This window comes from Onychomys torridus, chromosome 2, assembly GCF_903995425.1.
Source record: "Onychomys torridus chromosome 2, mOncTor1.1, whole genome shotgun sequence".
Lineage (NCBI taxonomy): Eukaryota > Metazoa > Chordata > Mammalia > Rodentia > Cricetidae > Onychomys > Onychomys torridus.
Window position 1 is genome coordinate 58237970 of NC_050444.1, and position 72089 is coordinate 58310058.

At 36.1% G+C, this 72089-nt stretch overlaps 1 pseudogene; it reads left to right on the forward strand.

Moving 5' to 3' along the window:
• Nucleotides 1-45992: 45992 nt before the first annotated feature.
• Nucleotides 45993-47112, forward strand: LOC118577864 (annotated as a pseudogene).
• The last annotated feature ends 24977 nt before the right edge of the window (nucleotides 47113-72089 follow it).

The following is a 72089-nucleotide window of genomic DNA, read 5'->3' on the forward strand; positions in this document are numbered from 1 at the left end:
TAGGAGTACTATTTCAATAACTTTAAAGAAATATGACCTTTCTGTTTCTTCTATCCTCATTCAATAATTGTGGCATATTTCTCCATGTGTGTTACTATCACTGGAAGTCAGCTATTAGAGAACAGTACATAGCATCATGCACACACACATACACACACACACACACACACATACACACACACACATACACACACACATACACACACACATACACACACACACACACACACACACACATACACACACACATACACACACACATACACACACACATACACACACACACCACACACACACACACATACACACACATACACACACATACACACACACATACACACATACACACACACACATACACACACATACACACACACATACACACACACACACACACACACACACACACACAAAGTAGATTTATTTTTTGTCACTATAAATTAGTTCTTCAATATGTAAAATTTTCTGCTAACAATATACTTTCCTATATGAAATCTTTGCCAGGATTTTGCTTGCATATACCAATTTTTTTGTCTGTTTTCAGCAATAATTTTCTTTTGGGGGGCACTATGGCTTCTTTTTATTCTTCACCACGATTAGTGATTTTTAAGAATTTTATTGTATTTATTAAAAGTCTTTGCATGGTATAATATTTTATTTATTTACTGATTGGTAAATACTTGGGTTCTTTCTAGTTCATGACAATTATGGAGAAAATGAAAACACTTCTATGTAAGTTTTATGTAGATGCATGGTTTAAATTTCTATGGCAGTTCATGAGAAAAAATATTTCAAAATCATCCTATGATGCTATGAGAAAAGTTGCAGCTATTTGTATGGGGTGGTGATATCTGAGGACTCCAGTTTTTCTCACATGATAGTGTTAAACTCGATCTGTTTCTACTGTTTCAGGGGGATAACACTTTGTGCTCAATATTCATTTCTTTGATGACCTCTGTGCACAGTTATTAGCCATGCTGTCTACTTTTGGATAGTGTCTGTGCACATTTTCTCCAAACTGAGCTTTGTATATCCTTAGCTTTGAACTATGCTCTCACTTATTTTGAATACAAGATAAAAATACCATAATTTTCCCCAGATATATAACTTGTACTTTTATTTATGCAACAAAGTATTTTCAAGAAAGATTATTTTTTGGTGAAAATTTCATGTAGTTATCCCATTACTGACCTCAGCTGTAAATGGATGTTTCTTGTCTTGACCACCATTTCCCAAATAACCAACACAAAGGCTGAATATGAACTATAAATATTGGGTTGATAGCTCAGGCTTGTTAGTAGCTAACTCTTATGTTTAAATTAACTCATTTCTATTAATCTATGTATTACCATGGCTTTACCTGTTTTCTTGCATGTCTTGCTTCCTGGGTGGCTGGCTGGAATCTCCCAGCAAACTAGAGTCAGCAGTTGATCTCTCTGATTTGTACCTTTTGGGGTTGAATTTTTTTGTAAACTTATTTTATATCCCAGGTAATTAATAGAATCTCTGCTTTATATTTTTTTCAGGAACAATTTGTAATCTCCAACAAGGCAAAATTTTCTTTACTTCTTCAAACAATTTCTCTAAAGTATCTATATTTTAATTAGCCAGTAAAACATCATCCATAAATTATAAATTATTGTAAATTATAGATTGAGGAATCTGTACATGAATCATCTCCAATGGCTGTTGTACAAAACATTAGCCAGGTGGTACTTTTTAATATCCCTTGTTGGAGAACCTTCCATTGATATCTCTTAACAAGTTATTAATAGCTCTTAGATCTGTTACCATTCTCTACTTCCCAGATTCCTTTTTAATAACAAATACAGGACAATTCCAAAGACTGGTTGATCCTTCAATATGTTGAGCATTTAGTTGCTCCTGTACCAGCTGTTCTAAGGCCTGTAATTTTTTTTATGTCAAAGGTCATTGTTCCATTAGACAGGTTTGTCAGTTAACCATTTTAAAAGTAGGACTGATGGTACTTTTCAAAGATCAACAGGTGCTGTGCCCTGTTTTTTGAGTTTTTTTTTTTTTTGTTGTTGTTGTTGTTGTTTTTTCTAAAAACTAGAATGGTTGGTGACTGTTCTTTATAATACCTTTTAATAATTTTCCAGAAACATATGTTAGTTTATGGTTTATTTCTGAGATTGGAGGAATGCTAATATGGGTATTCCATTGCTGTAACAAATCATGTCCCCATAAATTCATTTTTATATTAGCCACATATGGCTTTAATTTCCCTCTTTGCCCTTCTGGACCTATACATTTGATCCATCTAGTGCTTTGTTTTACCTGAGATAAAGTTCCAATCTAAAAGCTGAACATTTACTTCCTGAAGAGGCCAATTTGGATGCCAGGATCCTGGAATTATTTTTACATCTGTCCTGCATCTACAAAACTTTCAGTTATAACATCATTTATTTGTATTTTTAGCCTTGGTCTTTGATCATTTATAGAAATTTGCAAAAATATTTGCTTTACAATTTCTCCTGAAATTTTTGTTTTATCTTCCAAAACTTTTCTATCATCCAAGGCAATATGGTTTTTTACAATAGGCATTAGGTTATTTAATTGTTCTGGGGAGCATTTTAACCATAGTGACAGGGTTCGACTGAATCAAATTTGATATGGGGGCTTGTGAAAGACCCCCCCCCCAAGCATTTCCCAATGGCAAAGGTTTACTTTATCTGTCCCTTGTTGATATGCATTCATTGGTGTAATGTTGGCCTTTGCCTGCTACACCTTCAGCATACTCCAGAAGGCCAAGACCTTCTGTTTGGATTAGAAGAAACATTGTTTCTAGATTGCCCTGTCTAAAATCCCTTTTTAGGTGACCTTGTTTGCCACAATTAAAACACCTAACATTTTTATTTTTTCTTCAAGCCTCTAGAAATTACTACTGTTTGAGATTCAATATTGACTGTATGTCAGATCCATTCTTCTATGTATAGATATAATTCTAAACAGTCTTATTAAATAAGAAACACAGAGCCAAATAAAAAGTTAAAAGCCCAAGAGGTCAGAGCACTAGCAGATAGCCTTTAGCTTACCAATCACTGCTGTCCTTCCTGTAAGAGAGAGACCTTCTCCTCTGTGACCTGTCTTTTTATTGCCTTTCTGTTCTGCCTTCTCATTGGTTCTAAACCCAACCACATGACTTCCTCATCACTGCTTGTCTATACAGACCTCCAGGTATCTGTGGTTGGGATAGGGATTAAAGGCATGTGTTTCTATGTTGTCTGTGTCCTTGAACACACAGAGACTTTGTCTGCCATGTGATCAGATTAAGGGCGTGTCCTACCACTGCCAAACTTCTGCTAAATGGCTTGCTATTAGCTCTGACCCCCAAGCAACTTTATTTATTAACATACAAATAAAAACATATTTCAGCACAAATAAAGTATCACCATATCTATGGGTTCTGATCTTGTCTTTAAAGGCCTAATTACCCTTTTGCATTCTGAACTAACATTAAAAAAATCCAAAGATTCAATTATTATTTTGTTGCTTCTAAGTTTGGTATCATTCTATTTATAGCTGAAGTCAATCTTTGTAAAAAGAAAAATCAGTGAAGGTTTCTTTTGGGCCCTTTATAAGTTTAGTAAATGACTCAGGTCTCTCAGACTTCTTCAATTTTGTCCAAAGCATTCAAAGCTGCTGTACAGCATAGAGCCAGGGTGTGGTCATCATATAGAGACTGTATTTGTACATAATCATAATTGCCCTCTACAAGAAGACCAATTTCCTTGGTCTTGGGAAATTTCAACACCTCTAACCCTACTTCATTGTTAAATGGCCATAACCTTATCTTTCCACCAGGTCCTCCACTGTAATTGAGGACCAGGTTCCAATACTGCTGTAAACAAGTCTTTCCAGTCTTGTAGGACAATTCTGTTACTAGTTGACCATGAATTTAACATTTGCTTCACAAAAGGTGGATGAATACCATATAAGACTATTGCTTCCTCAAATCTCCTCAAATCTAAGATTTCCACAGGAATCCAGTCAGTTCTTACATAGCCTTGGGGATACCTGTCATTTGGCAGATGTTCCCATAAGGTGACTGGGTAAATTAAAGTGGGTTGTTTGATAACCTTGGGCTGTTCCTCATAATTTTATAATGTAATGGTGGGCTTGGCTCTCCTTTAAGTTTCTCTGTATTTGTCTGAATAGCTCTATTACTTATGCTAGTATGTTTTCCTAAAATTTGTAACTTATCAGTCAAAACAGCAATATTTTTTCTAGTAACTTTTTCTAGGACCTGTATCTTGGCACTGATATCAACCAACTTTTGTAGTGATAAAACAAGAATTATCAAAACGATAATTGACATTATGTCAATCCTGGCTAAGGTGATTATTCCTTCATTTAATTATTTCATTTTTAAATATTCCATTGTGTAATCATGCAGAGACTTAACTCCCTCCATTGTAATAGTGGTTCTCATTTTTTTTTTTTTTTTTGAGCTGAGGATCAAACTAAGGGCCTTGTGCTTGCTATGCAAAAACGCTCTACCACTGAGCTAAATCCCCAACCTGTGCTTCTTATTTTTTAATGTGGGAAAAAAAAAAAAAAACCTCTCTATTTTTTTTTAAAAACCAACTTCCCCCTTTTAAGAATTCCCAATTGTCTCATCAGACCTGCTGCTGCTGATAGTAAAGTGTGAGACTGTCTGCCACTGCATAGCATGTCTGAGCAGAGAACACAGGCAGTACACAGCCTGGCTGAAGACAGCTGCAGCTGCTAGCGAGTAGCTGTGAGCTAAGAGTGTGGTGAAATTGCACCAACAATATAAGCCTGAGCAGGTGTCAAGGCCACCACTACCCAGTGTGGCAGCTGCGTGAGGACAGGGCCCAGGGGAATCCCACAGCCCACAGGGAAATGGAATGAAAGAGCCAAGTTCTGAAAGGCACACAAAAGCAGCATGTGTGACAGGTGGGAAGTGGAAGCACAGTCCATTCAGAGCCCAGGAGCCTGTGTGGTTTGGGACTTACAGAGATTGCTATAGAGAGGCTGCAACAGGAAAATCCCAGACTTGCTCAGAGGGCTTGGGGAAGACAGGAAATTCAGCTGGTGGTGTGGTGACTCCACTGGGTACACTCTACTCACATGCAGCTCTGATGGGTGCTACTGGCTGCAAAGACGCTGCCAAAGTTGGACGTCAGATAATGCATAAATATAATTAATCTTGTAAGTAAAAAACAGGATTCAGATATCAGGGTTAAAACCTGAAAGATCAGAGAAGCAGGGGAGCAGCTACCAGTGACTTCCAACCTCTTCTGTTCCTCTGAACAAAAGGGTGGAAAGCCTGTCTCAGCCCTGCCTTAGCACTTCCTGTCCCCCTCTCTACAGTCCTCCAAACCTCTATGATTAGCTAGTGGTTAGCTCTGCCCTCTGACTCCCAGCAAGCTTTATTTGTCAGAACACAATCAAAATATCACATAACACTCAGCAACTTGCTGCTTTGTGATTCGATTTATACGAATTCTAATGGTATTATTCAGGTACAGTATCTTTCTGACTTATATTTCCCACAATAAATGTTTTCATTTCATATGTTAAAATTATAGCTCTAAAATTAATTTATGTATAATTTCAACTTATCTCCAGTTTTCTTTTTAAATTTTTCATTATATTGACTTGAAATCCTTACCTGTTAATGAAATCATTGATTAGTTCTGTGTTTCTTCCTATTAACTGATCGTTGTTCTCCTGGATATGGGTCATATTTCGCTGCTTTTTATTTCTGGCAATTACAGATTGTATTTTCATGTGTGTTCTCTTTGCTTATCTGTCTTTCTTAAGGAAAGGCTGAGGTGTGTCAGTGATGGAGTCACTGTTGAGTTCCTTTACAGTTTCAGGCTCACATTGAGCATTTTTCTTCAAAAATGATGTGCTGCTCCTCCTGATGAATGGCCTTCCTGTAGTCTGTGTGGCAAGTTCTCAGAAATTATGAAGGTCTTCTATCACTGGGAGGTTTCTATATGTCTTTGTCCTCAGCAAATACAGTGACCATTTACTTTTAACTCTCCAGCAGATCACTTCTTTTTTTTAAATTTCATAATTTAATTTAATTTTACATATCAGCTATGGATTCCCCTGTCCTCTCTCCTCCTGGCCCCTCTCCCCTCCCCCCAGAAAACCCCCTATTCCCATCTCCTCCAGGGCAAGGACTCCTCTGGGATTCAGCTTTACCTGGTAGACTCAGTTCAGGCAGGTCCAGTCTCCTCCTCCCAGGCTAGCAAAGTGTCCCTGCATAGGCCCCAGGTTCCAAAGAGCCAGCTCATGCACTAACAACAGGTCCAGGTCTCACAGCCTGGGGGCTTCCCAAATAGTTCAAGCTAATCAACTGTCTCACTTCTCCAGAGGGCCTGATCCAACTGGGGGCTCCTCAGCTATTGGTTCATAGTTCACGTGTTTCCACTAGTTTGGCTATTTGCCCCTGTGTTTTTTTCATGGTCTCTACAATTTTCAATCATACAATCCCTCTTCTTTCTCGCCATTTGGACTCCTGGAGCTCCACCTGGGGTCTGGCCATAGATCTCTGCATCTGCTTCCATCAGTTATTGGATGAGAGTTCTAGCACGGCAGTTAGGGTGTTTGGCCACCTGGATCACCAGAGTAGGTCAATTCAGGCTTTCTCTCAACCACTGCCTGTAGTCTATTGTAGGGGTATGTTTGTGGATTTATGGGGACTTCTCTAGCACTTTGCTTCTTTCTATTCCCATGGGGTCTTCATATATCATGGTCTCTTTTTCCTTGTTCTCACTCTCTGTTCTTGATCCAGCTGTGATCTACCACTCCCCTAAGCTCTCTTTCCCTCCATCCTTGCCCTTCATTACTCCCCCCCCCCCCACACACACATCCAGTTTGCTTATGTAGATCTCATCCATTTCTCTGTCGTTGGGGGATCCCTGTGTCTTTCTTAGGGTCCTGTTTACTAGGTAGCCTCTCTGGAGTTGTGAGTAGCAGGTACTCAGAGCTGGATCCAGTAGATTACTTCTAATGCACAGTCTTAGCAAGTATTCACACATGTATTAAAAACCATTTATTTACCTGTGTTTCCTACAACAGACTCAAGGATGCCCTCTCACTTTCTCCATCACTTCCTCTCAAATTTTATCTACCCTAGCTAAGTCTCAGTCTCTGTCTTCTTAGCTGATTAATGTTTACCTTACAGGACCCCATTCTTCACAGAAATATGAAAGTACTTTCAGAGCCAAAGACAAAGCCATTGCAGGTACCATCTCATGCCTATTTCCTTCTGACTCAACCTTTGTGTGCTCCTGTTCATCATGTTTTGAAACAAAATGTTTAATAATTTAAATCATTGTCATGGCTATTTACACTTGGTTAGAAAGTGATCTAATTTCAATTATGGGAAGAAGGCTAGAATTAAGAGTTACAAATGGTCATTTTATGAATAACTTTAAAAAGGTTGTCTATCATATGCAAGAATTTATTTTGCAGTTAAATTATATATATAAACTTGGTCACTCTATGTCTTACTCTACAGAGAAGAAGAAACACTACTCTTATACTATGGATTAATTTGTTCATTGATGTATTGTGGAGGATTGGAACTAGGAACTCATGATTGCTAGGCAAGTGTTCTGCCACTGAGCTCTCTTCCTAATCCCAACCTTATAGGACATCAGTATGAATTAATATGTTTTGTTTCTCTTTTGTTATAAGGCAATAGACATTTTCACTTTGAAGAATATATTTTCAAATTTTATGCAAGCATAGTAAGGGGTGGGGACACTATTATCTGTAGTTAGGAGTCTGGTCAAAACCATTACTGTCTGTTCCATGCTCTTATCTCTAAAATGCCATTCTTCATGACTCTGGTACAAGATTTTATTTGTGGAGTTATGAAAAATGCAGGCTGGGCACCCAAGCAGAAAAAGAATGTTGTCTTCAAAACCAAATCCCCAGCGTACAAAAGAATCAGCTCAGAAACGTGTGCAGATTTCAGTACAATTCATAGCTCCTGACTTTTTATAGACCAGGAAGATCCAAGCTTAACTAGCATAGAAAAAGTAATACATTTCCTCCCTTTGGTAGAAAGCTGCATATAATATATCTTTGAAGACAGGGTAGAGATTATCACCATGTTCTTCTGTGGATAAATATGGGAGTTCAGTTTCTGAAGCTGTGGCATAGTTTGTCGGCAATAAATTCACATAATGGTAAAAAAAAAAAAGTGCTACTTCTAGAGAAAAGAATAAACATTGGCAGTATGCACTTCAGCTCTGTGCAGGGGCACACTGATTTACAGAGGTGGTTCTCAGTACCTTGTACTTGGAAAACTCCTATTACTGACTTGTAGTCCATCTGACTCCCTAAGGGCTGTATTTTGTAGTGGTGGGTTATTGGAAAGCTAAGTCCAAAGCACATACTTCTTCAAAATACAGTGCTTCTTAATGACAGAAGGAAACCAAATGAATGCATCAGGGCTTAATGATATCTACCCCATTCCCTGGGCATCTGGTCTTCAGATTTCTAGCCTTATAAACTTAGCCCAGTATTTTATTTCTGCACAATGAAGTTTGTCTCAATAAAATTAGTTCCTACAATTGGCCTCCTCTGCAATGATGAGCTAATGTGTTAATTTTGTATGAATAACCAAAAGTGTGGTATCAGCTATTGCCTGTGGATCCCTAACTGGCTCCCCAGGTTACTGGACAAAGCTTTGCCGATCCAAACACACAAATACTTTACTGCTCATAAAAGCTAGCTCACTTACATTTTTCTCATAGAAGCCCTTTTTACACATTTCTTGATTAAAAATTTAACATGCGGTAAGCAATACTCAGGGTGTACACAGGCTACCTTTCCACTCAGAAGAATTTTTAAGCAAGAAAATTTTTAACTAAGAAAATTGAAGTAGCATGAGTTTGTAAGGCCAATGTGTGCTTCCTTTGAGATGAGTGTGAACAGCACTGCTCATGTTAAGGAAACGGGCACCAGAAGGACACAGGAGCAAGTGGTTGGTGCACCACTCCTACTCAAAGCCCAATCCATTCTAAGCCACCATAGAAATCGATGTGAATCACTGGACAGCTTCTAGGCTGAGGAGAATACATTATAAACTGTGCATCAGATCTTCATTTTGTTTTTCCATTTGTCACTGGAATACAAAAGCAAACAATCACAAATTTCTTAATTTTTCCTTCTAATTCATTGACCTCTTCTTTTTTTCTTTTTGCATATGTAACTTTAGGTTAAAATCAGTAAGTTCTCTTTATTATCCCTGCAGGTGACCCATGTTGGAACCTGTATTGGGGTCCTGTTTGTGCTATCTCAATTGCCCCAAATACCTAGTAATAATGAAACTGCATTCCATGCCTTCAACAGGTACAGAGCCCACCTCTAAATGATCCTTGCTGAGTTGTAATATGGTGAAAAACTATGTTCTGGATCACTAAGTTACATGGGAGTGCAATATAAAGCTAAGAATCAGCTGAAAAACTAGTGAGAGAAACGTTTTATAAATAATTTATATAAATGCAAGGGTTTTTTTTTCCTTGCTGTTGAGCAAAGAAGCCCTTCAGAATTATACTTAAAATGCACCTTACAAAAAATGCACTAAGTGACCTAGAGCATGTGAGCAAAGACATGGAGACAGGAAAATGAAAGACATTTCCAAATAACCTATTCTCTTGGTGTAGGTTAATAACCAGAATGCAAATGAATGCATTACCAAGAGCCACTTTCCTGTATTACATTTGATGTTTTAACTCTATTATATTGACTCATCCTGGTTTCTGTTATTAATCCTTTTAATTAGTCCAAACAAATTAGCCTTAACATGATATATACACTCAACAAATTGATCATTGTGAGAATAATTCTGCTGTTTATCATTGTCAAGTTCTCCTTGAAAGCATTCTGTATGCGAAGACTGCACTGGCTGTGTTTGTATAAATGACAGATAGGATGCAACTAATGCTTCTGCACCAGGAAAATCCAAGCAAATGCAATCAGTATCTATCAAGCTGTCAATCCAACATTGTTCTTTATATTCCTGTATTTGTTGAAGATTCAAATGCTCTCAGAAGTAACCGTGAACCACTAACCATGGCAAGCCACACATGGTGTATCCTAAGATCCTAAGTATCATGCATATATCTAAAAATTTTACACAATTTGCAACTTGTGTTTATGTACTGGAAAGAATGTGCTGTTCATTTTTTATTAAGCTTCAGAATAAAGAGAGCTCTATTTATAACATTTTTGTTCAAATAAAGGGGTGGGGAAGTCATGGTAAACAAACTATTTAGCTTTTAGAATGCATTTGGTTTTGACATTATATTACATTTTGGAAATAGGTTAAAACTGAGGAACGCTGATTAAAGAGAATTCATTTATTATTATTTACAGTGTTCTGTCTGAATAAAACTATTTTAAAATTAAAAAGTATAAAAATGAAATGCCAAGACTCAAACGATCAAATATCTATTTAATTGGAGAAAAGAAATTGAGCCTCAATAAAGGGCTGAAAACCCACTGTTATCTTATTTCTATACCTCTTCCTCTATAAGAAAAAGCAAGTTATAGACACAGGATCTAGTCATTATAGCGCACACAATACTGATTCCTTTCATTCCCTGTGGTTGGATATATTATTTGAAATTCTTGCTGCACATCCAAGGGGACGGTCATTTCTTGCTAGCTTTATTCCTGTCCCAGCATCTTGAGAACACTACTTCCTTTCTTCCTCCTCTGTGAGTGCTCCAGCTATTCTCTCGAGAGTTTACTCTCAATGCCAAGGACAAAATGATTGGCAAAGGCTCAACTTGTTGCCAGATTGCAGAGCAGGGACAGAAAAACAGTGTAACTTCCTAAAAAAATGCGTAAGCTGCCTCTGTGACCCTAGAACCTCTCTTACTTTTTTTTCCTTCTTCAAAATTCCAGCATGAACTATATCTGGTAAAGCTACCAACATGTTTCCTAGAGAGCATTGACATGAATCTAATGTGTCAGAGCTGACATTACACATTAAAAATCTGGTTATTAGATCTCCATTCTCATCTGTGTGGAATGTGTAGATAGACAGCAATTCAAAGACTCTGGATCCTTTACTAACTGTGGCAGGCTTGTAGTAATGTTTCGCAACCTAGCAACTCTTATATATTTACCTAAGTATTTTTTTTTAATTTTAGCAAGGTTAAGGTGGCTTAAAAGTAATTACCAGTGTGTAACACCATTCTAAAAACTTGATCACTTTATAGTAAGCTTTGATGAAAATATTAACAGCACAATATACATGTCAAGTTATATTTCATAAACAACCTAAAAGTTGCTTGTACTGTCACCAAGAAATACTGTTGATATATAATATAATTGTCCAGGTAGGAGAGGGATCATGGAACAAAGTCTCTGGTTTCAACCTTGTTTCAAATTCTTTGTTGCAAACTGCCACTATCTTAGTCTACCACTGTAACTAGTATAGGGCTGTGTGGTGAGTGGGTAACACATGTACAATGCTATTTTGGTCCTACCATTCCATAATATTGTACAGTTGATGGTAGGAGGGACATCTTTCAGCCAAAATCCTGGAAAAGTCAGATTGGGACAAAAGAAAGAATCACAATAAACTGAAATTTTCATCCCCAATTACAAGTTGTCTACAGAATGCTTCAGAAACTCTTAATAATATTTTTGAAGGCTTCAACTGCCACAAAATCATGATTTCCAGAGATAAAATAAATAAGTGAAAACATGGCTAGTGAAGACAAGATATGGAAACTGGTGTTATTTCAAACCAAAATTTTTTAATTGTTTCTGTGCCTTAACATGTGTGTGTGTGTGTGTGTGCATGAGTCTGTATATGTGTACACATGTTCATACATTTGTATATGCATGCGCTTCTGTGTGAATATGATCACATAAGCAATTCTACCCCTTAATTTCTTGTGAGCACCTTTGGGAAGTTCCACCAACATTATGCATCATATGCAAATGACAGGTTTATGCATATGCACATACACATGTTTTAAATTGCAGAAAGCATTTAGGCTCTACAGCAAACACATAAAAATCCACTTAGATATTGTAATACATTCAGGATAGACGTACTTACATTTTACAGTATGTTCATAATGAAGCCAGCTTAAAACTCTATTTCAATTTTCTATAAAAGATATTCTATTATATAGAAAACAGGACGCTTAAGAAAGGTTTAGGAGGAAATTCTTCTAGTGCTCACATTTTCTAACTATTTCAATTCATTACCAGTTAAAAAGGCTATTAGAGATACGCTATTGAAGAATAAATGTTGAATGAATACACAACCCATTACACTTGGTGCAACACTGACGGTATTCTCTTCTACTTTGTTGTTACTATAGCCTACACATTTAACAAATGAATGGATCAACCAATAATATTTAAGATCCAGGGTTGAGGATTTAGCTCAGTGGTAGAGCAAGGCCCTGAGTTCGATCCTCAGCTCAATATATATTTAAGATCCATAATCATTTAAACATGGGTTAATTAGGTAGGGGGTTAGGCTACCAAAAATTATCTCAGAAAGTAAAATTAATTCACTCTTTTATTAGTAAGAAAACAGAAGGGTATGTAAGAGTTTTTGTGTACTCTGTGTGATATTCTTTTTTATAATTCTTGACTTTTGTGTTTTACTGTTTCCTCGCACACATATATAAGAAAACACCTTGGAAAGGCCTTGTTCTACACAGGCCTCTTCTTTCCTCCCTTAGTATAAACTGATTTAGAATCCAAAAGGTAAATAGCTACTGTTTACTGCAATATGCATTGAATAGAAACAGTGGAGGATGAAATATACTATTCACAACACCCAACTCCACAGTTAATGAGCATATTTTGATAGTATTGTATATGGCATGCTACAATACAACATAGAATATTATAGTTACATAAGACAAAGGGTTGTTATGGCTTTTGCAAATATTGTATGATGAAAAGACATATAGAAGGATACTTTATCTTCTCTTGAGAAGTAATGGGGGCAGTACTTTAAGTTTTAGTGGTAGGATAAAGCTGGTGTCTTATTGTGTAGATAGACCAAATATCAAGTGGCACACACATTAGTTGTTATTTCCCAAGCCCAACCTCAGATACATGGCAGAACTCACAGTAGAATGACACTGGGATGGTGAGCTTCATGTCAACTCAGATTCCCAATCCTAATTTAGGACATTTATTAAGAAACCTAGAAGTAGCACATGAAAACCAACCATTTAGTCTTATGATTAAATCATTCAGTAAACTTGTTATTTAGGGCATTTATTAAGAAACCTAGAAGTAGCACATGAAAACCAATCTTTTGATCTTATGATTAAATCATTCAGTAAACATATTAAATTACTATCTGAGAGGCACTTTTATTAATTGTTTCAACAAAGAAATAAGATAAGGTTATATACTCTGAAAGATCACAGGTTTGATAGAATGACGCACAGCTTGAATAGGGCACAGTGTAGCTAATTGATGTCAGCATTGCAAGTGAGAGTGAAGGAGATCCTCAGGTCAAAGAGTAAGAAGGTATTTCAGGAAGACTGATTTTCCAGTGACACCTAAAATGTTGAATAAGAGTTAATCAATGGAATAAGATGTAAAAGAGTAAAGCGCATATGGGATGCTTTAACTAATGACATACTAGATGCTATCAATCATTTACTACTGAAGAATTAGTGGAGTATACTGAGGTACAAAAGAGCTGTCAAATAGAGGAGTGGAAAGGAAAGGCTGGGGCTAATCACCACACAGCCACCACACACCCTGTTCCTAGGGAGTCTATAATTAATGGTTTCTGTGCATTAGAAAGGTTTCCATATGTCTGTGTGTTCACTATGTCTCCCTAAACAAGAGGGTGTTCACAAAAGAGAAAAAAGAGCTATTCAGAGGGGACAATACCAACTCTTAAGACTAAAGAAAATTTACTTCAGAGACAAGAAGTTCAGATTTGAGATACAAATATAGTAGGTCAACAGATAATTGTTTGGCCTTGATGAATGGATTTCTACAAAAAGATTCAAGATGCTAATAAGTAAGTAAATAAATAGATGTATACTTCCTTTAAAAGGAAAGATATATTCCAGGATGCCTTATGAAATGTTTGAAATCAAGGATAATAACTTCAGCATTATCAAAATACACTTCACATGTATTGGTGATGATAATCCTCTTTTTTCCTGAGTTAAGGGACAGACATGTAATGAATAGTAAGTCCTTTCCTTATTCCAATCAAATGTTTATGGTATGGGCTGATTAGGAGTTATACTGCTTCTGTGACACTAGTTGAAAACACTGGGTGAACAAGGTGAAGTTACAGCTGGACAGTCCAGCAGGAGGAACCAGGTAGAAGTGTGTCCAGCAAAGCAAACCAAAGCAAAATTAACCCAAGAACAGTCTCTTTGGCACCTTGTTTGAAAATCTGAATTCACCCAACCCCAAGAAAGTCACCAATAGTAAATTAAAACATCTCATGTCACCATCTATTATTATTCAAGCAGATTTTGTAAGATCACTTAAAATAAATGTTCCAATTCTACAAACTGTTTCATTTGGTGGGAGAAATTCTAGCAAATTGACCTTGATACATACTTGTAGTGGGTTATATGATGGAATGCTTCTCAGTTATTAGCAGAGATGAAGAGAAAATTGGAAGATGAAATTGGCTAAGAAAAATTGCACAATCACATTCAAAATTCCTGTCATGATAGAGTCATGTGTGCAAGGCTATCTGTTTAGGTGGCTCAACTTGGAGAGAAAGAAGGAAGTTGTGATTTTTAGCATTGTTGTATTAATCATAAATCAAGAGTGAGGATCCACTCCCTGGCCTGGCAATGGAGATCACAGGAACCTTCCTCTACATTGGAATGACTCACCAGTCTGTATGCTTGGAAGGTTTATGCCTAACCAGTTACCACAAAATCTTTTATTCCATGTATTTTCTGTGTCTTGTTTTGTTTTCTACAATATCCCCCATTTTCTTAAATAGCTAGATATCTTCCTTTCCATTTATATTATATGAACACACTTACTCAGATAGGCTCACACATTTTAAATACCTACAGTATGATATAAAAATCATTGTGAAAAAATATGTTTGACTACACATGTCTATGATTAAGAAAAGCAAAGGTATAATACATAAGGAATAAATCAGTGGCTTTGGGACAAACTTGATAATAACTTTCAAATTCATCTTAAGCATATAAAATAGTTTATACACAGAAAACATTTTAGGGTAACCGTTGGACTGGTCTTGAGTAATTTCTCATAACTTTTCACAGCCTTGTCTAAATAGTGGTTCTCAATCTTCCTAATACTATGACCTTTCAATACAGTTCCTCAGGTTGTGATGACCTCAAACCATAAAATTATCCCCTTACTACTTCATAGTTGTAATTTTGCTACTGCTGTGAATCGCAGATGCAAATGTCTGTGAGTTCTGATGCTCTTAGGTGACTCCTGTGAAAGGGTCTTTGGACTCCTAGAGGAGTCGTGACCTATAAGTTGAGAACCACTGAACATATGATTTAGTGACTGCAAAATTCTTTGTGGAAGGTAGCTGTCGCCACCAACGCACTTAGGAGATTCACTATAAAATAGAGGTGTGCTTTTATCTCTTTGTTATAATGACCCAGAAAACAGTATATCTGTTATCCTTTAATTATATATAAAACAGTGGATATATAAATTAAAATGTTTTACATTATTATTAAATTCATGCACTCTATCTCCTAAGGTATTATATCAAAGTATTGAGTCATAGCTGTAAATATATACACATATAATGAATGAATTAATGAAAACTCTTTACTCTTAAGAGTAAACTGCCAAACTTTCAAAGGATTCATAAACTTTCAGATGAAGTAATGTGGTGATATTGTGTCCCCCAATATATTATGCACCTTAATAAACTTATCTGGGGTCAGAGAACAGAACAGTTGCTAGATAGACATAGAGGCCAGAAAATGCTGGCACACACACCTTTAATCCTAGCATTTCAGAGGCAGAGATCCATCTGGATCTCTGTGAGTTCAAAGCCACACTGAAAACAGCCAGGCATGGTGACACATGCCTTTAGTTTCAGGAAGTGATGGCAGGAAGCAGATATACCTTATATCCCAGGAATATAAGGCATGAAAACCAGGTCTGTTAACCTTTTAGGCTTTTGAGCAGCAGTTCAGATGAGATCCATTCATAGGAAGACATAGAGGCTTCCAGTTTGAGGAAACAAGATCAGGTGAGGAATTAGCTATAATAAGACCATTTAAGATTCATGCTACAGAGTAACCTCAATTTTATAATATAAGAGTATTTATTCTAAATTATAAAAATTATAATTAGAAACCAATTTGAATGTAGAATATACTTACACACATGATAACATCAGAAAGATTGAGCTAGTTTGATTTTAAAAACTGGGTGTATATATAATGCTCTAAAATAACAAAAAAGCATACTTATATTCCCTTATCAGATGGTTCCAAATTAACTTGTAGGTTCATATTTTGTCATTTTATTCAGTGTCTTTCAGGAATTTGAGGCTGACTGATAGAAGAAAGGGACTAAATATTCAGTGTGATGCAAACTGGACACAACCCAGCGCCTCTTTTATCTATGCAGAGCCCATTATGGAGTGTTCATACAAATATAATCCACCCTTTAAATCAGAATAAACAAAACACTCTAAAATACCTATATTTCACAATAAAGCCTTCACTATGTAACAAAAACCAAAAATTCAAATTTTAAAGTAAAACAAAGCCCAATTGTAGCAGTGATTCTCTTACATCTAAGCTGATTAACAGTCTCTATCATGTGCCTATATCACTGTTATCAAATAATTCAAGGTGAATGAAAATGTAATATACAATCCATTTCTAGAGACTCAAAGCTTCCTTTGAAAGCATGCATCAAATTATATGATGTAAAGGGGTTAGTTGCTAAGACAACATAAAGCAAAACAATGAGATGTATAAAGGCATATTTATTGCTGCATAGTGTTAAAACTAAAAAAAAAATAAGTCTGAGTAGCCTTATCTGGTGAGAGCAGGAATATAAACACAAATATTGATTCTTCAGGAAAGATGGTGCCACAGGGCAGATAGAGCTCAGCAGACATCTGTTAGCTTCAGTTGTGCAGAGTGAAGCCATGATCTACTGGAATCTCTATAGCCTAGTATCTAACCAATCTGTGCTGCCACATACCAAACTGCTCAGTCATGATGGATACCTAGAATATGCAAAAACCATGCATCTTCTGTCACCACCTCCACATGACAAGCCATGTGAAATCATTCCTAATTATTCATGAAGAATTTGTTCCAGGGTACACCCAAATGTCAATATCCATGCATGTTTAAATATTTTATGCAAAATAACCTAGTCTTTACATATAACCTATATTGTCCTCCTAAATTTCAAATCATTCCTAATCTCATAGTACCTGATACAATATAAAGGCTGTATATGTAATTGTAAAGTGCATCATTTAGGAGATGTTGTCAGTATCAGAAGTCTATACATGCTCAATACAGATACTCAGAAGTATATTTTCAATATGTTATAATTAAATCCACAGACATAAACCCCACAGGCACAGAGGGTGATTACAAAGAGATATGTAATGGAAATGCTTGGTTTGCTTTTCAAACCATCACATTCAACATGGTAGAGGATATATCTCCTAGGCACCTTCCATCCTCCTTAACTACATATTGGGTTGTTTGAACACTTAGGATGATAGTCTCCATATATTCAGTTCCTTCTGGGTAAAACAGCATACCATCTTATTTACCTCTAACTACATCATTTAAGCTTTAACCAATTCACAGACACACTATCCAGTGAGATTTGTGGTTGGCTGACATGATCAATGTCAATGATTTAGAATTGTTCTGTCTCTGTACATGGCTTTATAAATAATGCTTTATAATGTACTTACTTCCTACTAGCAGAAAAATGACACATTTTGTTGCTAAGACTGAACTTGTCTATGTATTTTTATAAAGAAGTTGAAATGCTATACCACAAGTACAAGGAAAATTTCACAGGTGTACTAAAATTTCATTTTGGCCTCTCTGCAGGTTTCATTTATGTAAAGGTTACCTTGCCCTCCAGGAATTCAAAACTAACTGGCCTTTCATGGCCATGCTTGACACTTTTAACATCACAGTAAACCAAGTCTTCCACAAAGTTTTGGATTATACCATCCATTAACTTGATATATTCTCCATTTAACTTTTGTTATTACTTCAGTCTGTGTCATCTTCTATTGACAATAATTCTGTATGAAGTTTTTTCTTTTTCTCTCTTTTTACAGCTTAAAAATTGTATGTCTAGTCAACCTTAGTTGATTCCTTCAATGAAAGGAGACTAAGATATAGATAACATGTACTCTAAGCAAAGGTATAAATAATAGTGGAAGTGCAGCTATAGAGTGACTCCCAGATGAGCAGTGTCCAGGTTATTCACAAAATACAAAAGGATACTTGCAAAATTCCTGTTTAGGAAGACAGAAACATGCAATGCCTACACACAAAGATAACAGTCGAGTTTCTATGTGAAAGCGAAGATATAACACATAATTTTTTTCTAGATAATGTTTTAAAAAATACAATATATAATTCATTCACTACTAAGCCTTGACTCTACAGCTATCTATACCTTCTATGAGAGAACATATACTGCTTTTAGGATATTCTTTTGACACTGCCATATTAGTAAAACTTAAAAACCCATATTATATATATTGGTCACTTCCTTATTTCTGAAGTGATTAAGACATCTCCATAAGACAGAGATCTCTACAAGGGATATTTATTATGCATTTTATATGGTTTGGTGACTCTGCTGAATCCAGTTAAAATTGAAACATATTGTTATTTATATAGAGAGTATAATAAAAAGAATTTATCCATCCTATTAGAGACAACTAGATTCCTCTAATCTGTAGTTTATAATTATTCCATGAAATATTTTCTACTGACATTAATTTTTATTTTTACTAAAAGGAGACCAACTGCCTTATTTACTTTTATCTATTAAATCTTTATTCCTACTGTACAATGTTACCTAATTCTTAAATCATTCCTCTATTAGTAAATGTTCTATAAGTAAATGTGTGTGTATGCTTGTACTCATTAAATATAAGGAATCCAACATAAATTTTCTGGTGTTGGTAGACTTTCATTAAACAAGTATCTCCCAAATGACATGTCATGACAAGCATAGAAGTTGTTACATAAAGAGTTGATTTTTTACAATCAGTGGGTTATAGATATCTAATTCAGGGTATCAGCCTAGGTTGCACACACTATTACCTGCTAAGCCACCTCACTGGTCATTTTAAAACTAATTTTAACAGTACCATATAATTTTAATATGTGATATATGGAATATTTCTGAGATAAATATTTTCATCTCCATTAGGAAGAATGTGATATTCTATTAGTTAGGTTAAGTAACTTGGATTTAGTTTCAGTTTCACATATTAAGTTACTTAAAACAGTTTAGTTAATTAACAGTAAATAATAAAATTGACTACACCTCTATGTGGGGAGAGTAGGGTTTTCCCTGATGGTTTTGCAAACTCCATGGGCTTCTGTTTTTTGCAGATTTCTTGCTTGATTCTTAATTTGTTTGTGTGTTTGTTTCTATTTTCTGCAATCTTCAATCCTGTTGTACATCTTTTTCTGCCTCTTTTCTATTGGGTTCATTCTATTTTATGAAATAATGTGTTGCATGATCCTAGAAGAAAAAATAAGTCCATGAAGATCTTTAAACCACACTACTGTAATCATGAACTCTATCTAATAGTCCATAACAACTTTAATCCACTGTCTCATTGAGTCAGCTTGCTCATGCAGGTACATGGTTGCAGTCTTTAAAGGAGGACTTGGGTTTTAATAGGCCAAGAATTCAGTTTTCTCCGAGGTCACATGATTTTGAGTAGGAATGATTGGGCATTAACTTTTTTCTCTCTCATATGGTCTCTGAAGAATATCATCTGACAATCTCTGTTGATTCTACCCTGCCCCAGCATGCTTGCCATTAAACAAAATAAGAGGAAGCCTGCAACTGTGATCTACAGAAGCACCAGTCATATTGACCAGGCTTGTCTGATGGTCGCTGTCCCTCATTCCTTCCTACCAGCACTTCTTGAATCTACATTGTTATTGCAGAGAGATTAAGTCTAGTGATAATTTCTTTATCCATATCAGGTTTTTGTGTGTTTTAGTAAAATTTAATATTTTCAAAGGCCTCAGCAAAACAAATAACACATGTTATCTCATCTGTGATTTTTAGTGTATAATCTTCAAATGTGAGTATATAATCTGTAGTAACTATAAAAACCAGGAAAGTAAAATGGGATCATGAGTTGGGGAGAGTCTTCAGATAGTTGAATAGTATGATGTCAGTGGTATGAATGAGGGAAATCAGAAAATGGGGAGTGGACTCTAATTGGTAGATAAAATTAGAAGAGAGAAGGAAGATGAATAAATACCACTAATGATATTAGAAAAGCCTTTTGGAAATTCACTATTTCATATTTATATATATATATATATATATATATATATATATATATATATATATATGAATATATATATATATTCATCTTAAGAAAAATATATTATTTAAGATATATTTATATATTATATATCATCTATATATTTTAAGATAATATATATTGTTTAAATGAAGCTATGCCACTTGGGCTGATGATGCTCCCCTCAAGACCCACTGACCATGTAACAAAAACCCAACAACTAAGCATGAGAAACCACTTTTTGAGTTGTTGTTCAGGGCAGGTCAAGAGTCTCCAAAAACAATATAGTCTACTGTCCTTAGCTGCACCCCAGAAGTACAAGTTAAGGCCCTATTGGTAAAGAAACCATGTATTAGGGATAAAGGAATCAGAAGATTCATGGTGGCTCTGACCTGCTAAAGGGGGAAAGCAATCAATAATCCCACTTAGTTGTTCTGCCTATGAAGAACAAAAGACATCAGCATGGCAAGGTGACCATAATGGTGTACTAATCATGTACTCATATCTTTACAATAACCAACAGCTGCCTAAAGATCTTAAAGCTCACGCAACAGAAGGGAAATCAAGACTGATATTGAAAACATAGCCAACAACCCAGGCTAGTTAGGTCACGGAACTTAGAAGAGAGTCTCCCATAGCTACTTTAATGGACTAGCCAAGTTCTAAATCTCTTAAACCCACAGATAATTATAACTCTCATCTACCATCAAAGAAGCTTCTCTTTGAAACATAATGAAGACCGTTACACAAATAAACTACTGGTTAAAATATACAGATCTGTTGATTGTGGAGTGTCCAGCCATAGTGGATAAATCTACAGGAAAATTCCTCTCTACCAGAGTCTTAGAGAACATCAAGGAGGAGGTTGTGGAAAGATTCTTAAGAGCTTTGCACAGAGAGTAAGTTTCCTCAAAGTGATGGGGAAGCTATATTCATAATATCTCAACAATATGACTGCCTGAACAAAACCTAAACAATGGACATATGGAAGGGGGAAACCTCAAGGGGATCCACATCTAGGCAAAAAATAACACACAACTCATGATTCCCGAGAGAGATAAAATTAGTCTTCTTCAGGGATGAGCATCTTAATTAATGATGTAATATCACATGGACAGTCCTAAAATCATATACATTCAAGAAACACTAAACTGATCCAGCATGCTGTATTTATGTATAATGCATTCACACACACACACACACACACACACACACACACACACACACACAAACTGTGTGTGTATGACAATAATAATCAGAGAAAAAGAGTATGCACATTTGAAAGATGGGAAAAAATAGAGTGAGGACATGGGGAGGTTGAAAAGTAGAAAAGGAAGTGAGAAATGATGGGGTTCCATTTTAATTACAGTGTAAAAATTATTATTAATAATAAAGCCTTCAAAGGACATTCATATAATTCTATTTTTATTATAAATTATGAAATGGCCTAATTTCTATTGTCCTCAGAGCAAATTCAGATGTCACATTTATATTTCTCTAATGAGCTTCCATTGTTCTTGAAAATTTTTCCTTTTTATGTAAACTATGTTCACTGAATTCAGCTTTTCATTCTTTCTCCATCTCTAAAAAAAAATCCCAATTTCTCATGCTTTGTTTACATTTTATCTTTTCTATGCTCTTTGGCTTTAAGATATCCTCTGACATTATTTATTCATGTTAAAATTGAATCTTCAAAGGCTATGTAACCCATGAACAATTCCCTAGTCATCTATTTTGTTTTACTTTAAACAAACTGTCTCTGTACTTTATAATCATGAACCTTCTTTCTTCTTCTTCTAATTTATAGACACAGTCTATCTTTGTATATTTTACCTTCTCCTCCCTTCTCCATCTAAAATAAGCTAATATTATTCAAAACTTAGATGCTTAACAATAATTTTCTGAACGTTGTTGAGTCAATATATTTTACAGACTATTATCTTTCACTTTTAAAAAATCTTTTAAATTCCAACTACTGGGTTGGGATTTCTAAATGCTTAAGATATTATAAAAAGGAAACCTGGTATGGCATAAGCACAATTTGTTTGAGACTTTCATTTTTTTGTGTGTGTGTTGTTCTTCTTTTTCCTCAAGTCTAGCTTTTCTTTCACAACCCTTAAGACTCATAAAACAACAGAAACTGAGAAGAGTAAATCTCTGAATTTCTAGCCAATGGAGCCTTATGCTACTAGTATGGAAGTGCCCTCTTTAATGGTGTGGAAACGCCTGTAAAGTCACACTTTGCAAATACAGTTTAAACAAATAAACAAACAAAAAATTATGATAGCAAATCCATGATTATAATTGACATATAATAGAACCACAAAGCAAAAACACAAAACACTAAGAGAATTTTATTTGAATATTCAAAGATGGAAACAGAAGTTCTAGGTTAAGAAGTTAAGGGGATTAGGAATGGAGAACTGGAAGACTATAGGCCTAGTAAAGACTGCAAGCCACTCTGATTTGAATGAGGACCATGAGTAAAGGAGGCAAGAAGAAATAATGAAGAGATTACATGGACAACAAGGACAGGTTTATCTTTATCTTCCCAGCCACACAGAGATGCGGTGAGGGTTTTATTCTAGTAATTCATACCTGCAACTAGAATAAATGCTGAAGATATAAGCTCACACAATAATCGTCAAAATAATAATGTTCCTTTAGTACTGTTCAAAAAATGTCCATTTTATAACAATATGATAGCAATAATAATGGCAAGAAATCCATGAAAATCTGAAGGCCAAGTTAATGCACATTTTCAATAGTACTTTTGAATATCCATTTTTCATGCTATCACTAAGCAGTGCAAGCATATTGTTTTACTAAATGAACATTTATACAACAGCTTGTCTTTTACTTGATAATCAAGAAAGACATTTGCCAAATTTCTTCACAAACTGCCCTTACATGGATTATTTCAAAGTAAATAAGCAGAAATGTTAAATCAAATATATTTCAAGAAACAGTTGGAACTAATCAGGTAATTTGTATAAAAATGTATGAGTCATCCAAATTACTCCCTACATCCTTTTACATTCAAATACAGCAAGTGAAAATATTCACATTTAATTAGTGTGTTGTATGTCTAGCACGATCATTTTAGTATTTTAGCTTTAAACTGACATGTAGAGTTATATTGGACATAATAACTGAAAATAAACATATTTATTTTCATTTTACCAGACACAGTGTAATAGTGTGATATGACAGAGAGTGAATTGGATTCATGAGACATCATGACAAATTCACTTTATCTAAACTATCTTCCTATGTTAAAAATACATTTACTTTCTTCAAATTTCCATTTCTTTATTTTGAGAAACAAGTGATTTTTCTACTGCTTCTAAAAACCTCAGAGATTTTACATTAGCACATGGGTTTCCAATTACCACCCAGCATTCAGAAGGTAATCATCATGATAGTGATGTACAGTAGTTAAGAGTGAAACCTCTGGAGACAGAAGGCTGGGATTTGATTCATATCATTGGCTCTGGAGTCAAATAAAGCTTTAATAATAGCATCCAATAATGAAGTAATTTGAAAATTAAAGAGTTTTTATATATATATATATATACCTGCATTATTATACTAGTAGATATGGCATCATTAAGAATATTTATTTTTGCTTTGTGAAAGTGGTACAATCTTAGTAGTAATCCAACTCAGTAAATTATTATCAAGAGAAAGTTTGAAATTGACTGCAAACTCTCTATGATAACTAAGACAACAGGAAGGGACAGAATGTATGAATAACTTAGAGGGTGATGAAACTCCATTTAAAAAAAGTAATTTGCAATCACAATATGAACAGTAACATCCAGAAGATGAAAAGAATTTGATGTTATCTGTAAAACTGTCAGTACAGGAAATATTTCCTCTTCCAACGTCTAATGGCATATATGTTCTGCTTAACCCTAATACAGAAGGTTTCCTTAAGTATAGGGAAAAATACTAAGATATAAAATGAAACATGTTTTAAAGGGCATGCAATATTTGGATATAAACACAAAATGTAATAATTTTAAGCATGCATTTTGAAGTTCAACAAATAATACAATATTTAAATTTAACACAAAGGACACAAGGAATAACAAGACAAGATTTCAATTGTATTATGCTAAGAATAAAGAAAAATTACTAATTATGTGGAGAGAATCTAGCAGTCACTAACTTAGCCAAATGGTTAAAATTAATGTCACCATTATTGAGAAAATTGAGGCAATCATAATATTGCCTCTGACATAGTCCTAACTAAACATGTGACTGAACCAATCTCCTCATGAAGAAATAGAAAATAAATCTAAACTGAGACATAAGGTATGGAACCTTGTATTCCTTAGAAATTCCAATTCCATGAACCAAATGAAAAACTATGGTTAAAGGACAATCAAATCACAAGTAACTCCATACTTCAGATTACGATAAAGACTACTAGTGAGTTAAGGCACAAAGTTTGTCCAACACCTATCTAGTTTTAAAATAGGTCCACAATCCTTATCCACCTCTCTTCAATAGGCAGACAACGTGAATTGTTCTTAGACTCTCACCACAAACAAATGGAAGTAGAAGTAAAATGCTATTTACTATGTCTTTTCCTTGATTAATTGCTCTTCCAGGACTTGTTACAAATGAAAAGAGATTGAACACCTCGTTTATAATATCAATTTTGACTCTTTCAGAGATGCTGTGCAGTTCAATTAGTAGAAAATTAAAATCATTATTTTACATATTCCATAACAATTACCCTCAGATAAAAATGTCTAAAGCCAAAATGAATGGCAGAAGAACAATAAAAAATCATAATGCAACTTAACTATGGCAGGACAAGAGAAGGGATTAAATTATAGAAGACTAAACCAGTTAATTCAAGGTATGTTAACTGTTGCCTAACATTGTTATTAATTCTATATTGTTATTCATATACCACACAGTTAAGATATATTGTTCTCAATATTGAATTTGACTAGTTAGAAAGACAATAAAGAAATAAACCATTTTTGAAGGGTATGGACTGTCAGGTCACAGTTTTTATGGTGTGTTGTGCTGTTGGCTGACTAGAGGACCCGTAGAATTGGCAGCAGTACAAAATGGAGTCTAAATTAAGTGTAGTTGACCATTCGGCTCTACAAGGCTATGGGGCATGGGAGATTGAAGAAGTGTCATAATTCCCCATTACTGCTTCCTACCTTCTCAACTTACCCTTTTTGAGTACTACTCTTCAGTATTCCAATTGAAGAATGGACTCCATGGCCTGCTATGGTCAACAGAATAAAAACAACGAAAGAGCTATGAGACTGTGGTTAGCCTTGGCCTTGAGAAATCTTAAAAGTTGGTGCTGTTTGTCTTGAAACCTGATCGACCATGTGAATGTGTACCTTTCCTGCTGCCTCTGACAGAAAATTATGAAGAAATGAGGCTATGTTTAAGAAGCTGGTGATGGCCTACCCACAGTCAGCCTCACCATGAGCCAACTTAGTTGAAAAGTGTAAAGACCAGGGTCTTAAAAACCACCTGCCCTTGACCTACAGACCTATGAGAAGGAAAAACCAAATGAAATGATTGCTGTATAAAACATGCAAAAATTGGCTTTATTTGCTACTTAGTCTAAAATTTGATCATGTAATAATCAAAGAAGATATTAATATTAAATATGCAGCTTCCTCAATCCTATGAGCATTATTTATTTATTTCCTACTTTTCCCCTGAAAATAAGGCATTCAGGGACTTATATAGAGACAAAAGGCAAGTCCATTTCTGGAGGCTTAATTCAGTATCTGCTGCCCATTAAATGTCTATGTGTTCCTTAATGCCTCATTCTCCCTAAAACCTCATTGCCTCAAAAGCTAGATGCATTATTAAATCAGGATGGCTGTGCCATAATGGATCCAATAATAAAGTAGACATGAGAATGAGAAAGTTTGAATTCGTTGTACAAGGAGAGAAAAGAAAAAAAATATGTATCTCCTGGGCGCTTGATCTGTTACTTGGTCAAAGCCTTGTGTTCCTTCCCTTCCCCTATCAGTTCACTCTCTGAGCAGTGATAGCAGGCTATGTTTATCACAAGCCTAGAGTATTGGTACAGTAGGTGGCCATTTGTAGTTGGGATGAAATTGTTTCTGGGATGACTCTTTCTGTTCTTCCTGATATCAGGATGATTAAATAAGAAAATGCCTCTTCTAATGAATCCTAGGACAAGTTTTTTTTTCCCAAACTCTTCTCCATCCATGTAACTGCACATGAATAAAAACCTTAGCTTTTCTGGGTCCATAGCCAGACTGGTCCCTCACAATAAGTGCTAATCACTTTTCCTGCAAGTGAAGTCCACTCCACTCACAGGCTACTCAGCCTGCTCATGATCTGTGTTCATTGGCTCGGTTTAATCAGGTTTCATTTCTGTTGTCACTGGCCAGAAGTTCTTGTGTGTTAGTAAAAGCATTCATTAACACACATTTATCTGATTATAATGTACAAAATCATGAAGCCACAGGCATGAGAATTTTTTTATGTAAAATACCTTCACTTTGGAGAATTTAAGACAATGAGGTCTTAAAGTAAGATCAAATCTCAAAACTAGGCTATAATAGTTATTTCTTTTCAGAACAAAATGGGATAACAGTTCTTAATGATAAAAATGGAAAAACTCAAGGGAACATGTGATGGTATGAAGCAGTTATATACTGATTTTAAATCTGTGGCTCTGTGTAAACTTTGCTGTGCCATAGAGGACCAATATTCATGAGACAAGAAAGGAGGAGTGAGAGAAGATATTTTTAACAAAGTCATCAAAGCACTCATGGGGATGGCATATTTTCCATGAACATGCAGCATAACTTAGTACTCTGCTCAAACACCACACAGCATAATGGAAATGACACTTTCAGAATACTGATTCTCCCACAGGGAACTCACCAGTGAACTAGGAAAAGATCACAGGCTCTGACAGCTGATTGGTGAATTAATTAGGTGCTGAACTCTGCTAATGCTACTGTAAATTACATGTGGAGCACGTACTGAGAGACAGAGAGATTCCAAGGACGCTAGGTGTCACACAACAGCAGGATAAAATATAATCAGAATCCAGAGGGAGGCCTGATGCTCTAAGTTTCGCTGAGACCTGCTGAGATTAATCTTACTGATATTCCTGTCTGAGGGGAAATTTACATGGGGTAGCAAAATTATTAAGTATCTAGGGGAAAAGGAATTCAGTCTATCTCACTTCTCTCCAGAGTTTTCCTAATGCAAGCATAAGGAGTCCATGTTCATCAACTTCCCAGCAACCTCTTAAGGGGCTCCTTCCTTTGTGTTAGATCAAATGACTGGAGGCTTTGAAGAAAGCACAGAAAAGACTGTATTTGGCTTCACTGTAACATCTTCACTGTTATTGTTGAATACAGATTCTCACTAAATATTCTTGCTCTGGGATATAGATCAATGGTATATAAGTTGCCGAACACTTGTGAGGCTCTGGATTTAACCCCTAGTACTGCAAGAAGAAAGGAAGAAGCATTCTTTATCGTTGACCTTTATTGGTAAATATTCCTTGGTAACTTATTTATCAATGAAGGCTTCTTGAGTATGTTAGCCAAATTGCCATAGCTCTGATAAATATCAGGTTTTTTTTTTGGTACTTTTTTTAAAATAAATAATTTTTCTTTATTATTATGTGTATTAAATTTTATACATCAGCCATGGGTTCCCCTGTCCTCCCCCCTCCCGTCCCCACCCCCTCCTTTCCCCAACCCCTCCCCTCCATTCCCATGTCTTCCAGGATCAAGTCACCCCTGGGGATTCATTTAAACCTGGTAGATTCAGTACAGGCAGGCCCTGTCACCTCCTTCCAGACTGAGCAAAGTGTCCCTGTGTAAGCCCAAGGTTTCAAACAGCCAGCTCATGCACTAAGGACAGATCCTGGTCCCACAGACTGGATGCCTCCCAAACAGATCAAGCTATTCAATGGTCTCACTTATCCAGAGGGCCTGATCCAGCTGGGGGCTCCACAGCCTTTGGTTCATAATTCATGTGCTTCCATTTGTTTGGCTATTTGTCCCTGTGCTTTTTGCAATCTTGGATCCAACAATTCATGCTCTTGAAGACCCTCCTCTTTCTCGACAGTTGGACACCTGGAGCTCCACCTGGGGCATGGCTGAGGATCTCTGCATCCACTTCCATCAGTTATTGTATGAGAATTCCAAGACAACTGTTAGGGTGTTTGGCCATCTGATCACCAGACTAGGTCAGATCAGGCTTTCTCTTGACCATTGCCAGCAGTCTACAGAGGATATATCATTGTGGATTTCTGGGGACCTCTCCAGCACTCTGCCTATTACTGGACTCATGTGGTCTTCATTTATCATGGTCTGTTATTCCTCATTCTCCCTTTCTGTTCTTGATCCAGCTGGGATCTCCTGATCCCCTAAGCTTTCTTCCCCTCAAATCTTGCCCTTCATTACTCCCATTGTCATCCAGGTTGTTCATGTAGATCTCATCCATTTCTCTGTCATGGGGTGATCCTTGAGTTATGTAGCAGTCCAGTCATCTTTGTTTTACATCTAGTATCCTCCTATGAGTGAGTACATACCATGTTTGTCCTTCTGAGTCTGGGTTACCTCACTCAGGATGATTTTTTCTAGATCCATCCATTTGCCTGCAAACCTCATGATGTCATTGTTTTTCTCTGCTGAGTAGTACACCATTGTGTGTATGTACCATATTTTCTTTTTCCATTCTTCAGTTGAAGGGCATCTAGGTTGTTTCCAGGTTCTGGCTATTACAAACAAAGCTGATACGAACATAGCTGAACAAATGCCCTTGTGGTATGATTGAGCATACCTTGGGTATATGTCCAAGAGTGCTATAGCTGGGTCTTGGGGGAGATGGATTCCCAATTTTCTAAGGAAGCACCATATTGATTTCCAAAGTGGCTGTACAAGCTTGCATTCCCACCAGCAGTGGAGGAGAGTTCCCCTTGCTCCACATCCTCTCCAGCATAAGCTGTCTTCTCTGCTTTTGATCTTAGCCATTCTGACAGGTGTGAGGTGGTATCTCAGAGTCATTTTGATTTGCATTTCCTGGATAATTAGGGATGTTGAGCAATTCCTTAAATGTCTTTCAGCCATTTGAACTTCCTCTGTTGAGAATTCTCTGCTTAGTTCTACAGCCCATTTCTTAATTGAACTGTTGGGTATTTTGATGTCTAATTTCTTGAGTTCTTTATATATTCTGGATATCAGCCCTCTTTCAGATGTGGTGTTGGTGAAGACCTTTTCCCATTCTGTAGGCTGTCACTTTGTCTTTTTGACCATGTCCTTTGCTCTACAAAAGCTTCTCAGTTTCAACAGGTCCCATTGATTATTTGTTTCTCTCAGTGTCTGTGCTACTGGTGTTATATTTAGAAAGTGATCTCCAGTGCCAATGCATTCAAGAGTACTTCCTACTTTCTCTACTATCAGGTTCAGAGTAGCTGGATTTATGTTGAGGTCTTTGATCCACTTTGATTGAAGTTTTGTGCACGATGACAGATATAGATCTATTTGCAGCCTTCTACACATTGACATCCAGTTATGCCAGCACCATTTGTTGAAGATGCTTTCTTTTTTCCATTGTACATTTTTGGCTTCTTTGTCAAAAATTATATGTTCATAGGTGTGCAGGTTAATGTCAGGGTCTTCAATTCAACCAACCAAGGAACTGATACAGCTAATAAAAACCTTCAGCAACATTGCAGGATACAAGATCAACTCAAAAAAATCAGAAGTCCTTCTATATACTGTAGACAAACAGGCTGAGATGGAAATCAGAGATATATCACCCTTTACAATAGCTACAAATGTTATAAAATACCTTGGGGTTACTCTAACTAAGCATGTGAAGGACCTATATGACAAGAACTTTAAGTCCCTGAAAAAAGAAATTGAAGAAGATGTCAGAAAATGGAAATATCTCCCATGCTCATGGATAGGCAGGATTAACATAGTAAAAATGGCGATCTTACCAAAAGCAATCTACAGATTCAACACAATTCCCATCAAATTACCAACACAATTCTTCACAGATCTAGAAAGAATAATACTCAACTTCATATGGAAAAACAAAAAACCCAGGATAGCAAAAAGAATCCTGTACAATAAAACAACCTCTGGAGGCATCACAATCCCCGACCTCAAGCTCTACTATAGAGCTACTGTAATAAAAACAGCTTGGTACTGGCATAAAAACTGACATGTGGACCAATGGAATCGAATTGAAATATCAGGTATTTTAAGCAAAAAAAAAAAATCCACATGTTTTGATTCTGAATTTCTATGCTTAGCTGGCTGAATTGCTTTGAGCCGTGGATGAGCTAGACTATCATGGTGAGAGAAGCATAATTGCTTTCCTAATGGTGGAAAAATTAGAGTAAGATTGAGAAAAGGGGAGAGGCAATTCGTAGATACTCTTTCAAGACAAGCTCCCACTGAATTCCTTCTTCTTAGCAGGACTAATTTCCTAAAGATTGCACTGTCTTCCAAAATGAGCTCCCACTTCTGGGCCCAAGCTTTTAACATGGGCACCTGAGGGTGAAATTTTATATTCAAACAATAACTTTGATAGGATCATTTCAACTCACTGTCTTTTGGTTCTTTACCTGCCAACTGGTAATACTGATAACATTTATTTCCTAATATTGTTAATGAGGACAATTACATAATCTTAACATATTGCCTAGCACACAGCAATTGCCATAAGTAAAACAATAATTTCTAATATTCTGAATTGTCAAATAAAGGGTCATCCTTTGAAAAAGGAATCAACTTTAATAGACCTGAAAAACAAATTATTGACAGCAGTTGTATCATGGATACAATTGTGAAGATTTATAATGCATCTACTTGTTTTTCCCATCACTTCTGTAACAGAAAGGCCGTGGAGAAGAATACAAGCCAAGAAGCTTATCTTTCAGATAAAACAAAAATAGCTTTTAAATACATCTCAAGACTCTTTTCTCATGACAAACAGGCCATGCCACTGCCTGTCAGGCTACAGTTGCATCTTGTTCAGCTATTCTATTTTCCCTGAAGAGACAGAATGAAGGAAGCAAAACCCAGTTATATCAATTTGATTCTTACCATGTCAAGACACCAGGGACAAGTAAAGAGAATACAACCCAAATCCTGACTAAGCTTTTCCCTTTCAATTCTTTAAATTATTTATCAGTAATATTTTAACATCTTTGAATAAAAAGTATGGATCTCTGAAGATAAAAATGGGCACACAATAAAAAAACATGTAAAACATGTTAAAATTTTAGCCTCTTCCCCCTTTCCTGCTGCCATACAGTGTATGTAATTACCTACTCATAAAATAAGTGCCCTGCTCATGGGATGGGATGCATAAGAATGTGGACCAGCATTGATGAAAGAACGAACTTGAAAGTATACCTAAACTGTGAAGTGCAATATAGCCTGAAGTATTTAAACTCTTTGTTCTGATGGAGAAGGCTGTAAAATGTGAGAAGCAAAATGGCTGCTTACAGGTATTATGAGACACTAGATTAGTAAAGGTCAGAAATAAACTATTACATTTTGCTTTCTTACCAAAAGGATTTAGTGGCTTGCTACGTTGTTTTTTGTTGAAAAATAAAAAATAGTGAAAAACAATTTAAAACACATTCAACAGGCCCAAAGATTTAGTTAGTTGCTACTAGAAGTCAGGTAAACCTTGGGGCCCAGGGATGCCTTTCTTGGACCACATTATCAATCTTTCGGTTATCTCTAAAGAAGTCCTATGCATGAAACAGTGTCAAAGGAAGGGGACTCCCCTTTCATATTAAATAGTTTTTTGAAACATAAATGTCAGTACAGAAATTTGTGATAAACAGTCCCGGAAGAATGCCTAGATTAAAAGCCTAAGAGTCTTTATGTTCATTCTTAATTTAATCCTAATTTTTTACTCAAGTTCAATGCTTTTAAGAAAAGTATAGGTTAGAAAAGACAACCTAGGGAGTAAGATTTGGTTAGTTTGCATTTAGACTTAAGATGAAAAGAATAATGTATTAGATGCAAAGAAGAATGAGATCCAGCAAAGATGCATCTCTGGTCAGTGCAATGGAGAGAACCATGCCAACATGCATGAGTTTTCAATAGCACCCTGGATTCTCTCCTTGGAGACTAGATTTTTTTTCCATCTTTGAACATTTATTTTGGCTGTAGAATCTGCACAGATAGTGTGGTTTAAGTTTCAGCTTAAAATACAGTATGTATGTGGGGTTTTCCCTGACAATATAACTCAAATCGGCACTGCTGCTTCTCAACTTGTTTCACTTCCACCTGAGCTTTTATTATTACTGAGTGTTTTCTTTCACATAGTGTATTATTAATAAACTCTATGCCCTATATGACTCACTTAGGGCACAAAGCCTATATCTGCTCATGTTATGTACAAGTAACCAGAGAACATAAATTATACTCAGTCAAGATTGAATGAATACAAGCATGGATGTGTTTTAGAAGGTCAAGGCAGGTGGTAGAATATAAAAGGGCTTCTTGGGAATATTGTATTTTAATACTGTTGATAGTTTGATAGTTAAGATTTATAAAGGATATACACCAATATCCTGAGATCACTGTATTTTTTCTTCACATTGATACCATAAGGACTAAAAATGTCACCAAATATACATGTGACCTAGTACAAGGAAATTGAACCCACATCCAGATTGACTTTAGAGCAGTTAGGCTTCACTACTTTGAATGACTTTGGATGTAGCAGATTTTATTCTGTCCTTCTCAGCACCCTGCACACACAGGTATGTAGATTACCCACTAAGATTATAAGTTAGAAGCAATCAACTGTTAGAGAATCCTTGCTGTATGTGTAATCAAACTGGAGGAAATGCACACAATGGCCTTTTTTTCTTTTCATTTTTAAAATATTTTATAATTAACTTAATTTCACATATCAGCCATGGATTGCCCTGTCCTCCCTCCTCCCACCCCCAGCCATACCCCCAATCCACCTCCCAATCCCACCTCTCCAAAGCAAGGTCTACCCTGGGGAGTCAGCCCAGCCTGGTAGACTCAGCCAAGGTACACCAAGGATGAGCAAAGTGTTCCAGCATAGGCCCCAGGTTCCAAAAAGCCAGCCCATGCACCAAGGACAGGGCCTGGCTCCACTGCCTGGGGGTCTCCCAAACAGTTCAAGCTTATCAACTGTCTCACTTATCCAGAGGGCTAGTTCCATGAATATTTCTATTCACTTTACAAATGAACCACAGATCCCACCTGTTCCCTCTTCCCACCTCCTCCAGCTTTCCCTCCCAACCCACCCTCCCAATCCCACATTTTCCAAATCAAGGTCTCCCACAGGGAGTCAGCAGAGCCTGGAACACTCAGCTGAGGCAGGTCCAAGCTCGTCCCCACTGCACCAAGGCTGTACAAGGTGTCACACCCTGGCACTGGGCTCCAAAGAGCCTGTCCATGCACCTGGGATGGATCCGGATCTCCCTGCCTGGATGCCCCCTAAACAGTTCAAGCTAAACAACTGTCTCCTGTATCCAGAGGGCCTAGTCTAGTCCTACGGGGGCTCCATACTTATTAGTCCATAGTTCATGGGTTTCCACTAGTGTGGCTGGTCATCTCTGCACATTTTCCCATCATGACCTCGACCCTCATTGATTGGATTCCCAGAGCTCAGCCTGGCACCTGGACATGGATCTTTGCATCTACTTCCGTCAGTCATTGGATAAGGGTTCTATGATGACAGGGTATTCACTAGAGCAGTCACGAGAGTAGACCAGTCCAGGCACCCTCTCGATCACTGCCAGTAGTCCAAGGTGGGGTCATCCTTGTGGATTCCTAAGAACTTCCCCAGCACCCTGCCTTTTCCTATTCCCATGATGTCTTCATTTACCATGGTATCTCTTTCCTTGCTCTCCCACTCTGTCCCTGTTCCAGCTCGACCCTTCCATTTCCTTATGTTCTCATCTCCCGTTCTTTGTCCTCCATTAAGCCCCCCTCACAGTTTGCTCATGTGGATGTAAGGCAAAGAAAAAGCAGACTACAACCCATAGCTTCAGAGAAGTTAGCTAACAAGTAGGGACACTAAGAGAAACACATAGATAGCCCAGCAAAGGAGAAATATATGGGATTTATGTCCACAATGGCCTTCTTAATGAGGTCACCTTCTGAAGAATGGAGAAATCCACACATTAAAATAATAAATGCAAAGATGAGTTTCCAGCATCTATAACACAGATCACTATGAGTCAATGACATTGATTCTAATCTGTGTCTCAGTGAAAGTGCTTCTTTAAAGAAAATACAAAGACTTTAACAGCCTTATTTAAGTCATTTATAAAAACCTTAGCTATATAGATGAACAAACAGAAGTCATGTAATTGAGGCAATCATCAGTAAATATTGTATCTTGGGACTATAGTGTTGAACAATACTGACTGGAGGAAAGGTTGATAAATATACTCTAGGATGAACATTAGAGCCCACATATTTGGTCTTCACAATTAAAGACAAAAATCACAGATTTTTAAACACATATACTTTTGGAAACTCTATGATTACTGAAATGCCCAATCAGAAGGTATAACCTAGACAGGCTCCCACTGTAACCATGCAGAGAATTCAAAGGAAAATCTAAACCAATGCTAACATATCCCTTAGAAGTAAATGATTTTACTCAATACATGAGAAAAGTATAATTAAAAAGCCAATATCATATCTTGAGCATAGCCCCCAAATGACTATAAATAATAAAAATTCATAAGAGATTTAAATTTATGCTCTAAATTGAACTAATAGGAAACTAATTGCTATGCTCTAATTCAAGGCTATTGAAATGGCAAAGCCTGTAGTTTGTGACAAGTTAAGTTATCTTTTCTCCCACTACTACTTATTAACAAATCTTCAGATGTCATTGAGTAGGCAGTTGCTGTTGCTTGCCACTTCTCAGGCTTGTAAATGAAGTCTTGGCCCTGGATTAAAATCAATAATGCAGGTAGATGGTTGATGGTATGGCGAGACTCTGCAGTCATTTATTTGTGTCCCACTTTATAGAAATAAATTAAAACATTCCAGTAACTGATATAATTAAAACAAATCTACCATTTTTCTACATGGTATATCTTAAAGATTTTCCTAAAATGAAGATAATATGGACCATCAAAAACCATCATGAAATTAAATGAAACAATCTAATGGCATAAGTAAATGTTACTTCTCTGCATAAAATACCATGGAATATAATGAATGGTCACTGAGATATGAGCAACCAAATCAACTGTGAGAAGCAGCTGGCTCGTTAAACATACCAAGCAAACATCTCCAAGCACCAGCAGGGTGGCAAATACTTGTAAGCACAGCACTCAAGGGGTTGAGAAAGTATGCAGCCTGGGTAGGCAACATACTGTTTCAAAAAACAAATTTCACCTGTACCAGAACATTGTGAAGTTATATACAGTATATGTCAACTTTACATAGTATATGCACATTATATGTCAGATGAAGCGGGTAACTGTGATATAGACAAACTCCAGTTTCACAGGAGTTTTTTTCCTTTGTGCTTTTTGTTACTTAAAATAAACCCATATAATTCTAATTTAAATAAAAACGAACCAACCAGCCAAACAACAACAAAACCAAACAGTTCCATCTGGGTCATACTCAAGTGCTCTGGGCCTATTTTAGACACATAGATACAAATTTTAACCTTCTCTAACTTGACTTTAACATATTGACAGAGAATTTCCACCACCTCAGACAATTTAGAACAGTATTCTACAAACAAGTAAATTTAATCTTATGAAATTCACATTGCTTTATTATTGTGTCTGCTCTGGGAATTTGTTTTCAAACACATGTACTTTTATTACATAGAATTTTCTCTTGTACACCCTTATACCAGTTTCAAATAAAATACAGTTTTATAAACTGCTGTTAGACTTCTGATAGAAACAATGTTCAAACTGGGTTTGACCTGAAAGTCTCCTTCCTTCAGTATCCCTTTCAGAGTACCAGAGTATTCTGTACAAGTTTTCAGTGGGAAAGGAATCTATATTCCTACCCAACTGTGGCATCTATGAACAAAATGTCTAGAAGGGCAAAATATTATCAGAACTGCAATAATGACACTCATATCTTAGCAGCTACCAACTGCTATCTAATTAGACTTAAAGGTCCACTCAACAAGAGGGAAATCATGCCTGGTACTGGAAACCTAGCCAACTGCTCAGGATAATGAGGTCATTGTGAGTCTTAGAGAACAACCTGCTATTGTCAAAAACTAGCATGATTTCTTACTGCATTATAAAACTTACCTTATAACTATAGATATGATCTCTCACCTCTCACCAAAGAAGCTTCTTTTTGCAGCTTGCTGAGATTATTACAGAAATGCCCAACTGGTCGAAATTAGAGATCAACTGATTGCATGGTACCAAGCTCCAGTGGCTCTATCTACAAGACAACTGTTTCACAAACAACTGAGGATGGCAATGAGATGAATCTAATGCTTAGAACAAGTCAAGGGATGTAGGATCCAGCATTTTATTTCTCTTTGATGCAAACTTTTATTAAAATGGAAGTTGTCAGTGCCAGAAGGATTTGCATAAGGGTTTGATATTTTTAAAACATCACTTCACAAGCAAATGGAATTTTAATGTTCAAAGTAACTTCTCGTAATTCCATAAAGTAATAATTTGCATTAACTTTCAGCTTGTCAAAATATAATATCCCCGCAACTATGTACTGTCAAGGCACATCTGAAAACAGTGGGGTTTTTGTGTTTTGTTTTCAGGATCAGAGATAGCTTTAAAGCTTCCATAAATTCAAGCAAGAAGAAGAGGTTAATTCATCAGGATTACTAAAACCCACAGTAAGCACTGTGAAAGAAGAGGCTAAGAAATATTCCAAGGAGCAATTATGTTAGATTGTGTCCTTGAATCATTTCAAATTTATCATATTTTAAGTGCCATTATATGTTCTTGTCTGATTGTAAGAACTTTGCAAATGACAGATAGTTTATGAAGAACAAATTAACAGTACCCCTGAGCCTCTTCATATAACTGTCAGTTCTTCTTCTATTACTCCATCCAACTTCACATAATGGACAGCATTGTAAAATGGAAGCTATATGCCTTGATATGAAGCTGAAGTTTTGGGTTTGCAGGATTTAAATTTGATCAATGATGGCTTTATTTTTGTTAAGACCAATTAAATACATTTTGTCTTCAAGGTTTCATGTTTTACTTCTGGGCAAAAGTTATCTTTTAAATATTCTTTTCCTGTCCTTTACATTCCTTTACTTCCCCACTCTTCTTTCATCCTTCTCTCACTCAATCCCTCCCTCCCTCCTTCTCTTCTAACCTTTCTTTCCTATTTAGGTCTTTATTTCTGTTCAGGAGGAGTGTCTGTTTCCTCTCCCCTTAACCTAATCTCCTATACTGATATGAACTTATGTATTTGTGTATAATCACTGTTTTAAGTAAGTGGACCATATATATATATACACCATCCTTACCTTGATACTATTATTGGTCTGAGATATGTGGTGCAGGGTAGAAACAGGTATATCTTTCATCTGTAAAACTTTTGTTCTATAAGAAACTTTTCTTTGAGTCCTGTATTTTGTTTTTTCACAAGGGCAGAATTGGTAGTCTCATACATCTTCCTATACTTAAGTTAAGTGAGAAATTTCTTTTTATCTACATTTATTTTTACTTTTAATTTTCCAGGTTTTTGACACAAGCCTTTAATACTGGTTGATCTTGAACTCACAATATCCCTACCTCAGTTTCTTGAGTGCTAGGCTTATAAGCATGCACCTCCAATATCTTTAACAGACGTCTTATTTTCCCACTAGTCCTTATTTCCATACTCTTTTTCTTTCTAAGTTTAGGTGTATAGACAAAAGTAGATAATGCAAGTGTTTTATTTCAACATCAAACAACAGAAAAGAAGCACACACATTCATATGTGAAATTCTGATGCAGACCAAATATTATAAACAGAGAAAAGACAGCTAGAAATGTGAGCAAGAGAAGGCTACCTGTACCACACAAATACAAAACATTGAAGAAATGGCTACTAGGACTTAGGAGGGGAAAGAGTAGAAGTAACCTAGTTTTAACTTTAAATTTACTTTACAGGCCCCTGCATATGCACTGCATCACTAAACAAAGCATAAGCATTTATAAAGATACATCTTCAGGCATCAGACATTATATGCAACTTTGTTCCTTTTTCATACAATCATATGATATATTTTGACCAAATTCCTCCCATTTGCTCCCCTGCAGTTTCTCTCTTTACACTTGCTCTGACACTTTTCTCTCCCATTTATGTGTTCTCTGTTTTTAAAGCTCACTGAGTCCACTTAGTACTGCCTTATGTGCATGGATATGGGACAATTTATAGATAGTGTTTTAGCCACTGCATGCCCCAAAAGAAGTGTCTCTCACTCACCTAGAAACCATTAACTGTCAGTGTCTCTTCAGCTAGGGATCGGACTTCATGATCTCTTCCCCATCTGTGCTGTCAGTTGGTCTGGCTTGATTGACAGTGTCGTGCCTGCAGTCACAGCTGACAGTAGTGCACCAGTGCAGTGGTGGTGTCATGTCCAACAAATGTTTCATTTCAGACCCTGTCTGCCTCTGACTCTTAATTTTTCCGTGCTTCTTTCATGACAACCCCAGGGTATTGGGGGTAAAAATCTGATAGATCCATGTAGAGCTGATCACTTCACTGTCTCTTATTTTGTACACCAAGCTTGACCAATTGTGGAACTCTGTATTAATCACCATCTACTTCCAAAAGAAATGTCTCTGATGAGGGATGAGAGTCGCACTAATCAATGGGTAAGGTTGAAGGCACTAGCCAACAAGTTAGATGACTTTAAGTTCAATGCTCGGATTCTATATAGTCAGAGGTTAGGTCAGAAGATAGGCATACAAAAATACATAATGTAAAAAAAATAAAAAAGAAGGCAGAGTATAAACCTTGAATATGTTAAATTTTTCATAAAGGATACTAAACAAATATGAACACAATCCAAGTCATCTACAATATGTTATATAAAATATAAGAGTTTAACAAGTTTTAAGATGATATTCACTTTCATCCCCAAAACACAACAAAATAGTCTCAATGATTACCTTATACACTTAAAAATCCACAGAACAGCTTAGAAGCCCCAGGAGCTGACAATGCTGTCTTCCCATGTCACTCTTCAATTCCTACAAATAAAAGGAAGAAAAAATTACATTCAGAGCAATATATAACTATGTACAATGATGGTGATTAGGCATAAAATTTTATTATCATTCTACACTGCCACTTAAAAAGTGCTTCAAAGTGTATTGCTGTTATTATGGCTTTTGTTAAATTGCACAATATAGCAATGGAAATTATGTCTGTCTGAGACTCCCAAGACACTCAAATAGAGTCCAGATTATAAAGCACCACAAGGAAAGTCCACATTCAATTACATGTATTTTCTTGAGAGAGGGTGTTGTACAACAAAAACAAGCATTTGTAATTGAGGTGTTTTCTTACTCTACATACATTACTATATAAATATTTTTCTACATGAAGCAGAGGGATTTGGCTCCTTGTTTAGGTTTTAGAATGATTATTTTAACTAGATTTTTATCAAGATTTTAATTCATGTCTCATAATTTCTGTGTACAAGATACATAAGAATGAAAATAATAGTCAACATTTTAGGAATTAGTTCACTTGGTAATATATACCTAGCATATCAGCTTATCAGACAGATGGCTCTCCTTCCCTTTACTTGTGAATCTCCTATAGGAAATTATGTCAAGTAAGTATAACTGATAAGATGAAATGATAGACAGTAATCTACAGTAAGACTCCAATAATAATTCAGATTTAGATTTTAATTTTTTATAGGAGCAACTATTTAAACATACTTCCTAATAAAATAAAAATGATTATTAAGATGCATGGGACTTTGTTGTTGCCTTGTGTTATTTCTGGACCTCCATTCATCTGGGATCCTAATGCTGACAGCAAGGACAGGGGAGAGAGTTATTTCCAAGATGTTTGCTGGTTTTCCAGCCATTTGCCAAAACAAATTCCAACAAGGTTCTCTGAGAGACTGTCTCAAAAACTCAGGTGGGGTCAGTAAGGAAAACACTGAGCATCAGGCTCCAGCACTTACATGAAGTTGGATTCTGGGGAGATAGTTCAGTGAGTGAGAGGTAATGTGCTTGCTGACAAGTATGGGGAACTCAGTTGGCATGCCTATTTCTCCTAAGAATGAGACATGTGCACAACAACACTTTCCAATAGTGTTATTGTGTGATGTATATCAGCACAAAAACTCTAAGTGGCAGTTTAGATGCTCAAAGAAAAAACAAATAAAAACTTTAGTTTGTTACCATATTTAAAGATCACAGAGCTATGTGTGGCAGCATACGACTTTAATACCCAACACTGAGATAGTTTAGGTGAGAGGTTTACAAATTTGAGACAAACCTGTGATATATAATCAAATCTTGTCAAAAATATATAAAACAAAATAAAAAAAATTATATTTGACATCTTTATTGTAGATGGAATGTGTATTATATTTTCAATTTGCTGACATGTTTTAACTTTTAGTAAGCAATCACTTTAATTTAGAGGCATTATTGTTTGACAGATATGAAAAATAGATTTTGGCAATAAAATAAATAATATAAATGCAAAAGAAGCAATCAGACCACAGGCATTAAAAAAATTAAGTTACAAACACACAAATTTCTTGAAGAGAAAGAAAAAAAAAAAAACAGATCAGATACATTGACAAGCCTGAAACAAACATGGGTGTTTGTTAGGGTGGTTTCTGAATGGCAGTTGAGAGTCTCAGCAGAAATAACCAGTTTCACTGGGCTGACAATATAATGTATAAGCAACCAAATCTCAAACTATAATTCTCTAGCAGTAAACCAAAATTTGAAGCAATGTTGCTCCTATAAAAATTAAAATCTAAATCTGAATTATTATTGGAGTCTCACTGCAGATTACTGTCTATCATTTCATCCTTTACAGGATAATGAGCAGGATAAGAAACCCATCCAGCAGGCAGGACTTGGTGGTCATGTTATACGTGCATTAGGTCTTTCCCACTAAAATGATTTCAAGATAAAGGAGATGGACACTGGCAATCAAATATACATCTTCAGAGTAAAGAAGAGGAAAACATGAAAATCCAGTTTAATAAGAATTGGAGGATGTAGTTTAACTGAGTTGGTTTAAGAACCACAACAAGAATAAATAGAATTGTCCATTTAGAATTTTAGTAGAAATAATTTAAAGTGAAGGATAATACTTTGAATACAATAAGATAGTGATTTAGTAGTCAGAAAATACATCTGAGACACATATAAAATATGTCTGGGACACTTTGCTCAGCTTTGGTGCAGGGAGGAGGGGACTGGACATGCCAGGGCTGAGTCCACCAGGCTGTACTGACCCCCAGGGGAGACCTTGCCTTGGAGGAGGTGGGAATGGGGAGTGGATGGTGGGGAGCTGGAGAGTGGGAGGAATGAGGACGGGGGAATCTGTGGCTGATAGAAATTAAATTAATTATAAAACAAAGATATTTCTTTTTATATAAAAAGAATAAATGTTACATCATTTCACTGAAAAAAAAATGTCTAAATATGGCCATCAAAGTCACACTTGAATTAGTCCCTGATATGGAAAACTACGGATAGCCAATTTCACAGTCAGGATCTTGCTGTAGTGATTATGATAAGAAATAACATTAAAGGGGAGTGATAGTAAGGTTCTGCCAATAACTGAAGAATTTGTAGTTTTCAAATTGTAGTTCATCCAGAATTGGCTACTATTCAAACAAAGACGACCCTACTCAGGAGTCTATGGAGTTGTGCAACTGGATTTATATAATCAAAACTATTATTTGATTTCTTGAAGACTATGTGTAGAACAATAATTACAAATAAAAAAAATGTCACATTACTCAAAATGTAGTGAATTAATCTTTTAGGTTTATGGGTATATGTTCAAGAATCTTTGAAAACAAATGAGAAAGAATGATATCCCTTCTTTTTTAAAGGGGAAAACAAATATTGAAAGTGAATGACCCTAGGTAAAGAGCCTATGGTTATACATTTTCATATATACATTTACAACTGGTTCAGAGGGAAATATAAATTTTTTTGTTTTGAATGAATGGACTTATAATAAAACCCCCAAACACTCATTTTTCCACAAATAGATCTAACTCTTCTTAGACATTATTTCAAGATAGGAAAGCTAGAAGAATTTTATATTTTATGGCAAAAATATACTCTGGCCTCTTCTCTCAAAAGGTTGAGAATTACCTTATTATTGACATTTCCTTCACCATATTTATATTCTTGCACAGTAGGTAGGGCATACACAGAAAGAATGAAGTTTTAGAGTTCATGATGGAAAAACATTGTGAGCAGTGCATTCCTGGGATGATGGAGGTAGGCTCACAGTGAGCAGTGCATTCCTGGGATGATGGAGGTAGGCTCACAGTGAGCAGTGCATTCCTGGGATGATGGAGGAAGGCTCACAGTGAGCAGTGTGTTCCTGGGATGATGGAGGTAGGCTTACAGTGAGCAGTGCATTCCTGGGATGATGGAGGTAGGCTTACAACACAGCAGCCTTTAAGGAGCATTTGACTGATTGCAACACCACAAGGAGGTACACTGACAGTCGACTTAGATTTCTTCTGAGAGAAATTATACCCTCCATGTACATTGGTGATAGACAGCTCGCTCAGAGACAAATGAGTGGTTAGATGGCATCTGCATCTTCTCTACCTTTGTTTGTTTTCTTTTTAGAGCCAATAATTTGAAAAGGAGTAATGATGACCACTGTGTGAGCTGTCTATGCTCCCCACTGCTTTATAAACAATATTTCAGGGTCAGCAAGATGCCACCACACCTCTTGTCCTGAATTAGATCTTGGGCCTCATGAGATGGAGGGGGAGAACTGCCCACAGTAGGTTGTCTTCTAATCTCCACTTGTGGGCTATGGCATGTGTGCACCTGGACACTCACACACCCACACCAACACAGGAGGGCTCAAAATAAATAAATCAAAATAAACAAAACACTATTTAGTTTAATCAGTATAAGTTAAGTCATGGGAAATATTAAAGATCACCCTACTATCTGAATCACATAATGTTATCCCATAATTATCTCAAGATGACACATATACAGTCAACATCATCTCCATAGTACCATGGATAGATAGCTATGGTCAGGAAACTAGAAGCAATAAATAGGAAATTGAATATAATGGTGCTTAACCAAGTTTGAAACCTATAATCAGAGCAGCAGACCAGACACAGCTGATTTCATGTTTTATTATCAACATTTCACAGTTATTAAACAAGAGGGAAATTCTGAATGAAAGCTTTCCCTTTCTTGTGGTTGGAGCTTTGACCCTTTCTTAAAAGGATGCCATTAATGTGCAAGGCAGTCTAGTTCTGTAATTAATACTAGACTAGAAGATTCATAAAAATCTAATATTTTAAACAGGTAACATTCACATAAAATTAAAAGATTTAATTAATATGATATTTCTAGCAAATTGATGTCATAGAAGTGATATTTCCTCAGGACATCAATATTCAAAATTATTTTTCATTAAGATAGATAAAATTGAATATACCATCACTTTCTTCTTAATTCTGGCAAGCCAGTTATGTAATTTTCAACCTACATCACAAAATAGCTAGTCTAATACTAAAAATTAAAATATATAATTTATAATTTTAGTGAATCAACCCAGTGATATTACTTATCTACAACTACAGATCAAAAGGAAGATAGAAGAGAGAGGAAAGTACACACATGGGTTTTGATTGAGTTACTTACTAGAAATTTTAATATTGAAAGCAAACATTTTTAAAAAGTTTAGAAAAGTCCAGTGACAGTACTGATTAATTCTCTCTACAGTTTCTACTGAAAGCACATTGCCAGAAGCCTATTGAAAGAGACTTGTGCACTTTTACAATACCCAATTCTACTTTAGCATGAAATGCACACTGCCTGTTCTTCAATAGAAAAAAAGGGAAACCTCAAAACAGGCATTTTTTTTTAATGCTTTATTTCAAGTTGCCTGTTTTTTTAACTGCTTTGTTTGGGGACTCCCAGCTGAGCGATGAGGACTTCACTCTAGACTGCTTTGGTGGCATACAATTTCTTTGTTCATGACTTTCTTAGAGATACACCTGCTAAGGATATCCATATTTTTATTCGCTTTAATCTTTCAAAACCCTAGAGTTGGATGCAATGCACTGGTGTCTTTTTATTAGGTCAATCAAGTTAAAACTTTATTCTGCTTAAAGTTTTGAAAGTTGAAATTTCATTCCATTACAGCTATAATGTTTGGCAATTAATCTACATGCTTTGTTTGGAATTAAATTATGAATGTGCTCTCTCTCTCTCTCTCTCTCTCTCTCTCTCTCTCTCTCTCTCTCTCATATATACACACACAAACACACACAAATTTTCAAGCCCTATAAAGAGTTATATAATAATTACTGAATAATTTTCATATGCCAAACACTATTTTAATGCAGCTATTTGATAAGTTAATTCTCAGAACAATCCAAAGATATTATTTTCTGTACCCATTGATGCCATGGAGGGACACAGCACAACTTTTAACCAAGGTATAGACAGATTTACTGAGCAAATAACAGACCGAGGCTTGAAATGTGGTCCTAATAACTTGAGTTATTAACAACTGCTATTTTCTCTGATGGAAGGGAATCTGTAAGAGATATCTAATAACTGCACAGTTGAGCCTTAGCCATCTTAACCACACTTAAACAACAACAACAAAATAAAGTCATAAATATGCACACAGGATGATGGAAGCAATTTAGTGGAAATGATGGTGGTGAACCTTTCTGGAGACATGAACCGTTCATGTTCAGTACATCCACAGTATCTAATATTACACTCAACATGTACAAAACCTGTGTATAAAATCATTTGCTGTATAAATGACTTACTGAAAAAGGAAACATCAGAGTTATCAGCTTTACCAAGCTCACCTGGAAACAGGTTTCACTCTCATTAACCAAGTAGACCAGTGTAGGTTGGGGATGTTTTGGGAATGGACTCATACCTTTTGTTCTTCACCTTCAATTATGTTACTCCACCACTCTATGGTAGTTCTGTGAGCCTTGTCATCTGTATTCCATTTATAAGCCCATGTTCATTCTCATCTATATTTTGTTCTGTGTTTGAAACACTCAATAAACTATTATAATGAAAAATCCTTTTCAATGGAGGGATATTTTTATATTTTGGAAGAAAATCCCATAATTTAAGATAATTCTAATGATGGGGACATCAAGGTAGTAAACCTTAAAACTCAGGGGGTTATTTTGTAGCTCCTCCTGGGCAATTGACCCAGTCAAGATGAAGCTGAATATCTCCCTCTCACTGACTGGCTATCAGAAACTCATTAAAGTGGACAATGAACACAAACTTCATACTTTCTATGAGAAGCACACGGCCACACTAGTAGCTTCTGATGCTCTGGGTGAAGAGCAGAAGGGTTGCATTTTAGTTAGGGTTTCTATTGCTGTGATGAAACACCATATCCAAAAGTAAGTTGTGGAGGGCAGGGTTTATTTGGCTAACACTTTCACATCACAACTCATCATCAAAGAAAGTAAGGACAGCTACTCAAGCATGGCAGGAACCTGGAGGCAGGAGCTGATGTAGAAGTAATGGGGGAGTGTTGCAGCTTACTGGCTTGCTCATCCATGGCTTGCTCAGTCTGCTTTCTTATATAATCCAGGACCAGGAGCCCAGGGATTATACCATCTACAATGTGCTGAGCACTGTCCCATTGATCTCTAATTAAGAAAATGCCTTGCAGCCAGGTCTTATGGAAGCATTTTCTCAACTGAGGCTCTCTCCTCTCTAAGGACTCTAGCTTGTGTCAAGTTGACACAAACTAGCCAGCACAGGTTATGTGGTCCTAATAATTCATGGGAACTCCAAGCAAAGTTTTCCCATGAATCAAGATGTCTTGATACATTGCAGAGGGACATTCTTGTTTTATAGACCAAGGAGTACTGGAGAGAATAAGCATAAATCTGTTTGGGAATGCATTGTGGATGCCAATCTCAATGTTCTCAACTTGGTTATCGTGAACAAAATGAGAGGAGATTCCTAGAACTAACAGATACTGCTGTATCTTAGTGGTTAGAGTCCAAAAGAGCTCACAGAATCTGAAAACATTTCCATCTCTCTAAAGTCAATGATGTCCACTAACATGTTGTTAGAAAGCCCTTAAGCAGGAAGGCAAGAAGCCCAGCACCAAAACACTCAACATCTTGTTACTCCATGTGTCCATGTCCTGCAACACAAACACCAATATTTTGCTCTTAAAAACAACATACTAAGAAAATATGGAGTTATTGCTAAGCTTTTGTCCAAGAGAAGGAAGGAAGCCAAAGAAAAATGCAAGGAGCTGATTATTAAGAATCATAGGCTGTCCTTACCAAGAGCTTTTACTTCTAAGCCTTAGTCCATCAAAAATAACTCTTCAAGATTCAGGATGAGAACTGGAACCTCCCAAACAAATAAACACTGAATGCTTTAGCCCAGAAATCTCAACTCAGAATCCAGTGTTCCCTGTTCCCCAGCTATGCCTTCTTTCTCAGGTGCATCTTTGGATCCATCTGTCTGTTAGGAATCTTGCTGTTCTGTCCATTCCAAACAATTGGTATCTTCCTTTTCACTCACTTGGGTAATTATGCCTTATTCTTGGCCTTTGGGTCCATTCACTCTATCCCAGGCATAATTACTGCAAAATACCAACTTAGTCTTATTTCTCCATAATTGACTTCCCTTGTTTTTTTTTTTTTTTTTTTTTTTTTTTTTTTTTTTTTTTTTTTTACTATCAATTGTATTCCTTTTCATTTTAATCCCTAACTAAAAGACACCATTTATCCAACCACAGTAAACTCTTTAGCTGCATCTGTGTTGAATATACCATTCAACTTGTAAAGTTCTTCCACTGAGTGCTGCTTTGTTAGAGCTATTTTTAGCCTGTCCTGTCCCTTCCTTGGTCATTCCCAACTCTTTCTAAGTTTCAGTTTAAATGCTACTTCCAATGCATACTCCTTCTAATTGGGCATCTCTTTTAATATTCTACTGTTACATCTTGAAGTTTTCTTACCACTATTTCTCAGAATAATGTGATTTTGAGCACAGAATTTGTATCCATTCTTATTGAATTTAAATACTGAAAATGTTACTTGCTAGTCTTCATAAATTTTAGAAAATTGCCAGTGTTTACTATATTCCATCTTCTTTATCAATAAAATAGATACAAAATTATTTACCTAAATGGAATGATGAAAATATTAAAAGAGCTAGTAAAATTAGGTACTGGGAACATATTGCATCCTCAATAACTGTGGAATCCATTATTCTGTGTAATTATATTTATCTAAATGATTATTAGATAATATTTGCTTCTTTCTCTTAACTTTTCATATGAGGTGACTTCCACCAGGTCTCCTGATTACCACTAAAACCTTCATTAAAGAAAAAAAGCTCAGCTATTTTTTTCTAACATTTCCTATAAGTGTATAAACCTATCTATGAAAATAATAAGGAATAACAGACCATGATAAATGAAGACCATATGAGAACAGGAAGAAGCTAAGTGCTAGAGAGGTCCCCAGAAATCCACAATGATACATCCACTATTGACTCCTGGCAATAGCCAAGAGAAAACCTGATCTGACCTAGTCTGGTGATCAGATGGCCAAACCCCCTAACTGTCTTGCTGGAACTCTCATCCAATAACTGATGGAAGTGGATGCAGAGATCCTCAGCCAGGCCCCAGGTAGAGCACCAGGACTCCAATTGTCGAGAAAGAGGAGGGACTGTAAGAGTGTGAATTGTTGAGACCAAGATTGGAAAAAGCACAGGGACAAATAGCCAAACAAATGGAAACACATGAATTATGAACCAAAAGTTGTGGAGCCCCCAACTGGATCAGGCCCTCTGGATGAGTGAGACAATTGAATAGCTTGAACTGTTTGGGAGGCACCCAGGCTGTGGGACCCAGACCTATCCTTAGTGCATGAGCTGCCTGTTTGGAACCTTGGGTTTACACAGGGACACTTTGCTCAGCCTGGAAGGAGGGGACTGGACCTGCCTGTATTGAATCCACCAGGTTGAGCTGAATCCCCAGGGGAGTCTTGGCCCTGGAGGAGATGGGAATGGAGGGGAGGGACTGGGGAGAAGGTGGGGACAGGGGCAGGAAGGGGAAGGACAGGGGAACATATGGCTGATGTGTAAAATTAAAACACAAATATAATAAATATAAAAGGAGAAAAAACAAACAAACAAAAAAGACATGCAAATTTATGCAGTATACACTATTTGCTTTCACTGTTTGGAAGGTTCACTTGATATAAAGAAACTCTTGATACTGTTTCCATGCACCTCTATCAATTCAAAAGCATTTTAAAAGTGTCTTTGCCAGTCATCTTGTGATCTTGCATCATTGATATATTTGCTAATTTATGCCTACACAAACTTTGATGACTCTCAGTAAAATATTGATATAATCCTTCTGAGTTTTAAAAAACCTCTTCACTACTATCCAAGTTAACATGAAATTCCTTCATGCTAAATTTAATCCACAAAAATCATTTTTTAAACCCACTCAACTTATCTTATTCTTTTGTTCTGATTTCCCTGAACTGCTGTTTTAAAGATGTATTTTACTTCATTATCAGACCAGTGGATAATTTTCAGAAACACACTAAACCCCCAATATAATATCTCAATGTATATATGACACTTGCATCAAAGAATTATATTAGAGATCTCTGATTCACAATTTTCATTTTAAAACTATTTCATTGAGATATGATTAACATGTCAAAGTGCATATATTTAACGAATAAAACTGTGGCAGTTTGAATGAGAAAGGTTACCCACATGCTCTCATATTTGAATGCTTGGTCCCTAGATGGTGGTACTTTGGGGGAATTTACAGAAACTTTAGGAGGTGGAGCATTGCTGGAGGAAGTATCCCTTTGTGCTAGGGACAGGCTGGGAGAGCTTGTTCCATTACCCACTTCCAGTTTGCTTTCTCTGCTGTGTGTTAAAGTTGAAGATGTGATTCCTCATCTTCCTGCTATAGTTACCTGCTGCCATGCTGCCTATGCCATTTTGGACTCTTGCTCTGGAACCATAAGTCGCAATAAACTCCTTTTCTATTGCTTTTGATTATGGTGTTTTATTACCGGAACAGAAAAGTAACTAATGTAACAACTTAAACATTCTATATACAAATGTGAAACTATCAGTACATAACACATATACACATAACTACTACTACTACTACTACTACTACTACTACTACTACTACTACTACTAATTCATGACCTCTAAAAGTCTTTTTCAACATATATATTTGTAGATTAAAGAAAAGAAATACTGCATAATGAAGCTTGTAAGCTGCTCTGTTTTATTTTAGTGATATATTTACTTGTTTCCTTATGGTTTTAACATTCTTATTTGTATTTATTTTTAATAAAAGTGCATATATTATATATGAGTACTTTGAAATTTGTGTATATTGTACAATTTGTGTAAGTTGAATGGATTAACATTGTGCTTCACATATTTACAATTTTATGGTAAGAACACTTTACTCAATAATTTTTGACAACACAACGAACAGTTATTAACTCTAAGCATGCTGCTGTATATTAGGCATTTTGAACCTACTGCTTCTATTCACATGGAATCTTGTACTCTTTATTAACATACCCCCAATGCCTTCCCCCTCCAAACCTCTGATGTTAGCATTCTCGCCATGATCTCCCATCCCCAATCCTTGGTAGCCAAACGATCCCAGCACATCCTTCCATCGCCAATCCCTAGTAACCAACATCTCTACAATGCCCTGCCATTTCCCAAACCTAGTAAGCAGCAAACCCACCATGACCTCTTTCTTCTAATCTCCAGTAAGCAGCATTCCCACTATCACCTCCTATCCCCATCCTTGGTAAGCAGAAACCCCAAATGCCCTTCTCAGCTCAAATCATTTAGAACTTAAATGTGTCTTCTTGTGCCTGGCTTAATTCACTAAACTTAATGTTACTCAGATTCAGCTATGTTGTGGGAAATAACAACGACAGGATTTTATCTTCTCTCTTTTTCTCCTTTTCCTTCCTTCCATCCTTCCTTCCTTCCTTCCTTCCTTCCTTCCTTCCTTCCTTCCTTCCTCCCTCCCTCCCTCCCTTCCTCCATTCCCTCTTTCCTCCCTCCTTCCCTCCTTCCTTCCTCCCTTCCTTTTCTATTATCTCTCCCTCTTTGACTTAAAATGTAGGCAAGGCCTCATGTATTCATGAAAATGATTGCTAACTCCTAGTCATCTTCCTAAACCTGAGATTAGATCATTGTACCAAGAATTGGATTTTCTTCATTTTAAAGGATAAAATATGTGTGTGTGTGTGTGTGTGTGTGTGTGTGTGTGTGTGTGTGTGAGAGAGAGAGAGAGAGAGAGAGAGAGAGAGAGAGAGAGAGAGAGAGAATGTAAATGTCAGGCTATTTTGTAACAGCTCAATTTTCTTCTATCTCATTTTCTGCATTCTGTGAGGGCAGGAATTGGGGAAATCAATCAAACCCTAAATTCTTACAATTAGAGATCACACCGAAAGTTACCAAGCTTTACATCTTCATATAATTGATGAGTACATTCTCAGTGCTCTTAAGTCTATGTGCTAAGCATAATGTAATGCAAATGCTTGACCAGATGAATTTGTAAGGGTGATATCCATTTTTCAAAATTAAACAGGTGACATTTTCTAGGCCTAAAGGCTCAGGTACTGTACATATTATTGATTAAAGTGATATTTTAAAATTATTATAGTGCAAAAGAGCTCATTAAAATGGAAAACTATATTTTTTGTTGTTTTTAATAGATTAAAATTCAACCACTAACAGTATAGATGTTTAAATAAATCAGTGCAATATTTGTATTGATATTCAAAGGTCCTCAAATGAGATTTTGTTTCACAGAATACAGTCTTGAGACAGCTTTCAGATTATATAGATCAATAAGCAGCAAAGCAAACATCGCCTGTGAATCTTTGGCATTTTCTATCCATAAAGCATAAGTAAAATTGTGGAGCCATCCCTATAGTCTCTTCCTCTCTAGAGATGTCACAGAACTCCAAACACAGCTCAGACCCATTCAACATGTGGAAAACCTGAATTTTCTGCAACATTCTGCTTCCTGGGTTTATGTCAAACCAGGATGGATTCTTGTAATAATTTCTGATGATCAGCACACACCAAACACCCAGATCCCATTGTGGGTCATTTGGAGCCTCTATGACATGTATCATTTCCAATGACAGAGTATTATAATTTCAAACCACCTGCCTATTCACATTCTCTGTCATCATTGTAGTAAGGATTTAATTTAACAAAGACAAGTAGTCCCACTGCCCACACCAGGGGCAGAAAACTTAGGGTGATGACAAGAATGTACCTGGACAACATTAAAATAAACAATGAATAGAAAGCATTAAAAAGCATAAACAGTCTTTTGAAAGTGGGTAGATTATATAGTATAAGAAAAACTTATTTACACTAAGTAAAATATAATATTGCAATCATGGTTGAAGAAATCTCTTTTGTGGGGAAAGAAATATGAATAATATTATAGAGAAATGCTATAATATTACAGGGAGATATTTTAAATGTTTTTAATATGATTTCCACATTATTAGCTTTACTCTAAGCAAATATTACTGGTTATTTAAATAAATATATCAGCCAATTCAAATTATCTCTTTCAAAGTTGTTGTAATTTACAAATATGCTTATGGTTCAATCTACTATATTAGTAATTCATACACTTTGTACACGTACCCACATGCAGACCTCATGTAAATCACTATATATAAATAACAACCTTTACAGTATTTAAAATTTTTTGTTAAATTACGTATGTATAGTTAAAATTTGTTCAGTTACATATATGTTGTGTGGTTGTGTTTATGGGTATGTGCTCATGAGTGCTGGTGTAGACATGTTCACTGGGGCCTCTAAAAGAGAATTGTTCTTCAAACCACTACAGCCCCATGATAGGATTTTGCTTGTTTTTAGTGCAACTACAAACAAATTACAAATTTGGTATTAATGATATTACCTGTTTCCTAACACAACATTATGTTGTAACATAGTTTTACCACGATAAGATATAATTACCATGTTCAAGATCAAAGACTGAAACACTTCCAGGTTAGTTACCAGCATGGACTCAGTGGATGGGAAAGTGGAAACCACTGAATAAAGCACAAAGGAAAAAAACAAAACAAAACAAGTGATTAGAAGTCTTTTTAAAAATTTGTCAACATTTAATAACCTTCTAAGATTTGGGATCCAATTTTCATCCCTTCAAGCAGTTGTAGGCTCACTGTTTCAATTACACGGGTGCTAAATAGTGACTCTTCATGTACATGCTGGTAAACACTGGGCCTGATCTACAGGAATACGAGGCATAGCACCACGGCCCCATTATGCTCCTTTATGGATTCGCTCTATGATCTGAACTCATTAGTCCCCCAAATAGAATTTGTAGTGACAAAAGGGAGTACTGAGAAGGAAATACTTCTCAGTCAAACAAGCATTGAGCCGAGAACAAGCTTGGAAGTTATCAAAACAAAGCTTCACAAGTTTGGAATAAATTAGCTTGTTTGGGCAAAACTGAATAATGTGTCTATGTTTTGTCAGTGCCTAAACATAATCTATTCACCTCAGGCTCTTTCTAGACCTAAAATCTCATGCTGTCACTGTTATCTGCTACCACACTGCTTTAAATGGAAAGTGTCACTGCTTCAGGTGACATGGTTTCAATAAGGAAAATTGCCCAAGGAAGGATCCAGGTGTATCTGCCATTCAAAAGCCTAGGAGGTATGTTCTTCATTTGAAAAAAAAATCATTTAAACAATGAGAACTAATTATCACATTAATTTATCGTCAACACAAGGAAGTACCAGCAGGCAGATACATCAACATTTTTGTAAACTACCAAGTAAGCAGAATAAAAAGGAATTGGTTGAGTCACTTTCTTGTTCTACACAGGTTCTGCTAAAGCCACATTCTAAGCTATATTTTGTAGCTTCAATATAATTACACAACAGCCTGTGCCATACATTTCTATCAGGATTCCTCTGTCTATTTTTATCCCTATCGTCTATTTTGATTGAGCCATTATGTGGGAGAACAACTCTAGGGTCAATCTCATGAACCCTCTCTTCACTGTTGGGATCAAGGATTTGAAACTACCTTTCCTTAATGATGGAAGAGACCTGAGACTGGGTCTGGAAGTTATAGATTCTGGAAAGCCTGATGGGAGATAAACGCATGATCTTATGATATTGTGTTATAATATGAGCTGTTCTATCTATTCTAGTGGCATTTTGCCTTTATAAAACAGGTGGCTATGTAAGGGAAGCCCATATGGCAGGGAATATCAGTTATTGTTTGGAGATTATGAGTTCACTTCCATAGCTGAACACAGTCAATAGAATCTTAGGATCTCTCTATTCATCATAGCAAGAAGTCAAGACCCTAAATCCTGCAACTTGAAGAAACTCCCAACCAAGCACATGAGTTCTAAATTGGGTCTATCTAATATGAGTTTTCATGTTAAGAACACAGTCTGGGCTGGGATGTTGATCAGTTTATCAGTATTTGTCTAGCTTGCCTGAAGCCTAGGGTTCAAAAACAGTCATGGGTATATAGATCAGCGGTGCTGTACTTGCTTAGCAGGGACAAGATCCTTCTTTCAGTACACACACACACACACACACACACACACACACACACACACACACACACATATGTATATGTATAATGTTTTTATAGGAATGGTGAAGCACATATACTGCAATTGGAGTCGAGGCAGTCATCCTGACAGAATCTAGAATCAACTGTGAGTTGGGCCTCTGAGTGTACTGTGGGGATTGTTTGGATTGCATTAATCAGGGTGGAGACACCTGCTCATTGTGAGTGGTGCCATTCTCTGGCTGGAAACCCAGACTTTCTAAGTAGAGAAAGTGAGCTAAAGAGCAGCATGCATTCATCGATCTATGCTTCCTGATTGTGAATGCAATGTGACCAGCTTGAAGCTCTTGCACCTTGACTTCCCCTGACACACTTGACTTTATCCGTACACAGTAAGTTGGATTAAGCTGTTTCTTCATTGACTTGGCTTTGTCAGGGTGTTTTGTTACAGCAACAAAAAAAGAAACTAATGCAGTTATAAAATCACAACCAAGATAATGACATTAATAAAATTCACCAGCTCAAATTTGCTTAACTTGGTTGCAGTCATGTGTGTGCATGTATGTGTCTTTCTAAGTTCTGTGTCACAGATGTGACAACACTTACAGACTGTCTAATATGGGACCCAGTGTTTAAGATCATTCTCCACTCCCTGGATTTCAAGGCCAAATATCAAAACCAACCAAACAACAGAAACATAGTCAAAGGAATATGTAGTGTTGCATGATCCCCAGCAAAGGAGAGGATTAGGCTGTATTTCTGACCTATATACACAGAAATAAAAATGCATGTTGCTTTAAGCTGAAAAATTGAGGGGGATTACTACATCGTCACAGGACACCAAGACAAAGTATATCAAGATAAGACAGTATAACCTTTGGCTAGTAGGATTACTATTTGCCTATTGCTCAAACTCTATGTCTTCTTCAAAAGTTCCCTCCACTCAGGTAATTGTCTAGAAATCCCAATTCAGCACTTAACTCCTGAAATGTCAGTTGGTTATTTTTATCTCTCCATCCCTACCAACTGCCATTTCCATGGGTAGGGCTCTCATCATTTCACATCAGGAAAAATTGCTGAAATCACTTTCTAGAACATTTTGTGTACCATTCCTGAAGATACGGTGTTTAAAAAAATGTTTCAAGGAGACAGCCTTAAGAAAATACAAAACAGGGATATGTTCATTGTCTTTGAAGTTCCCTGTTCTTTGATTTACTCATTCCACTCCATCTGACACACTTCTCCAGGTGCAGCTCCACTTGTTGGCCTTCACATCCCTTCTTCATTTTCCACTCTGGATAAGAAGCTTTCCGATGCTCCATAGACCTTCACAGCCTTGTAAGAACTCTTTTCTGAAGGCTAATCAATCCTAATAACTGAGTCATATTTACCTTTCAAAAGAGGCACCACACACAGGCACGCTACTGTCATAAAGTGATTTCCCTCACCCTTTCTTCTTACACATACCACATTTTCTCTAGCTAACTCTAAGTCACTCACTGTGCAGAAGACATGAGACACAAGAAAGTTACTGTCACAGCTACAATCCCATCACAGCCAACAAGTTTATTATGATTTGTTTCCTTATTTTGCCTTTGTAGTATTATTTATACTAAATGTACTTATTTACTTTCTTACTTATATATTTACTTTAGGCATGGATATCTTACTTTCATGTATGTCTATGTAAAACATACATGTTTGGTGCCTGAGGTCAGAAGAAGACATAAAATCCTCTGAAACTGGATATACAATCAAGTTTTGAGCTGTACCATGTGGATGATGAGAATTGAACATGGGTCCTTTGCATGAACAGCAAGTGCTCAAAACCACCAAGCCATCTCTTTAATCCTAAGTGTCTTCTATTATTTTTAATATGGTATTCTAAACATATCCGATTTGTTAGAACATTATTGTCATTAAAGTAAAAACAGAAATTTTAGTAGTCATCATAATTAAAAAGAGAATTGATGGTAAATATTGCTCTGGAAAAAGAACCCAGTGTGAGGGTAGTGACATCTGCTATAACCTCAACACATACTATGTCAGCCTACAGCCTCAGTGGGCACACTCTGCCATACTCAGTAGTTTTGATAATGATAATTCTTGAAAGATAGAGTAATACAAAATTGTTTCGCTTCACACATAAAATAGTCCCTACATGTTTAAAATCTTGGTCTTGAACTAATGATGCTAATTCTGGAAGCTGTAGAATCTCCAGCAGGTTGGATCTAGCTAGGACTACATCAGTTGGGCAGGTCACTGCCTCTGACTCCATTCTGTCATGTTCTCTACTTTCTTCCTGCTACAGTGTAACAGCCACCTCATGTTCCTGCTAAGTCACTCCTGCCCCCACAATTTCCCTAGCATGATGAACCTAAATCCTTTAGAACTGTGAGACAAAGTGTATCTTCCCTCCTCTAACTTGTTTCATTAACAAGTCAATGACTTTAATGAACATGTTATTCATAGTCATCTCATTAAGTATCTGAAATTTTGTTTTAGTTCTCATGCATCAACGCCTAAGTAGCTTTCCAAAATTATTTTACTTTAGCCATGGCTACAGAATCCAAAGATTAGCTTGTATTATGGTGACATTTTACATGGGATTTATATTGGTATGTTTTTAGCTTTGATATTCCCTATGTTGTAAGCTAAGCATCTAAATGTGGAAATATATATATATGGAAGAATAATTAAATATCTAAAAATTAGTCTGATCATTTGAAGTTTTTTTTTTTCATTGAACTCCATTCCTTAACCACATGATTTATTAAGTGTTTAGGAGGCTGGGACTTTAAATAGTTATTAACATGGCTCTCCAGTTATGTTAGTGATAATGATGCTTCCACATGTTTGTTGTGAAATGGGATTGTTAAAAAACTGTCTCTTAAGTTAGCCTGGTAACAACCCATCCAGGCATTAACATCAGATTCCAATGAGTCTTCAGAGAAAACTGGCTATTCAAAACTCATTCAAGAGAATTTAATATCAACAGTCTTTTTCTAAACTTGGGCAGATGAACACTGCAGCTTGTCAAGGCTCATAAGATGGTAGATAAAATTATTCCTTTGTTACAAATGTAATATTTTTATTTATGATATGCTTTTTATACTTCAGGTTAAGATTTCACTAAATGTCTTCCCTGTTTGTTGGCTATAGAATTTCTGCCTTGAAGAACTACATAAATTGTACAGTGTATTCACACAAAATCAAGCATTCATAGTCCATCACAAAGTGATACCCAGCTTACTCTTTCCAACAAATAATAAATTATGTATTTTGACATCCATATCACTACCATTCTTTTGCATGTCAGCAGGCTGTACTCATGTATTAGTTCACATCGCTTTGAGCTATCCTTCCACAGTGCAGTAACAATCATGCCTACAAAGCTGCCACCACCTGCTCAGCTCTTCACAACTGTGAGTTATAGAATGCAATTGTTACAGTTTTCAAATGAAGCAGCTCAAGCATCGCCAGGAAATGGATCTGGATCAACATTGCCCATCTGACAAAAGCAGAAGTACGATTCAGATGCAGGTGGTCCATTTTTAGAAGCCAGCCTCTCAACTATCATTTGCTGAATAGAACTTGTTGAGGACTTAATGATGAAGGATGGAAAGGCTATGATGGCAAAGGTCTCACATAGGACACTAATTCGTTAAGACTCTTGTCTTAAACGGAGTATGTGAATACCACCATGTCTTGTGAATGAGAGGACATGGCTTCCTTTCATGTGTTTCATGGTTCTAGTCTCTTCTTCTTAACACAGCTTATGAAGCTGTAAGTGAACAGTACCCATTAAATTGTCAGTACATTCTGTCAGCTCCAAATTCTGATGCAGAAAATCAAGCATTCCTATAAAAGGGCAGGGGAAGACATTTCAGATTTGTTGCAATTGCCTTCATAGGGAACAGAGCTATTTACAACCAGAAGGCATAGTTGCAGGCAAGCCCCACTGTAAACAATGTCATTGGGTTTCTGAAAAACATTGTTATAGTCATTACGGTTTTGCCTTACTAAGCAATAAATATATGAAAAACATTCATCTCCCTAAATGCCTAAGGGAATCAATAAATTAATACATACCTATCACATGCTTACATACAATGTGTGCAAGGAGGGGAGGAAGGTACTCATGTATTCTTGATAGAAATGTGTATTTTTATAACCTCTTACCAGGATTATTTTTCAATAGTTTCTGAGCTTTAAAAATATTATCAGAAGCAATTTCATTCAGAAAATATATTTAAAAAAACATGAACATACATGCATTGATAAACAGGTAGCAGATAGGTGGCAATCGATCAATCAAACAATGAAAAGATACCCATTTTCAATGTTTTTTTTAGTAGTAAGTTTTGGAAAAAGTGTGTATATGCCTATCAATAAGTGTGTACTTAAGCAGATTACAGAGTTCACATACAGTGAAACAATATTAGCTCTCAGTGTTGCTGAATGAATGCAGAAAATATTCGTAACAATATATGGAGCATTTAAATAACATGTCAAAAAATTTCTGTACTAATGGGATAATTTTGACATTAAAATATACTTCAGAGGGATTTCCTTATTTTGAAGTTAAAATATAGATATAAAAGTATAATTTTTATTTATGATGGGGTTCTTTGGTGATATATATGTGGTTGATGGATGAAATATCTGAATCATTTGAGTGAAATATTATGAAACATATTAGGCTTTCTTTGCTGCATCCTGTTTTGATTCCAATGTTTATATTTTGATACCTAAAATCACATAGTAGGTTGGAATTGGCTTTTCTTATATTCCTTCCTTTATATTAACCAGTATACATAACAGAAGCTATTGGCTTCCTTTGGATGTCAGCCTCTTCTTCTTTACTCATTAAGCGTTTGCAAATCTATTGTAAGATATAATAATATTTTCTATCTACATCTTCCCTGTGAATTATTAAAAGAGTCGTTTGACACCAAATAAGCTGTAGCAAGAAGTCACAGTCCATTCCGTTCCCCACTCACTAGGTCTGAGTGCAGTTTAGCTTTGTTGTTGTCATGTTTTCTGCTTCCAGATTGTTCTCAGTGGCAGTGATGGAAAGGCAGACAATTGCACTGTGTTTCTCTTTTGCTATGTGGATTTTTTCTGAAGTCAAAAACCAAATACTCTCTTCTGTTCTAAACCTACAGATAGCATCCAGAATTAAAATTTCCCAAAATACTTCACATGGACTTAGTCTTTTTTTTTTCTAGAGAGTGAATGAATCACTAATTGAATTTATTTCCAAGCATCTCATAAAAATTAAAAAAAAACCCACAGTGATTCTAACCATAGCCTCTTCTCATAAAGTTTGCATTCTGATAGAAGAATAAATCAAATTGACAAAGACTCATAATATCAGGATAGGAGAATTAAGAGCCCATATATAGGCATAGCTGCTTCATCTTACTTCAAGCTGAGGCTAGGGAATTTTATTGCAAGCAAGTGTCATTGAAAGACGCTATATAAGTAATATGAAGGTAAATAATTTTAATGTCAAACCTAAAATGTCTTTAATTAACTAAATGTCTGCTTTGCTGAAAAAGAATTAATACAAGATAATAAAGACTGGGTTTGGCCTACTCAGGAAAATGGTGTGTGGTCTGAGTTCTTATTTCCTGGCTATAGACTGTGCTCTTAATTCCCTTAACTGTGTTTTTGAGCTTGTGTTTTTGTTTTTGTTTTTCAGGAGAATCCTTAGAGTAATCCACAGTCTTTATGGAATGTCACATAATTTCAAAATCTTATGAACATAATGTTATTTCTGTCTATACAAGTCACCTTTCATTTCTGGGTTGATTAGGAGGCCACGTGAACTCACAAGGCAACTAGTGTGGAAATTCAATTTAAAGCCAGAAACCATGATGTAAGATAATGATCCCCAGCTCTGCTCTCATTTCCTCTTCATGGAGCTCTGTCTAGACTGGTTTCCTGCTTACTCACTTTATCACAACACTTATTTTTCTGCTCACTACATCTTCCTTTTATGGGTTATTTTTGTGGTAAGATTAACTACCAAAAGCAGGATTTCACTTTACAAATTAAATACCTACATTTTAAAGAGGTTTTTTTTTTTTTTAACCAAATATTTAGAATTTTATTTCAGACTGTGTTCTGAAAAATACTAGGGTTTAGAGAAGTCATTAAACACCCAGAAACACCTCTGTCAAAGATATAATCGCCTTTGTATCCAGAAGTTGAGTTGTCTATCTATAAAAGCAAAATTGATATCTGAAAAAAAAAGCTCCATAAAAAATGCATTTGCCCTGCCTGTATTAAACAAAACACAAAAGTACAAATAAGGACCACGGAAGAAGACAGCAGATGCAGGATGTGTCACAGAATCACATCTCATCCCACTGCAGCTCTTGATAGCCACCTTGTTCAATAGAAACCACATTGTCAAGCAAACTGTGAAAGCTAGTAAGTTTAAAATCCAGTGCATTTCCTATTGTTGTAATATTTTATGATCCTCTAGATTTTAGATAAAATGTTATCTTGCATCTCACAAAGAAGCATGCACCTTTTTCTTTTGACTATTTCAAAATTTATTTTCAACAAGGGATACTCCATCCAAATTTCAATATAAATTCTTTTGTTGCTGTTGTTTAGTTTTTTGTTTTTTGAGACAGGGTTTCTCTGTGTAGCTTTGGAGCCTGTCCTGGAACTCACTCTGTAGTCCAGGATGGTCTTGAACTCACAAAGATCCACCTGCCTCTGTCTCTGGAGTTCTGGGATTAAAGACGTGCGCCACCACTGCCTGGCTCAATATAAATTTTGTCACAGTCAGTTTAGGTTTTATTGAGAGGATCATGGCTAAAGAAAATTGATGGTGGATGAGATCTGTGAAGAAGTCTCCATGTATACATTAGTCAGATCCAGAAATAACTATAAGCATCCATTCTGGATGACCTATTTCTTTCTTTGTCAGTTTGGAAGGTTAGATTACATTGACTAGGTTTGCAACAACTGAAAGATGCTGGCTCAGCTTTCTAGTCTGCAGCCATTGAGGGGTATAGAGTTTTAGTAGTAACTTGGTATTAGGACCTATTTTTTTTTTTTTTGTAAATGTGTGTGTTTGTGAGATTATGTGTGTCTCTATATGTGAATCTGATTGTATGTGTGAGTATCTGTGTGTGTGTGTGTGTGTGTGTGTGTGTGTGTGTGTGTGTGTAGACCCAAGTCTGCCACCATTTGTGTATGGAAGTCAGAGGATGACATGCAGGGGTCAGATAATACTTATATTTTTACTTCTTCAGTTTTGGTAAGACACAATTTTTAGATAGTATGGAATAACATTTTTTTTTTTTAATTTCATTGATTTTCTCTATTGAGTTCTCAGTTTTAGTTGCATTGATTTCCATTCTTTCAGGTTTCTTATTTCATATTTAAAGTACTCATTTTTTCTAATCTCCCAGGGTGTAAACTTAGATTATTTGTTTTACATTTTCCTTTGTACTACAACATACACTCAATCCTATACATTTTTCTCAAAACAATGTGTTCGACTCAGTTGTCAGGCTTCGTTTAAGGTGCTCATCATGTGATTTGGTCCCATCTCTAGAGTCCCCTCTGTCCAATAAAGTGCAGAGAATGCCAGAATGTGTAAGAGCCAGGGGACCAGGATATCTCCTGTGAGGGTTGTGTCCTCTCCACAGGACAGGGAAATTGCACCCACCAAATCTCAACAATATGGCTACCTAAATAAGGCCTGAACAATGACAACACCAGGTGACATGCCATCATGGATGGGGTAAACCTCATAAGGCCCCAACCAGTGAATGAAGATCTCTTGGCAACTGATAAGTTCTTAGAGGAGCAGAATCAGTTTTTCCCAAAGATAAGCCACCTGATAGATTATCCAATCGCAAATGGTCAGCCTTAAAAATATTTATATACAATCAGCCCTAAATAGATCAAACAAGTGATATTTATGCATTTATCTGTAACAATAGTAATGAAAAAAATTAAATAAATTTAAATATAATGAGCCATGAATTTGGAAAGAAATATGGATTACATGGGAGGAACGTGATGAGAGAAGAAAGCATGTACAAACAGCATTTATCCTGTGATTCATTTATAATTTAACTCTGAGTCTAAAAACATGAATTTCATATTTTTTGGAGTTAAGTAAGATGTGTTTTATGGCCCAAAATGTGTTCTGTTTTGGTGAATGCTTCATATCATCAGCACAGAAGCATGTTGTGGGATGGAGTAGTTCTTGGCTGTAAATTATAATCAATTAACTGGCGGTACTTCAGAGTTCAGCTTTGTCTTTGCTCATTTTCTATCTATCACTGAAGGAATTGTCTTGAGTCTTTAAGAGGATTGTGTTCTCTTTTTAAAAGCATTTTTTAATTTCAGCTTTGGCTACGTCACTGGCTGCCTCAGACTTAGCAGAATGTATTTACTAATCTAAAATCACTCTCTAATATCACTTTGCAGACACTATACTATAATAAAAACAGTATTTATTATCCTCTTTTCTTATGCTGTTTATATCATTCAGTTTATTGATACACAGCCCATAGTCAGCAGATTTTTTTAGATTATGAATAAACTCTCAACTAGTAAATCAGTAAAAATAGCTAAGGATTTTTTTTATTACTTCCGTTGTTTTCTTTTCTAGTATTCTCTTTTTATGTTTAGGAGAATTATGACTTATTTCAAATAATATCTTATAAAACATACCTATATGCCATATGATCTTGAGTTTTTGCTTTTCTTCTGAAATGTCCTTCTCTGGGAAAGCCTTTGCTTCTTCATGTTTTTAAGTGTGGGTGTCATGCATTCTTTATACATGCAAGCAAGTACTCTACATTGAGCTGTACTTCCTGCCTTTCCAGTGGTTTGAAAGACAACTTCAGAGGATGTGGAACGCTTTGCTAGTGTTTCATTTTCTCACATAATTTCAATATTTCATCCTAGTCTCTTTCATGCTTATAGGGGTCAATTTCACTTCTCATGAAGCAAATTATCTTTTCCTCCAGTATCTTTCAAGATTTGATGTGTTGTGCTACAGTATGAATACAGTCTTTTTAGCTGTAGTTTTGGGTTATTACATTGGTGGCACTCTGTTTGTTTTATTTTTCATAATAAATTCATTTTAACAATGTGGTAGTATCTGCAGTACCTGGGTCTATGACTAAGTTTCTGACACTGATTTGGAGGAAAATATATCATTGTATTCTATGGACTTTTCCTCTTTTCCTTTTCCTTCCGGTAATAAAAAAAAAAAAAAAATGAACATTTTACACCATTTGTGATTGTCCCACAGTTCTGAAATACCAGAGTCTGATCACTTTAGTCTTTTCCTATTTGGAAATTTCTGTCATCAGATCCCCAAGTGCTGTCTTTTTTTTAGACATAACCCATGTATGTATAAAGGAATTCATTATAACCATTATTTTTATTATAGAGCTTCTTTTTTTTTTTCCTTCATAACTTTGTTATTCAGTAAAATTTCCATCATTGACTTACTTCACCTCAACTTACAAATTATCTACATTTTTTAAGCATTCAACATACTAATTACAGTTTACAGTGAAAGATCCTGGTCTGAGAATTCTAAATTGTTATCATATCTGACTCAGGCCTTTGATGTTTACAGTTTCGTTCATAGTCTTTCATATTAGTTAGAGAGGTAACTTTTTCTTCAAAATTAGACTTGGTGTAGTAGGAACAAACAAACACCATCAGCTTAGCTATATTAAAGTGAATGTAATGCATGGGGAAGAGAACCACAATTGTATGACCTAGTCCTAAAATCTCGTTATTTTAGTGCTCTTGTTTGTCCACGATGTGGGCTCAACAGTTTCGCAGTGCAGACCAGCCCCAGAGCCTAACGTGCTAATTTATCTTCCTAAAACAGAAGGCTAGAGGAAGTTAGCAGTTGGGTATTACTTTCTTGTGAACAGTCTGACAAATCCCCACAGTACGTAATGCTCTGATAAAAGGATTTCTTTTAAGTGTATATCCTATTTATAAGGACAGAATGCTCTGGTGTGTTTAAAATGGGTAACCTTCCACTCGTCCTATCTAAAAAGCGAAATGACTTTTCATGTGAGAACCTAGTAAATATTATGTAAATAAAAGGAGGCAGATGGTCCTGAAGGCTCCACTGTAAGAGCGGCTGAAATTCTTAGGTTTTAGACTGGTCCTCACTAAACCTCCAGCCAGTTTTTAACTACCAGTTACATTTTTCTCCCAGAGACTGGGTCTAAAACTTCATGCTTGTGGGATTCTGCTTTAGTAAGCTGTGGTTTTCTGTAATCCCATTTGTATAGCTTCCTGTGTGACTTCAGTTCTCCATCATTTCTAGACAAACATGTTGAACAGATTCTAGTTGGTTCATGATTCTGCCTATTAGGAAGGAGCAACAACATCCAGGATCCTTATTTGATGCATTAAAAATGACACTTTGGCTTTTCTTAGGCAGTAAATATCACATGCAAACACCTCTGCACACCAGAATGAGAGAATGGGAAGGAGTTGGGTACTACCAGGGGAATGAACTTTACTAAACAGTATCGATGTGTCCCTTGCTTTGAAGATGGGTCATTTCTTCTTATACTTGTACAGTGTCAGTCAGTACTTTTTTCTAATGTCTAGTTTGCCTTTAATAAGGATAGTTTCATACTGTTCTAAAAGAATAAAATCACTTGTGGGCACATATTTTTAAAAAAGACAAAGAGACAGAGACAGATTACACATGAGTGTGCAAACAAACATATACACACACAAAGGGTCATGGATGTTTTAATGACTATAAAAACAGCAAATACTTTATAATAGTTGTGCTTTTAAATAGATAATGATCTAGGGAGAATTCTTCATTCAATGATGGTTTAAAAAGTCACTTTATCTGGGTGATACTAGCCTTTATATTTAGAAATGAAGGTACCAAAATAATATTCAAAAGTAGTTAATGTTACCTAGGAATATCTACTTTAGCTTTTCAAGGAAAAAATGTCAACCTGAAAAACTAAGCTATAAAATTCATTTTTAAAATGAATAATGATGAATGTTTACTGAGTCAGCTTCTGGGGTTTTAGAACTGAATGAGTTTGTCTTTGTGACATGCATGGCATACTGTTCTCCCTCCCCACCCACAAATCAGCATTTGATGAAAAAAAAATGCATTTAAAAAGGTATTCTTGGGTTGGAGATTTAGCTCAGTGGTAGAGCTCTTGCCTAGCAAGCGCAAGGCCCTGGGTTTGATCCTCAGCTCAAAAAAAAGAAAAAGAAAAAGGTGTTCTTCAAGGTAACTATGCATTAATCCACTAACCTAGAAGGTTCCTTACTAGCATGGAGGATATTTATGAGAGCAAAAATACATATCTAGGAAGAAAAGCATCTAATTCAGACTTCACAGTCTTCCCCAGATTAGTGTCTTCCCACTGACCATCAGACAAATGTCTGAATTCCTCTGGTGGTGCCCTACTCCTTCTTATTCTCCATTTTCTCACATAGGTGTACTCATTATAGAGAGCTTTCAAGGTTAATTTATATATTCTTTTTCCATGCCATTTGTACAGCAAGGATTTTAAAATAAAAATAACCCTTCAGGTGCACAACATTTGAAAACAGAGCCATAGTGATAACTGGTCCATTATTTTTTGTATTGTACAATCTGTTTCAATTTCTCAAGGGTGGTGGCGAGTCCTGTTCAACCATCTTTTAATGATCCCATCTTCCCACTGTCAGGCTTCCCAATCATTATATGCTGTCTGGTCTGTTTGGAGGTCTGAGGGAGGAATGAGTACCTCAGGGGGCTATATCTGCTTGTATTTCCAGGGTGATGGAGGATGAAGGAAAGAAGTATAATGAAAACCAACTGTTCTGAAAATTACAGAAGGCAGCAAGTGTGCTGTATCTATCACCCCATGCAGACACAGTTATAACACATGCATTTTTAAAGTGGGCTACTGTCAGAATATGACTCAATAAGAAATGCTGCAACAGGAATTGTATTTCAGTCACTTACTGTTCAGTAGAATAGAATAAATGGAAACAAGAAAGCACGAAGGAACATCCACGGAAATTTTCTCATTGTATTTTTAATGTTCTGCATTTCAAGTAAACAAAAGTCACATCTCTGTATCAACAAAAGGGGATTTGGATGAAGTAAAGATTGGCAGAAAGAATCTTTCACAGGGAGAAGAATAACCATGCTCCAAGACAAAGTACCATGGAAGTATATGATTTAAAGGTTTATGGCATGGGCGTAGGTATAGAAAATGCAAAAAGTTATATCTAATGCATTGTAGTACACATAAAGCAGAATAAAATATGAATATTCACAAAAGAAAAACAAGCTTACCTATTCAACATACCTCCCTCGTAAAATGATTCTGGAATTCACAAGAACACCTTTGCCCACCATGTCATGTTTTGTGAATTCCAGGGTGATTCCAGTGGTGGCCTCATGTCTGTGATGAGTTTTATCTGTCTGCTTTAGCTTACTTTTCTCTGAATATATGTATTACCTAATCAGAGTGCCAGATCAACTGAGTCTAGTCTATGTAAAATATTATGCTTGTGTTTGTTTGGGAAGAGAACATGAGGATCTACCACCAATGGGACAGGACTCCAGGTGAGGAAGAGTACAGTAGTTTGTATACAAAAATGGGGAGTGTTGGTCTGGTCTGCTGGGCCTTCATAACTACATTGTGTTCCTTCCAGGTCATATCACTAGGAGCATACAAAATAGAGGGGCTGACTATGTTGTTTTTAAGCTACTCCTATCTGACTGTATCTGTGTGTGTTTACATCACCATTACTTCAGATGTGATTTATGGCATGTCATTTATGTTTTCCTATTCACACACAAACAGAAAAGGAATGTCTCTCTAAAGAGCTAACCATGACCACCATTCCATTATTCATTAAGTGATGGGGGAATGTCTTCTGTATGCTGTGAAAATATGTTGCTCTGATTGGTTGATAAATAAAGCTGTTTGACCAATGGTGAGGCAGAATAGGGTTAGGCAAGACATTCTAACTAGAGAAGAGGAAGGAGAAAGACAGAGCAGAGGAGATGCCAGCCAGCTGCCCAAGGAGCAACATGTAAGGGGACACAGGTGAAGCCACAGAACAAGTAGCAAAACATAGATGAATGGGAATGGGTTAATTTAAGTTATAAGAGCTAGCTAGCAGGAAGCCTGCAATGGCCATAGTTTAAAAATAATATAAGCCTCCATGTGTTTACTTGGGTCTGAGCTGCTGCAGGACTGGGTGGGACACAGGAAAACTTCCAACTACAATTAAGTAAAAGAAATAATTATCTACTGAACATAATCCTCCCTGCAGGCCATATATTCTCATGTACTTGGGGTTTTCATACACAGCATTTACTGGATGTTCTGTCAAAGAATGGGGATGCCTTGTAGTCTCACTGGCACAGGCCCCAGTGTTACCTTTGTATCCTTGTCATCATTACCTAATCAATGTGGTATGACACCTATGTACATGGCAGATACATCATATAAGGTGTTTCACATAATCTGGAGATGACTTGAAGCATAGGTGAAGGTGTGGGTAATTTGTAATTCCTGTACCCTTGCATTTAGGAGAAAAGTGCATCTCAAGATTTTGGTATATGTGGGTATCTTAGGAGAACCAGTTCTCCAGAGACAGTGAAGGACAACTACATAAACAAATTATTTTTTTCTCAATCAAAGAAGTCAGCATTAAAAGATAAGACACACTCCACCTAAATCAATTAGCAATGTCCAATACAATATCCTTTGAGGGGTCTTGTATGAAATAAAAGACGACATTGCTTTTATTATACTACATGATAAGAACATTCATCTTCTATTCCTACTAATGCAATGAAAATGAGTGAACCCCTGGAAAAAATTAAAATTTGTTCTAAATATTAACTAAACTAACAAAATATAGAGTTTGTGCATGATGAATACCCATCATCCTAGCACTCTGAAGGCTGTTGTTTGGAATAAGTAAAATGTATTTAACAAAATATAATATAGCTATTGATATTTACATTATAAAGCCAAACTTTTTCCAAAGAAACCTCATTAATAAAGAAACTCTCATCAGCTGATGAAAATGGTCAACAAATACTTTTCCAGAAGTGATTAGGCATTTTGAGATGCAGATCATAACCTTTTTATGGTGGCTTCTGCTTCAGATCTCATATTAAATGCTGTGTCTCCAGAAGGAGATTCCATGACCCTTCCATTTCAGACTGAATCAGTTTTTGATTATAATTTCCAATTATATATTTATGTGAATTGATTAATATCTGCCTCCCTCATTAAATCAGAAACTCCAAGAGAGAATTGTTGAACTCACTAATATGCTTGCAAGAGCGTGTATAGAAGAGTGAGTGTCACAGCTACATATTGCATGAATACATGAATGATAAAGAGATTAATGTATGAATCTGGTAACTGCAGTTCTGGAAAATGACCTGGAGAGAGTAGGGTGTGGGGAAAATTAGGGCTTTGTAGAACTGACTTGCCCATCAACCACAATGCTCATAGCTTACTTTTAAAGACTTAACTCCCTTTTTGTGTAGTATTTTATTCTACTTAGAATTGAAGTAATAACAAAATTAGGTAATGTCTATGAAAAAGGAATAATTAATAAACATTTAAAGAAGAGTGTTGCTTAAAACATGGGGGTGAAACATGAGTTTGGCTCACAGCCATGAAATTAGGAACTGAATTGAGATAAATTATCAATTCTACTTGTGGTCAAGCTTCTGCAAATATAAAATTATAGTAACACTATTTACTCAAGAATATTGAGGATTTATAGACCAAGCTTTAAACAGATAATTGACCCAGAGCTGAGCACATGAAAAGTACCTAATACTTGGCTCCATTATCCAATCACTATTCTCTTACTCTACTAAGCCCCACATTCACTCAACCTTAGAGTCAGCAGTGATTTCAATGAAAACAGTTACTTAACTTAAATATAAAGCCTAGGATAATTCATATTAAATAGGTGTAATGTCTTTAATGCATGGAGTTGCAGTTGGGAGTTATTTGGGGTTCCTCTTAGAGATGTAACCTCTAGATAAATATCTAGACTCCTTCACAAACTCTCTGTTAACCTTATTCTTCTTACCAGTAGATAAAGATAGTACCTATAAGGTTAAGTCTTTACAAGGTGGTATAATACTATGTACATAAATCAGAATAATAACAGTTCTTTGTTCTCTCCTAAATTCTATGACCTATGAGCTCTGGACTATTGGCAGTTCATGGCTGCTAGGAAGAGGGAGAATCAGTTTTCTTTGGGGGCAGTGGCACCTGAGAGACTGCCCATGCTCCACAAATGATCTATATTCATGCGCATAATGGCAGCACTAAATGAACTCTAAATGGACTGTCTGGCCTCAAGACAGATAGGAAGGAAGGAGGGAGGCAGGAAGGGAGGGAGGGAGAGGGGGGAAGAACAGCATGTGTTATGTAATGCAATTAATATTTTCATGCTATTCATGCTTTTGTCAAGTTTGAAAATCACTTGAACAAATAACACAGACTCACTCCAAAACAAAATAACGTTGACTACAGTGGTTCAAATTGTCCATAAATGTTACACTTATATTCTACCTTGTGGTATAAATGTGAATATCTGCCAGGCAAGTTACTCATGCAGAAGCTCTTTGGGATGAATGGGAGACACATACTGGTGTCAGGGAGCTCCAACAAATGCTTTGCCTTAGTTCTGTTTAATTAGGCTGTACATCCATCTCTATCCTCTGCAGTTTTATAGTGTAGACTTCTTAAAATGTGAGTGTCAGTCAGTAATTCTATCATACTCCAATGTGACTATGCAGGGAGTTGAGAAGAATCACCAGACTCCAGCTCAAGACTGCAAGAATGTTTGGACTAGTGATGTATCTTTCCAATTACTGCTTTCAGTGTTCTCTGTCTAGGAACACACTAAAGCTATTTAGGATATATTAATCTAGTGAATGAGCAGACTATTCATACATTAAATTCCTGTTCCTTTGTAGACTGTAAAATGCAATACCTTTATCTATTTCATGCTGGAATTAAAAATCCATAGCACAAATTCTTGCAAAATAAATTCATTCATTATTCATTCTTGAAAAATGTAAGTGAAGATAAACATGCATATTACCAAAAAAGTCCTAAAATATTCCTGTCATTTTATGTTATAAAATATTTGAGATTTAGGCTTCAATGCTCACCTGTTACACTCAGTATTTTTAAATGAACATAAAGCAGTTAGAGAAGGAAAATGGCCAGGGAGCAGTGGAAGACTGAAAATATTGTTTATCTGTGAGTTGGGAGACAATGACACCTTGGTGGGTAAGGCTTCAGAGTGAATGTCTGGGACAGGCAAAAACTAGAAAGCAGTTGTGTCACTCTTTGAATTTCATCAGCTGTCTATATGATGAGAGGTTAGTCCATTTCTAATGTAAAATATCCACTGTGATTATGAACTCTTACCCTATGCAAACATGCCACATCTCAGAAAAGAAATCTCTCCAATGATTTGTATGGCAGGAGTTGAAAAATGAACTTAAAACCCAGAAAAAAAGAGAAAGAGATTCACAGATAATGATTTTCACAGATGATGTCTGCCTGTATAAGACAAGAAATATGGAAAACCACCTTTCAAATAAATTATCTTCCACTCCCCCAATAAGTTATCTGTTGCTGGATACTCTGCTGGTTGAGTGTGAAAGCTGACAGGGAGTTCCAAGCCAGACTAGGCTATAGAGGGAGACTCAGCCTAAAGACAGAAAAGACAGCAAAGCCCCCAAAGCAAGAAACAACAGAAACAAAGTCCAGGAGAAAGAAGATGGATTACCATAGCCTGCTGCAAGCCTTGCAGAAAGTTAAGTCCAAGTGGTATGAACTATGCCTGAGGCCTGGAAGGAACTTTTGCATCCCAAGGGGATAAATATTACTATTTATATTTGCCTCTGGAATTCTTCTAGTATTAGTAAACATGGAACAGATTCCTCACTATAAACTTATGGCTTCTTCCACATCTAAGATCATTTTAGAACATATCCTAAAATTATTAAATATTTTGTAAAGATAAAAATAAAGTAAAATAAAATGTACAGAAAGAGAAGAAGTTCAAGGACAGAACTTCTCTGCAGCATCAAATGACAAAGTCCTAGAACTTCAGGGTAAGTGAGCCTTATGACCAGGAAATGAGGTGAGTAGTACTGGCCTATGCTGGCATCTCAACATAACCCAGATCCATGTGGAGATTTGGTGGCAAAAACCTTGATATGTGCCTTGTAGGGAAGCTATGCTGGGATTAAATATTGCCTGCAGATGTGGAATCCATTAAAGAAAATTAAAGTTGAAATAAATATAAACATGTACAAATGGAAATAAAAGCAAAACAAAAATCTCAGTATATTGTGTTAACTCTGTTGTTTTCCTAATCATTACAATACTTGTGGCTAAAGCTTGAATTTTGTATGTCTTACCCAGCAAAACTCTGACCAAAGCCATTGTCTGATATATAAGAGAGTTTGACTCAATGGCCATTTTCAGGATGACCCATCAAGCTGTAATTCTAGTCCACTGAATATTTGCTTATCAAACTATGTCAAAGGAATGGGGAAGAGTCATGTTATTGATAGTATATAAATTTCAAATAGCTATTATAAATTAACTCTCA